At 54.9% G+C, this 67,334-nt stretch overlaps 3 protein-coding genes across 11 annotated transcripts in view; 2 read left to right on the top strand and 1 right to left on the bottom strand.

Moving 5' to 3' along the window:
* Positions 1–5,418: 5,418 nt before the first annotated feature.
* On the top strand, positions 5,419–30,884 carry FGFR1 (fibroblast growth factor receptor 1). Of its 4 annotated transcripts, none has more exons than XM_056508749.1 (18): positions 5,419–5,665; positions 11,473–11,669; positions 18,868–19,131; positions 20,093–20,176; positions 20,502–20,677; positions 21,676–21,799; positions 22,864–23,054; positions 24,456–24,600; positions 25,859–26,061; positions 26,744–26,889; positions 27,088–27,209; positions 27,309–27,419; positions 27,523–27,713; positions 27,829–27,951; positions 28,064–28,134; positions 28,386–28,523; positions 28,958–29,063; positions 29,153–30,884. In XM_056508749.1, exons 2-18 carry the CDS (start codon positions 11,579–11,581, stop codon positions 29,327–29,329), a joined length of 2,463 nt encoding a protein of 820 aa, XP_056364724.1. In that variant the 5' UTR covers positions 5,419–5,665; positions 11,473–11,578; the 3' UTR covers positions 29,330–30,884. The 4 variants fall into 4 exon arrangements, with proteins under 4 accessions (XP_056364724.1, XP_056364725.1, XP_056364726.1 ...); XM_056508750.1 differs by having other exon boundaries at positions 25,859–26,055; XM_056508751.1 differs by lacking the exon at positions 18,868–19,131 and having other exon boundaries at positions 5,420–5,665.
* A 3,118-nt stretch (positions 30,885–34,002) lies between these two features.
* Positions 34,003–40,081, bottom strand: LETM2 (leucine zipper and EF-hand containing transmembrane protein 2). The gene is made up of 10 exons (XM_056508789.1): positions 39,805–40,081; positions 39,060–39,504; positions 38,793–38,936; positions 38,411–38,542; positions 37,868–38,071; positions 37,240–37,359; positions 36,754–36,868; positions 36,559–36,620; positions 35,806–35,880; positions 34,003–35,269 (listed from the first exon to the last, which is right to left on the bottom strand). Exons 1-10 carry the CDS (start codon positions 39,849–39,851, stop codon positions 35,219–35,221), a joined length of 1,395 nt encoding a protein of 464 aa, XP_056364764.1. The 5' UTR covers positions 39,852–40,081; the 3' UTR covers positions 34,003–35,218.
* Positions 40,082–47,010: 6,929 nt separating this feature from the next.
* The window catches only part of NSD3 (nuclear receptor binding SET domain protein 3), a 30,929-nt gene continuing 10,605 nt past the window's right edge, over positions 47,011–67,334 (top strand). For 3 of the 6 annotated variants that reach the window (XM_056508619.1, XM_056508623.1, XM_056508625.1), the window contains exons 1-14: positions 47,011–47,734; positions 50,379–50,447; positions 50,903–51,062; positions 51,446–51,600; positions 51,864–52,412; positions 53,203–53,329; positions 56,519–56,619; positions 58,964–59,009; positions 59,474–59,604; positions 60,123–60,251; positions 60,876–61,002; positions 61,375–61,572; positions 62,783–62,953; positions 65,394–65,543. In XM_056508619.1, the coding sequence (XP_056364594.1) occupies positions 47,054–47,734; positions 50,379–50,447; positions 50,903–51,062; positions 51,446–51,600; positions 51,864–52,412; positions 53,203–53,329; positions 56,519–56,619; positions 58,964–59,009; positions 59,474–59,604; positions 60,123–60,251; positions 60,876–61,002; positions 61,375–61,572; positions 62,783–62,953; positions 65,394–65,543 (2,794 nt within the window). In that variant the 5' untranslated portion in view covers positions 47,011–47,053. Of the gene's footprint in view, positions 47,735–50,378; positions 50,448–50,902; positions 51,063–51,445; positions 51,601–51,863; positions 52,413–53,202; positions 53,330–56,518; positions 56,620–58,963; positions 59,010–59,473; positions 59,605–60,122; positions 60,252–60,875; positions 61,003–61,374; positions 61,573–62,782; positions 62,954–65,393; positions 65,544–66,246; positions 66,834–67,334 lie in introns of those variants that run through there. The other 3 variants (XM_056508624.1, XM_056508622.1, XM_056508620.1) reach the window with 3 other exon arrangements.

Raw genomic sequence — 67,334 nt, forward strand, 5'->3', positions numbered from 1 at the left:
GGGCAATGTCAAACAAACATAATTAATTTCCCTCTGCAAATCAATTGGGGGCAGGAGTCAAGCTCTCCCAGCACAGGAAATACACTGCAGTAGATAATGATCCCACAGCAGCTCCAGGGGCACCTGCAGCATCCCAGCAAAGCAGAGCCTCCCTCGGGCACCATCTCTGGGCTCTGGGAAGGACCAGCAGTGAGAACCTGCAGTGCCCAGGGAGCTGAGCCTGGCAGGACCCTTGGGCAGCAGTTTCTGGGATGGACGGCTCAGCCCTTCACCTGGCAGCTCTGGCACTGTGGGGAAGGCTTTGTCTTTGTGCCAGGAGCACCTGTGGGGATGCAGAGCCCTGAGCACCCCTCACCCCCATCTCCCCTCTGCCCATCCTGGACAGAGAGCAGTCTGGGGACATACTGCAGTGCTGCAAGCCCCGCTGTGGAATTGCCTGCCTCGCCTGCTGTCTGCAGACAATAAAATATCATGTGATGTCTTAATGAGCCCCTCGGCATGTGACACTTGCAGGGGAGCAGAGCTCCTGCCTGGCTGAGGGGCTGCTCCCAGGGCTGGGGTCTCAGTGTGAGGACCAGCAAGAGCTGCCAGGACTCTGAGCCCCGGGATAGGGAAGGGGCAGAGAGCTTTTATCAGCTGTGATTTAAAATGAGATACTATGCTAACATCAAGGAAAAACAGCTGGGCTGGGTGCTTTGAAGGAAAGGCTGGGTGGCATCAATGTCCTGCTCTCCCTGGCTGAGTTTGCTCGATCAGCTCCTGCCAGGTCTCCTAAAACTGCAACTGTGGGTGCCCCAAGCACTTCTGGTCCTGGAACAGGTCCTCACCTCCATGAAGAAGATGATGTCTGGGCAGAGGCTCCTAAAAATGTGTTTCCCAGAGGAGCAGGCAAGCAGTGGTGTGTGGGGGAGATTATGGTGTTGAGATGAAACCAAGAAAAGAAAAAGCCAGTTTTGGTCCTAAAGTCTTGGCAGTCTTGTGAGAGGGGCTTGAGTTCTGTCAGAGGTGGCATCAGCAAACCCCATCCCTGCATCCTGAGCTGCCGGCCTTGGGACACTGTGCCAGGTCTCCCTGTGTGACTCAGATGCTCCAGATGATGGGAAGTGGTTTTCCAAGGCTGGGTAACACACCTGGAATCCCTGCAGGCTGCAGAGCCAACCCTGAGGCTGGCTGTGGGGGGAGAGTGGGAAAAGACACCAGCCATGTCCTGGGGACTGGGACAGAGGGCACAGCCTGCCCTTGGGGCTGGCTCCATCTGGGGACACACAGGCTGTGTCCCGGGGAGCACGAGGGCTCACACTGCACCCCAGGCTCTGCCCAGGGCTGGGCACGTCCCGCACGCCCTGCTCTGCCCGGAGCCCCAGCTGCCTGCCAGCAGCCCCGCGCCCTGATGGGCTCCAGCCTTTTCAGGGAGAGATGGAGCTGACAAAGTCTTTGTCAGTCAGATCTGTCAGGGAAAGCTCTTTGTTCTTCAGCATTTGCTCTTGCCTCCCCCTCTCCAAACCTAAACTAGATGCATCTGCTTTTGTTTTCTAAATGCAGAATTAGGGACTGAAAGGAGCCCCTTTGTAGTGGGGAGGAGGGGAGAGCTGCGGATCTTTCACGGGGAAGGCAAGGTCAGGGGGGAGCTTCACTATTGTGCAGGGCCTCTCCTCTGCCGGCTCAGCCCTTTCTGTGCCCCCTCTTCACAGTCCGGTTCCCACTGGAACCTCTCTGGGACGCAGAGGAACCAGCCCGGTGGGACGGGGATGCCTCCGCTGTGTCTGTGCTGCATTCTGCTGCTTCCGATGCCGCAGCTGGGAGCCGGCATGTGGAGGCAGCAGATGAGGAGGAGGAGGATGAAGAGCACCCCGTGGCCTTGGGCTGGCAAGGGGGGCGGGCTGTCTGAAATCACTGAGTGTGCAGAGGGGCACACGTGGGGCTGGAGGGGCTGTGTGTGTGTGCACACATGGAGCTGGAGGGGCTGTCTGTGTGCACACATGGAGCTGGAGGGGCTGTGTGTGTGTGCACACATGGAGCTGGTGAGGGGCTGTGTGTGTGCACACAGGGAGCTGGAGGGGCTGTGTGTGTGTGCACACATGGAGCTGGAGGGGCTGTGTGTGTGTGCACACAGGGAGCTGGAGGGGCTGTGTGTGTGCACACAGGGAGCTGGAGGGGCTGTGTGTGTGCACACATGGAGCTGGAGGGGCTGTGTGTGTGTGCACACAGGGAGCTGGAGGGGCTGTGTGTGTGCACACATGGAGCTGGAGGGGCTGTGTGTGTGTGCACACATGGAGCTGGAGGGGCTGTGTGTGTGTGCACACAGGGAGCTGGAGGGGCTGTGTGTGTGTGCACACATGGAGCTGGAGGTGCTGTGTGTGTGTGCACACATGGAGCTGGAGGGGCTGTGTGTGTGCACACATGGAGCTGGAGGGGCTGTGTGGTGTGCACACAGGGAGCTGGAGGGGCTGTGTGTGTGTGCACACATGGAGCTGGAGGTGCTGTGTGTGTGTGCACACATGGAGCTGGAGGGGCTGTGTGTGTGTGCACACAGGGAGCTGGAGGTGCTGTGTGTGTGCACACATGGAGCTGGAGGGGCTGTGTGTGTGTGCACACAGGGAGCTGGAGGTGCTGTGTGTGTGTGCACAGGGAGCTGGAGGGGCTGTGTGTGTGTGCACACAGGGAGCTGGAGGGGCTGTGTGTGTGCACACATGGAGCTGGAGGGGCTGTGTGTGTGCACACAGGGAGCTGGAGGGGCTGTGTGTGTGTGCACACATGGAGCTGGAGGGGCTGTGTGTGTGTGCACACAGGGAGCTGGAGGGGCTGTCTGTGTGCACACAGGGAGCTGGAGGGGCTGTGTGTGTGTGCACACAGGGAGCTGGAGGGGCTGTGTGTGTGTGCACACATGGAGCTGGAGGGGCTGTGTGTGTGCACACAGGGAGCTGGAGGGGCTGTGTGTGTGTGCACACAGGGAGCTGGAGGGGCTGTGTGTGTGTGCACACATGGAGCTGGAGGGGCTGTGTGTGTGCACACAGGGAGCTGGAGGGGCTGTGTGTGTGCACACATGGAGCTGGAGGGGCTGTGTGTGTGCACACAGGGAGCTGGAGGGGCTGTCTGTGTGCACACAGGGAGCTGGAGGGGCTGTGTGTGTGTGCACACAGGGAGCTGGAGGGGCTGTCTGTGTGCACACAGGGAGCTGGAGGGGCTGTGTGTGTGTGCACACAGGGAGCTGGAGGGGCTGTGTGTGTGTGCACACAGGGAGCTGGAGGGGCTGTGTGTGTGTGCACACATGGAGCTGGAGGGGCTGTGTGTGTGTGCACACATGGAGCTGGAGGGGCTGTGTGTGTGCACACATGGAGCTGGAGGGGCTGTGTGTGTGCACACAGGGAGCTGGAGGGGCTGTGTGTGTGCACACAGGGAGCTGGAGGGGCTGTGTGTGTGTGCACACAGGGAGCTGGAGGGGCTGTGTGTGTGCACACAGGGAGCTGGAGGGGCTGTGTGTGTGCACACATGGAGCTGGAGGGGCTGTGTGTGTGCACACATGGAGCTGGAGGGGCTGTGTGTGGGCACACAGGGAGCTGGAGGGGCTCTGTGTGTGCTTACATGTGGAGCGTGTCCCGGAGAAGCTGCTCCCCTAATGCCTTTGTTCCTCCTTAGCCGAGACAAAACTCTCCAAGATCCGGCCTCTCTATTGCATCACCAATGCAAATGTGTTTGTGGAAGGGCCCTGCACATCACACACTTCAGGGGCCCAGCACAGGCTGCTGATGCCAATTAAGTGCCCTGGCCCCTGCACATCCATGAAAGTGCCAGCAGTGAGCTCTGGCTGCTCCATGGTCTATGCTTCTCCTCAGTCACAGCCATGCCCCTCGCAGACCCCCCTGCTCCAGGATGTCATTCCTCTCCTGTCCATCCTGAAGGACTTGCTTGTGCACAGTTTATGCCACCAGATGGTGACAGCTCATGGTCACTTCTGTGCTGAGCCCCCACATGATGCTGGGGCCAAGGATGCAGCCATATCCTTGAGCTTCCTGGAGCAGTGGTTGCCTTTTCCAAGCACCTTTATTGATAAAAGCCCAAGAACTTGTGCCCGGTTGATGCAGTCATGAAGAAAACCATGCCAAAGGACCAGCAGCCACAGAGGAGCTGTTGTCCATCATGAGGGGCTATGGTGTAGCCCTGTAAGGTCTGTTTTGGGGCCAGCATAGAGAAGTCTGGGGCAGAAGCCCAGTGGGATGCACCAAATGTGCATTGGGTGAGTTGTGGTTGTGTAGGGCTGGGGTCGGCTCTGCCGTCCTTGAAACGCTCCCCATCTCCACCCTGCAGGTGTGTTACCTTCGCCCCTTCTCCCTGACCACAAATCCGGCAAATCTGAAAAGGAAACATTCCCTAGGTCTTGGCATGGGGAGCGGAACGGTTGCCTGAAGCAGGAGGAGGCTGCTCCTGGGGATGGATGCCCAGCATTTGGTTCAAATCTAACGCCAGTGACTGACAGGGCTAATTCAGCCTGTCCTCTTCCCTCTCATAACTTAATCACTTACACATTGCCTCGGCAGGTCTTTCCCTGCTGACTGGAGATGTCTTCATCCTGGGATGCCCTGACTTGGACTCGTGACTGCTCCCATAGTGCTTCCTACATGGAGGCTGAATGCCCTGCACCACCCATGTTACCCTGAGCCAGCCCAGCTTCAGGGAGCTCATCTGAGTGCCCACACTGGGGCTCTGGGAGCTGGGCTTCCATACTGGGGAGCATGGAAGTCAAGCTGGGCTCACTGGTGTGACAATATCCTACTTTGCCCTTTGGCTTGAGGACTGAGTTTGGCCCCAGCTGAGACTAAGCCAAAAGCGCATGTTGAGAGTTTTGGGGAGTTCTTTGTTAGAGCTGCCATGTTCCTGCTCCAAACCTCAGTGAAAATACTTGGGAAGGGCAGGGACTGCAGCAGTGGTGGCTCCTGGGAAGGACTTGGGGCTGATGACTTGGGACTCTTTAAAGATCTGCCCTGGGCCTTGCTCTGCAGAGGGGCAGGCTGGGGCTCCAGGCTGCCCAGAGCTCTGCCCACACTTCTGCCTGCATGCACTCCTGCATCTCCTGCCTCCAACCGGGTGCTGCACTGGGATAACTGGGGGTGCAGGCTGCCCCCTCGCCCCAACCGAGACCCACCGGGCCTGGGGCTCCCTGCTGTCAGCAAGAGGAACAGGGCAGGAGTGAAGAAGTGAGGGGAGCATCACGGCCAGCATCCCTGCGCTGCACAAAACCCCGGGGAGACGTCTGGAATCCCAATGCAGAGAGGCCACCAGGGTCTCCGGGGCGGGGGGGCGGTCCGGCCGTGACTACAAGCCCCATCAGGCCGCTGAGGAGGAGGAGGAAGGCGGAGGAGGAGCCGCGGCGCTCGGCGGGGCGGTGCGGGAGCGGCTCAGTTCGGCGGCGGCGGGCGCTCGGCGGGACGCGGCGGGCGGGCAGCGGCAGCGGCGGCGTCGGGGCGGCCGCGCCTTCGGGAGCGCGTCCGGCAGCCGCTCCGGGAGCGCCTCCCGCCGCCTCCGCCGGCCGGCCCGCGCCGGGGCTGCCATGGGGCGGCCGCTGTGAGCGCGGCGGCGGCGGGGCTGCGCCTCTCGCCCCGGCCGGGGCTCCCCTCCATTGTTCCCGGAGCGGCGGCACCGCGCCGCCGCCGCCGCCCGCGGGGCTCCGGTGAGTAACGGCCGCCGCTTTCCCGGGGGGGGGCGGCACCGGGACCGGGACCGCGGGGCGCCGCTTTGTGCTCCGCGGGGCTGGCACGGGGCTCGGTCGGAGCACGGGGCTCGATCGGGAACGGGGCTCGGTCGGGGCCGAACCCCCCCAAGGTGCCTGGGGCGGCTCGACGGCGGCACCGGCGCGGGGGGAGCTCCGCTTTGAGGGACGCGGGGCTTTGCGGACAGCGGGGCGGTGCGGTGTGCGGTGTGCGGTGTACCGGGCAGTCCGGTCCGGTGTGCGGGGCTCGGGGGCCTAGGGGCCGCTCCCGGGATGCAGCCGCTGGGCGGGCAGCACTTTCGGAAGGTGGCGCGTCCGACCCCGTCCGTCGGCCGAACCGGGACTGGAATCCACTCCCCACTCACCGTCCCGACCCCGAAACCCCTCCCGGCCGCGGGGGAGCCTGGCGGGAATCGGGGATCGTTTTCCGAGTGGCTGCCTGGCCACCATTCCCGAAAAGTACCTGAGCGGGAGCCTTGCGGCTTCCAGAAAAAAAATGGAGAAGGAGTTGGATCTGGTTGTGCTTCAGTTTTGGGATCCCGGGGTGGTCAGCGGGAATAGAGGCGCTGGAATAACGCCGTCCCAGAGCTGGTGCTTCCCTTTGTGTGTGCACGCTGGAGCGGCTCCGGGAGCTCCCTCATCCTAGCGCCGTGCCGGGCTCCCGGAGCCGCCGCATCCAGCGCCGTGCCGGGCTCCGGGAGCTCCCTCGTCCCAGCGCTGTGCCGGGCTCCCGGAGCCGCTCATCAGCCCGCGGCGGTGCCGGCAGTGCCGGGGGACGGCGGCGACACCTGCGAGGTGCGGTGCCACTCGGCACCCGCGGGAATCGATTGCAGAGGGATTCGGTTGTGGTTTTTGTGGGTTCTGGGGCCGGGGACGGAGCGGAGCCTGTCCGTGTTGGGGTGGCCCAAGGAGCTGCCTCGCCGTCTCTCCCTGCCCGGAGTGCTGAGTTACTGCCCGGTCCTGGCTCACGCCTGGCCGGAGCAGCTCCCTCCCCGGCAATGTTTGAACCCGAACAGTTCAGTGAACCCAGCGGCTCTCGGTCGGGCTTGGATGGAGGCTGCCAGGAGCCGGCCGGAGGGAGCCTGGGGCTGTGCCCCGGGGGAGGTGAAGGTTTGGCCCGGCTGCAGCTCTCTGGATGCCAGCACAGAGGAGCGGGGCGCAGGGACAGCCCCCCCGCTCTGCCCGGGCCCGCAGCCCCCTGCTCTGGCTAGCAGCCATCTTCCCCACTCAGGAGCACTTCCTCCCTTAATCCCTGTGCTGGCTGGCATGCACTGCTGCCTTTTCCTTGTGTTGCTCCGAGGGGATTATAATAAATCGCCCCTGCCCCGGCAGGGTGCAGGCACGAGTGGTGCCGGGGTGAAGGCAGCATCGTCTGGGCTGTTCCGCACACCAGGTGCCTGTCCTGGCCGGGTCACTTTAAATCACACAGTGAGCTGGAGCTCTCTCTTTATTCACCCACCTGAAAACATAACCTGAGCCAGGAGCCGTATTGTCTCCAGCCCCAGCTGGAACCCACCCAAGTCCTGGCCGCTGGAAGTGGCCACTCCCAGATGCTCATCCCGTCCTGAAAATCCAGCTTTCTGCCCCTTTGGGGACCTTCTGCTTCTGGGCATGATGGAGGGTCCTTCTCCTCCTGATAGCTTTCTTTGGAGGAGTGCAATGTAGTGAAAACCCCTCCCAGGCTGGGTAATGGGCCTCTGTCCCTTCCAGGGGATACCAAGCTGTGGTTGTGTCCCAGTGTCCCTATCCTTGACCAGTCTTCTCCCAAAGCAGTTGGGGGGACCGCCCCAGTACAGATTTTCGGGTACCAATGGTTGTTCTGTAGATGTGAAAATCAAGTCTTCAGGTAGGGAGGGATCTCTGAGTGTGAGGATGCTTCTAGAACTGAGATGGTTTTATGGAGATCTGTGGGTGAGGCTGAGCCTTCCCCTGTCCTTCCTGCCCCATGTCCCAGGCTCTCCCACCACTGGATGCCTGCCCACAGCTCAGTGCTGGAGATGCCCCTGGCAGCCCTAAGTGCTGGCGGCCAGCTGGGAAGGGTTAATATGCTCTGTATGCTGCACAGTTGGATATTTATTTTTCCAAGCATGTGTCTGCTTTAAGCATTACAGTTTTTTGCTACAGCTCCATGTGCAGTTGTGTTTGCTTTTTATTTCAGCAAATACTTGGTTCCTGACCTGAGCCACAGGTTGGAGCACGGAGTACTGGGCAAGGGGAAGGCTTTGCTCCTGTCACCCATGGATTGTGCCTTTGGCATGTCCTTCTTCCCCAAGGGCAGCTGGAGGGCTGCTTTTGTTGTGCCTCAGAGGAAAAGGAGTCTCTTTTCATGTGCTTTGGAGGTGGGGGTCATCTGTGTCTGGTTGCAGTCACACCTCCCCTCTAGAGGGACAGGGACTGTGCCTGGTTGGGGACAGTCACCTAGCTCAGGCTTCTGCTGCTGTGCAGACCCAGGAGTTGAGCTCAGACTCTTCTCCTTGTTGAATTTGGCCTGTCCCCATTATTTTCCTGTCTGCTTTGCCATCTCTGCCCCAACAAGGAGGCAGAGGAAGGAACCAGAGCCCCCCATCCCCACCAGGCCTGTGGCAGCAGCCACCCCCCATCACATCCAGCAGCATGGGCACACAGGGGTCATGTTGGGGCTCTCCTGCAAGTGTCACAGTATTACAGGGCTCCCACCCTGCCTGGACACCCTGCTCCAGCACCAGGTCCTGCCTTTGGCATCTGGGATGCATTCCAGAGATGAGCCACAGGAAGGGAAGGGGCTTCCCCACTCAGCACCACTCAGCTCAGAACCATGGGTGCATCTGCTGTCCAAGTGAGCCGGTCCTGTCTGTGCCACGTCCCTGGGACAGCTCAGCCCTGTGACTCAGGGGTGTGGGAGATGCAAGGAGTGAAAGTTCAGCCCTCAGGGTCCCTGAGGACAGTGGGGGGACAAGGTGCACAAGACTCCTCATGGCCATAGTGGTGGGCAAAGGCAGTGTGAGAACATCTTCCCTGGGACACAGGAGCGTGTGCCCCTGGAGGGTGCACGGATGGGCACAGGGCTGTCCATCACCACTCCAGAATAGCTCCGTGGGTGTAATGGCTGGTGGTAATTGCAGTTCTGGAGGCAGGTCTCTGAGGGGCACTTGGCCCTGGCTCCTCTCTAACTGCTTCCGTTTTTAGTTGTTTGAATCCGCCCCGGAGCAGTAAATTGCAGTGTGCTGGGGCCATGGGAGTGGGGATGGTGCCCAGTGCCTGACAGGAGCCAGAGACCCACCCTGCCCAAGCTGCCATCCTCCAGAGCAAATGGTTTCCTGTTGGGATTTCTATAAAAGCTGGATAAACACAGAGAAGAGCCATGCTGTTGTTTGCACAGGTAGGAGCTCTCTCCCCATTTCCTTGCCTCCTTCCCGTGTGGACACCAAGGAGTCATGAGGGCAGGTGTCTCGGGGTTCCCCAGCCTCCCCTTTTCCCTTGGGAAGGAGGAAAAGGTCTGTGCTACCTCTCCAGCACCTGTGAGCACTGAGATTCTCTGGGGTGCTGCTGGACCTGTCCAGGAGGAGCAGTCAGGACGTGTCCCTGTCCTGCTGCCCTCCAGCAAAGCCACAGTTGCTGTTCTCCCTCACTGCCCTGGGTACTGATGGTCTCTGAGTGCTCTTCCTGGGTCCTGGCACCCTTCCCTCTGTTCCTCCCTCCCAGTGACCCTCGAGCCACGGGACAGCTCTGTGCTGCCGAGCCATCCCTACGCCATGGAAATATCCTGCTGTCAAGACCCTGAATCAGCTGGACGGCGCCTGCTCCGAGGTGTATCTGGAGAAGGGCTCTGCTGAGCCTGAGCCAGCACTGACTCATTTTTCAGGAACTGGAGGCACTGGGCTCTCCTCCATCCCTCCATCCCTCCCCTCAGCGCGGGGCTGGCTCGGGAGGCCCACGCAGACGCTCCGCATTAGGGCATGTTCCGGGGAGCATGTGCTGTCCATAAACAAAGCCACTGAGAGAGAGAAAATAATTTCCAGAAATACCAAAGACTTTTTTTTTTTTTACCCCCCCTCAAAGAATTCCACCTCCCCTTTCCAAACCCTGATAAATCCTGAACATTCAATCACTTATTTCCAAGCACTACCCAGTGCCTGGAAGCGCTGGTGTTGGAGATAACACCAGCGTTTGCTGGGTGCCCTTTTCCCTGCCCCACTCCTTTTGTCAATAGTTTGGGTCCCAAATATTCCTGTGCTAGCCAGAGCCAGAGCAGTTGGGCAGGAAGGAGGCAGCTGGAACCCCCACAGCTACAGCTGAGCTGGGCTCCTGTTGGGTGCAGAGGCTCTTTGGAAGATCTAAACCCTTTGGGGCTTGTGGCTGCTCAGCCCATCCCTGGGGAAGAGCCCCACTCTGGGCACAGGTAGCGTGGGGTCTCACACTGGAGTGGGAGAGGAGAGGCTGGAGCTGCATAGATGGAGTGCGTGGGGAGGATGAGTAGCGGTTTATTACTCACTACGATTATTACTCACTGTTTTTAACAAGTGTGTACTTCATCCCGACGCCTTTGGGCGAGGGGAAGCGCCCGTTCCCGCGGCAGGTTGGGAACAGCACGCGGCGCGGTACAGGAGCCGGGTGAGCTTGGGACGCTGGCAGGGGCTGTGGGCTCTGCAGGCACAGCTGCACCCCAGGAGGGAAGGGTCTGTGGGGTGGTGTCCTTGTGGCTGTGCACAGCTCCTGGCCGGGGCTGTGCTGTTGTGCAATGGCTGGGCAGGATCTCACCCCGCAGGCGATGGCCAACGATGGCCAGCACCAGGAGCTTGTCCCTGGCCCTGCCGAGGTGCAGATGTGGCGCGGGGGTGGAGACGGGGCTTGTTCCCATTCACTCGGCTCCGAGCAGTTGGCTGGGGGCGGCTGGGCTCGGGCTCCAGCCTTCCCCTGGAACGTGTCTTGGAAGAGTTCCATGCTCCTGGCACGGAGAGAAGGAGGGATGGTCAGAGGAAAGGCGGATTGAGGGCCGTGGAGGGCACACCCCCACAGCATCCTGAGACAGGATCAGGCTCTGCTGGGCCTCCCTGTGCCAGAACCCAGCTCTGGAGCTGCCCAGCATGGAGCAGTCCCCTGGGAAGGGATGGGGACCTGAGGGGAAGGGAGTGCAGGAGACCCAGCGTGAGAGCTGGCAGGGACCAGAGCGAGCTGCAGAATTGGCCGTGGATGCTGGGGGATTTCTCCCCACACAGCCACTTCAAAAACAGCTGTTGGTGGAAAGAGATGGGCTGCAGCTGGCTGACCCTCTGGCTCCAGAAAGGCCTCTCCATGGGGGTGCCCCGTGGATCCCCTAGGGAATGGAGGGGGTTGGAGTTTGCAGTGAGAGCTGCATTGCTGGAGGTGGCACAAACAACGTCAGATTCTGCTCTGGATAAGGGATTTCCCTTAGTGAAGCCATGGTCAGCAACACCTGACAAAGTGCAGGAAGAGGAGAGCAGGAAACTCCCTTTCTTTAACTGACGTTAATATTTCTCTCATCATTCTGGGAAATCTTGCTGCGTTTGGTTCTGCTTCGCCAGCGTTTCACTCTTGACACATCAGCGCTTTTACACAGGGAAACATAACTATTCCAGTCAGTGCCAGGTCGTGTCAGGCTGCCCAGGGGTCTGTAGGGACCTTGCCACCGCAGTCTGGGGCATCCCTCTGTCCAGGGCCATCCTGCTGGGCTGGATGGGAGGCACATCGCCAGTGACAGCGAATGCAGCCGTGCTGGGTGTGGGATGGGGGAGCTGGCCCTGCCCTGACTCTGCTCTCCTCCTCCACAGCTTGTCGGGGCTGCCAGCCCTGCGGAGCCGCCCCTGCGCCCGCCCGGGGTCCCCATGGAGTGGCAGTTGTGGAGCCCAGTCGCCGAGCAGTAGCTGCAGCAGTGGGATGTTTACCTGGCGGTGCCTCATCCTTTGGGCTGTGCTGGTCGCAGCCGCGCTCTCCGCTGCCCGGCCGGCCCCCACCCTGCCCGACCAAGGTAAGAGCACAGCGTTCCTCCTTTGTGTTCCCCTGGGCTGGGTGTGCTCCAGCCCTGGGGCCACCAGCATGTCCCCAGTGCCACCTGTGGTGTCACCCGGCTGCCTGGGAGCTGGTGCCTCTGGGGACATGGCACGTGTTGTCCCCCAGAGTGGTTTGGGCGCAGAAGTTGGTATGGGGCTGCAGCAGTGCCTGGGGACATTTTAAACCTGGAGAAAAATTGTGGCAAACCCTGACCTGGTGGCTTGGAGGATACAGAGCCCTGGGGGCTGTGTCCCCCTCTGGGGTCACTCTGTGTGACAGCACTTGATGGTCTGTAACCCAGGATGTGCGTGAGGCTTGGCCCCACTGGGGTGATCCTGGGCTTGGCTGGTGGGGATGCAGGTTTGGATGCAGGGTACTGGTTCAGCTCTTGGCAGCTGGCAGTGCCAGGGATGGATGTACCCCACAGAAACCCTCGGGATGCTCCAGTGTTGCTTCCAGCTGGGAATGCCCAAGGTTCAAAGCCAGGGCTGGCTCAGGTGATTTGTGCAGTCCCCATCTCTGCTCCCCTGGGGCTGGGAGCGCAGCTCCTGACCAGGACATCCCTCCCCTGTTATCACTGTCCCCCAGGAGCAGTGCAGGGCTGGTGGCAGTGGCCAGGGGTGCTCCTGGCTCAGGTGGGGGCACCCCAAGGCTCAGGGATAGGCCAAATGTGTCGCCTAGCCCTGGGCAGAGGTGGCCCTGGCGGAGAGCCCTGCTGGGGCACGTCAGAGCCTTGGCCTCGGCGAGGCAGAGAATAACCAGAGCCGGCAGCGGCGCGCGGGACCTCGGCTCCTTTTGGTTCTAATTACCCAAGAATGTCTGGTCTGTGGGCACTGCTCTGCTGTTTAAGACTTGCTCCCCCTTCCCCCTTCCTCCCAGCAGAGGCCTGAGAGGCAGATTGCTGGTGTGGCCAGTGTGGGCATGACGCTGCGTACTGCCCCGGGGTCCCCTCGGGGCTCAGGGTGGCAGCTGGCGAGTGGCAGGTGACCCCTGTGCGGCTGTCCCAGCCCCTGTGGGAGATGCTTGGGTGATGCTGTTGGCACCTCTGACTGGAGGTGCCCTGCAGGTACCCTGGTCACACCCTGTGAGGTGACACCCAGGACGTGTGTGGTCCCTGGGGAGCTGCAGCTCCGGAGAGGAGCCCGGGCAGAGCTGCACTCACAGGAGCCACAGCTGAGATTTTTCCACTGCCGTGCCTGCTCCCCGCATCTGTAAACAATGCGGTTGATAGTGGTAAACATGTTTTTCTCAGGAGATTGCTCTTCCTGGAAGAGGTTTCCTGGCAGTGTTTGGGTAAGGATGGCTCTGTGCTGCTGGGAGAGCACCACCTGCAGCCCCAGCTCTGGCTGTGGCACTGGGAAAGGTGTTGAGGGGTTCAGGCTGAGGGGAGCTGATGGAGCACAGGCAGATTTTGGGGTGCCTGAGGAGCCCTGCAGCCCCTGGAGGGTTTGGGAGCAGCGTCAGGCAGTGGCAGTGGAGGAGGAGAGGTTGGAGAGGAGGGAGCTGGTTCCTCGCCAGCCTCATGCCAGGGCTAACAATAACCTCTGGAAACGTTTCGCGACACGGTTCTCACCAGGGCAGCCCAATTAGTGCCACAGCAGGAGCCCGGCTGGGGCAGAATCCGTCCCTTGGCTCGGGAGCTGACTGGTGGGAACAAAATGTTCCCAGCAGGACATGTGGGATGGGAAGTGCCAGTGCTGGGCCAGGACCTGCAGCTAGGGCTGAGCCACCAGCATCTCTCAGAGGCAGCTTCTGACCTGCCCCAGTGGTTTTTGGGGTCCCAGGGGGTGGAGGTGGAGTTCAGCTCCCTTGTTGGGAGCCATCGTGTCCTGGAGGCCAAGGTCTCTGTCCTTCCCCCATGGCTCATGAGTGTCCCCCCATCACCCTGGGGGCAGCAGCAGCCACACTCGGTCCCCTCCGTGCTGGAGGCAGCAGCTTGCCTGGACTTTGTTCTGGATGTTTATGGGGTTTCAGTTTACTCCCAGTTCTGAGGCAGCTAAGCTCCCTTCTCAGGGAGGAGTAATCCCCCGCGGCCGGCCAGCGGCCTGGCCTCATGGGGGGGTTCAGCTCTGGCCCCCTCTCCTTGTGGTGTGGGAGGGAGCTCTGCTCGTCAGGGCCTCCCTCCCGGTACCAAAAAATCTGGAGCAAATAAAATATTAACAGGCACTTACTGCATTTTATAGTTACCTAAATTTGGAGGTGGTGAAAAAACCCTGGTTAAGGGGAAAGCCAAGAAATTTCCATGCGCAGCCTCTGTCCCTCCCTTGCACAAAGCCGCTCTTTGTCTCCAGGTTAAATAGAAACCTGCAGAAAATTGCCAAGATTTTTTTTTCCCCTCTCTCCTTGTCTGCCATTGTCCCAGCCGCTGCTCAGGCATCTCCTCACAGGGGGCTGCGCTGGCCCCGCAGGGGTGCCGAGTGGCCGAGCAGATTTTCGTGGGGAGTTGGGTCCTGGAGAAGGGGGGGTCCTGCCTTGGGCAGCTGTTTTTGGGACACGCTGAGCCCCAAACAGCCCCAGTGCAGCAGATACCTCCCCAGGGGTGTGTTTGCACTCCAAAGCACGGGGGGCTCGGCTGCAACCCCCTCCCCGTGGGGCAGGGGCCGAGGGCTGCTGCCCCATTTCCCAGGGCTGCCCAGCTGGTCGCAGGCTTAGCCCCCCCTCCCCGGCCATCTGCAGGGGCCCTGGCTCCCGGGGCTTTGTTGTCCCCAGCTCCTCCAGGGGGTCTTTGCCCTGGGCTCTGCAGGAGCCAAAAGGCCGGGGCAGGCAGTGTGCTCAGCCCAGGTGGCTTGGGCAAGCCCAGCATCGCCGCAAGGGATCCCCACCAGAGTCTTCGCCTTGTCTCCCCTGCTCCCCAGGGCACTGCTGACCCTCAGCTCTGTCCCCTCCCCGTTTCCCTGCTGTCCAGTCCCTCTGTGGTTTTGCAGCTCTAGGTGTCACCCACCCCGTGCCCCGGGGAGCCCCAGGGGATCCCGTTTGGAGGAGCTGACTCCTCGCTGGAGCCCCACAAGCAGCCCAGGGATTCCCTTCCAAGCCTGCAGCCTCCTGTTCTTGTGCTGTTGATGGCAGCAGCCCAGGAGTGTTCCTGGAACTCGGGGGGCTCAGCAGCACCCCCAGACCCCGCTGCTGTGAGACATGGCTGTGTCCTTCAGGGCATCACATCCCCCGCCAGCCGGGCCGGCTTTGTTCCCACTCGGATGCTGTCACTCCGGCCCTTAATTGAGGAGGAAAAAAAGAAATACGAGTCTTTGGGAAAGACAGCCGTACTCTGCCGGAGCTTGGGCTGTGGAGCTGCCCCGGGGGGAGCAGAGGGGTCCCCGAGGGTCTGCGGGGTGTGGAGCCCACTGAGGCTGTGCAGGAGGGAGCCGAGCAGAGGAATGGGCACAGCTCCGGCAGTGAGCCAGGGCCAGGCAGAGCCAGCCAAAACCTGCCCGGACTGGGGTGTTCTGTCTCCCGTACCCCAGTGTGCGGTGTGTCCGTGCCTCCAGGGCTCTGAGCTGCTGCGAGCTCCGAGCATGGCCGGGGGGCACAGGGGGAAAGGGGTGGGTTTGTCCGGACAGCTCTGTAAACTCCCAAGGCGCCTGTTAATTAAGTGCTGCTTCATTTGCAGCGCAGGCTGGGAAAGCGGGAGCGCCCGGAGCGGGGACATCAATCACCTGTCCCTGCGGAGGGAGAATCCGGGCACCGCAGGGTTTGGAGGGGCTGGCTGGGACAGAGGAGCTGGGGGAGCCCTGAGTGTGCCCTGAACCCGTGATGCTCCTCTGGCACCTCCCTGCTGGTGCTTTCTCCGGAGATCCAGGGATGTGCCCGGCTCGGTCCCTCGGGACATGCCCCCAGCACAGCCCGGGCTGGGGGACACGGCAGGGTGAGGAGCTTTTTAAATCAAAAAGAAGCCAATCCTCACGTCCCGGTGAGCGCTTCCTGTTGGGATTAGTGGGGCTGCCGGGCATGTGTGTGCTTTTTCTTCAGGAAATACCTTCGGAAAGCCCCGCTGGGGTCTCCAGGGCAACCGGCGCCTGCGGCTCCGCGCCCCCCGCCCGCATTGTCCCCGCGCCGCTTTGTTGGCCCCTTTATTGCCATCGTCACCATCACCATGGCCAGCACAGGATTGGCCAGCAGAGCCATGGCCAGCCCAGCCACGGCCAGCACAGCCACGGCCAGCACAGCCGTGGCCAGCACAGCCATGGCCAGCACAGCCATGGCCAGCACAGGATTGGCCAGCAGAGCCATGGCCAGCACAGCCATGGCCAGCACAGGATTGTCCAGCACAGCCACGGCCAGCACAGCCGTGGCCAGCACAGCCATGGCCAGCACAGCCATGGCCAGCACAGGATTGGCCAGCAGAGCCATGGCCAGCACAGCCATGGCCAGCACAGGATTGTCCAGCACAGCCACGGTCAGCACAGCCACGGCCAGCACAGCCATGGCCAGCACAGCCGTGGTCAGCACAGCCATGGCCAGCACAGCCACGGCCAGCACAGCCGTGGTCAGCACAGCCATGGCCAGCACAGCATGGCCAGTACAGCCACAGCCAGCACAGCCACGGCCAGCACAGCCACAGCCAGCACAGTCACAGCCAGCACAGCCATAGCCAGCACAGCCATGGCCAGCACAGCCCTGGCCAGCACAGCCATAGCCAGCACAGCCATGGCCAGCACAGCCACGGCCAGCACAGCCACAGACCTCTGCCTGTTGGGAAGGGGCCCTCCTGAACCTGGAGTGCTGCTTCCTCAAGCCCTGGCATCAGGCTGGGGTCTCCTGAAATTTCCCCTCCTCCAAAGACCTTTTCCACGCCCTGGCTGCCTCTCCACATTGCACAGGTGCTGGGGGAGCTCGAGGTTCCCCTGCAGGGTGATTCTGTTCCAGAGGGAACTTTGCTGATGCATGGGAAGGGGCAGAGCCGGGAGCCAGATGAGAGCAGATGTGGCTGCAGCGCTGGATTTGTGCTGCTTTGGGGTTTCATGGCTGTTTGTTGTCCCCTGACCTTGCCCTGTGTGAGGAGGGAGCCGGGACAGGCAGGAGGAGGTGGCGTTACCCAGTCCGGGGTGTGCAGACGGACAGGATATGGGTGTCACTGCTGCTTTGTGAGCCTGCCAAGATGCCTGTGACCAGTCACTTGAAACACAAATCAGAGCTCTGAGAAGTGCCCATCCTGTGGGAGAAAATCAGGGGAAAACAGGATTGCAAAGCAAGATCTTTCTCCACCACCAGAGGAGCTTCCATTGGTCTTCATCTTCCACACAAAAATGTTTTGTAACCTCTCATGGATGAACTGGAGCCCTGGCGTTGGAATTACAGCAACTGAGGAAAGGGAATTCTTCCCACTGTTTTCCTTCAAGTGCTGAGCAAAAGAAAGAGGAGAAACTGGAGCTGCTCATGAATGTTTTTCCAATGAAGCTTCTCATCAGTCCAAGGCAAAGAGAAGTGGCCAGAAAGTGAAGTGCAGGTCACGGTGTGGTGAATCAGAGTTCTGGAGAGCCGAGGTTTCATTTTTGGCTGGACAGAGTGGCTGTTGGCTGTGCTGCCTGGCTCCTCTCTGGGGTGTTTGGGTCCAATAGAGACCCTGGGCCACTCTTCAGCCACTGGCCCAGGGCGAGCTGCTCTGTGGCTCTTCAGGCACAGGTGCAGAGCGGGGAGCACAGGTTGTTCTTGTCTGGCTCATTGGGCACCCAGAAATCCTGGGGAGCTACAGATCAGCTGAAGCTTGAACATCTCCTGGCTGTTTCTGCTGGGTTTATTGGGATTTTCCAGAGCAGTCTCTTGCCCCTGAGAGCAACATCTGCAGCAGTGCCCTGTGTCCCTTCGTGCTGCTCGCACAGCATCCTGATGGCATCCAGCTGGCCAGGAACAGCCACACACATCCCTGGGGAGGAGACAGAGGCCAAGGGGAGCCTGAAGAGTTGGGCTCTGGAGCTGTGCCCACCAACCTGTAGAGCTCAGTCTAGGATTATGATTACACTGCATCCACCCACATCACCAGGAGCCTCTGCAGAGCTGGAGCAGCCTGGACCCTTCCTCGGGCTGTGGAATTTGAAGAGGTGATTTGAGACCTGGCATCTTCCCCAAGCCTGGGACCGGGAGAGCTGCTCGTGCACCACCCACTGTGGAGGGCAGGACTTGAGGACAGAGCGCTGGAGATTCAGGGCTGGGAGAAATGGGATGGTATCACAGCAGGATGGAGAGGAAGGATCCTTGTGCTGCTCACAAACATCACCTGGGGGAGCTGAGCTCCCTGCCTGGCAGTGCTGTGGATGGGAGCACCGTGGCCAGCCCTGTCCCCCTTTGCTCCCTGCCTTCTGTCCTGCTGCAGCCCCAGCCCTGCCCTCTCCTCCCTGCAGCGCCGTGCTCTAACCAGGGCGGGGGTCCTGGTGGCATGAGGACCCTGGCCCGCTTTGCTGGCTGCCTGCTTGTGGTGGTGGGATCCTGAGAGCCCTGTGGGGCAGCAGAGCCATGCAGGGATTTAGGATGCTCCTGGGAGAGGCTGGATCCTGCCACGCAGCAGCACTGAGTTGTCACAGGTTTCTCCCCCATTTGGAGCCCCTGCCCTGCCACACTCCATAAGAGCTGAGAAGGGTGAGGGCTTTGGAGCTGTGGGCACCGAGGGGTCCTGCTGTGCAGGGAAGCACCTGGGGCTGCTTGGGGAGCTCACAGCCTCTGCTCTGCCTCTCCTCTGCTCTGCTGCTGCCATGGGCTCTGTCCCTAGGGTCTGGGTTCCTGTGCTGAGAGGGAATATCCCAGCGGTGGGAATATCCCAGCAGTGGGAATATCCCAGCAATGGGAATATCCCAGCGGTGGGAATATCCCAGCAGTGGGAATATCCCAGCGGTGGGAATATCCCAACAGTAGAAATATCCCAGCAGTGGGAATATCCCAACAATGGAAATATCCCAGCAGTGGGAATATCCCAGCAGAGGGAATATCCCAGCAGAGGAAATATCCCAGCAGAGGGAATATCCCAGCAGAGGGAATATCCCAGCAGAGGGAATATCCCAGCGGTGGGAATATCCCAGCAGAGGGAATATTCCCAGCAGAGGGAATATCCCCAGCAGAGGGAATATCCCAGCAGTGCATGTTGCCTCATTAACCAGGCTGCAGCAGCAGCAGCAGCTGCATGGTTTTACTTTGGTCTCTATTCCTTTTCTCCTTTTTTTCCTCCTTCTCTCCCCTAATTCCTCCAGCTCTGCCCAAAGCAAAAATCGAAGTGGAGTCGTACTCAGCGCACCCCGGTGAGCTGCTCCAGCTGCGCTGCCGGCTGCGGGACGACGTGCAGAGCATCAGCTGGGTGCGGGACGGGGTGCAGCTGGCTGAGAACAACCGCACCCGCATCACGGGCGAGGAGGTGGAGCTCAGGGACGTGGGGCCCGGGGACTCGGGGCTCTACGCCTGCATGACCAACAGCCCCTCGGGCAGCGAGACCACCTTCTTCAGCGTGAACGTCTCAGGTTTGTGACAGCAGGGAGGGGATGGCCAGGGGCCAGGCTGTGGAACGAGGAGCAGCTGGCTCTGCGCACCTGTGTGCACATCTGCACACCTGTGCACACATCTGCACACCTGAGCACACCTGTGTGCACATCTGCACACCTGTGCACACATCTGCACATCTGAGCACACCTGTGCATACATCTGCACACCTGTGTGCACATCTGCACATCTGAGCACACCTGTGCACTATTCTGTACACATGTGTGCACATCTGCACATCTGATCACACCTGAGCACACATCTGCACACCTGAGCATACCTGTGCACACATCTGCACACCTGTGCACACCTGAGCACACCCTTGCACACACACTGGCCACACTTGGTGAGTTTGGGGCTGTCCTGAAGTTCTCAGGTGCCCAGGGCAGTGTCCCATGTGCTGCTGTGACCTCCTGGCTGCTGCCGTGCAGGGAGAAGCAGCCAGGGATCATCTCAGGTTGATCTGCAGGGCTGCCCCAGGAGGGGCTTGTGCTGGATGGCAGCTGTGTTGATGCAGTGAGGCTGGAGAGGGAGGAAGGCTCGAGCTGGGGACGTGTGTGTGTTTGTGGAGTCTTGGCTGCCACCCCAGGGGTGTTGGTGGCACCAGACACGGGGTGAGGAGCTTTGAAGTCACCTCTGACAGCAAATCTCTTCACTGGGCTCTGCCAGCCCTGGCTGTGCTAGGGATTGTGCAGAGGATTTCCCTGGGGTCCCCCAGCCCTGGCTGTGTTGGGGATTTTGCAGAGGATTTCCCTGGGGTCCCCCAGCCCTGGCTGTGCTGGGGATTGTGCAGAGGATTTCCCTGTGATCCCCCAGCCCCTGCCAGGCATCAGCACCGCCCTGCCCTCCTGCCCCACTGGGCACAGCCCCACCACGCACCCAGCCAGCCACAAAGCTGCCCTCTCACTCAGACACTCAGCAGGGCTGTCCCTTCTCCTGCAGATGCTCTCCCCTCCGCAGAGGATGATGATGATGAAGATGACTCCTCGTCGGAGGAGAAGGAGGCTGATAACACCAAGCCAAACCGTAAGTTCTGGGTTTGCCCTGGGGCCAGGCAGGGGGAGGCTGGGCACACCCAGGGCTGGGGCAGGTGGCCCAGGGCTCCTAGCCCTGGCTAGCACAGCTGCATTGGGGCCAGCCCTGCTGCAGCCCCGTGAGCTGAGCGTGCACCCCACGAGGAGAGGCTGCTGTGACTCGTGGGCAGTGCCCTGTGTCCCAGAGCTGCCCTCCTGCTTCAGCCAGCCTTGGCTGCTGGCCTCCCTCCTGATTGCTGCTCTGGGCATCCCTGGGGTCACTCCAGGAGCAGGAGGCTGCGGGTTTGGCCGTGCTGAGCCCTCCCTCTGCTCCCCAGAGGCCATCGCTCCGTACTGGACCTATCCCGAGAAGATGGAGAAGAAGCTCCACGCTGTCCCCGCTGCCAAAACAGTGAAATTCAAATGTCCATCGAGCGGGACACCCAACCCCACACTGCGCTGGCTGAAGAATGGCAAAGAGTTCAAACCTGACCATCGCATTGGGGGCTACAAGGTATGGGGCTGGGCCCTGGGAACAGCCCCTGGTTCTGCTCCTGTAGGGCTGGGGGCTCCTGGGGAGCAGCCCCTGGCTCTGCTCCTGCAGGGCTGGGGGCTCCTGGGGAGGGGGAGCACTGCCAAGGGGCTCTGTGGCTGGAGAGGCACCAAGCCCCCAGCCACACACCACAGCAGGGCAGATGGGCCCCTGTGACGTGGAGCTGCCCTACAGCAGTGACCTGCTTCTGGGTCATGTTTGTACCAGCTCAGCCCGGGGGGAGGGGGCTTGTGAGGGGCCAGGAGGAGGCAGCCTGGCTCGGCCACCTCCGCCTAATCCCGTGCCAAGGACAGGGGCCCGGGCAGGGACAGGGGTCTGGGCAAGGAGAGGGGTCTGGGCATCCTCAGGGCCTGGGCAAAGGCAGGGGTCTGGGCAGGGCTGGCTTTTGGAGAGCCTCCTGGTGCCCTGTGGCCAGAGGAACTGGACAGTGACCTTCGCTGCAGAGCCACTGAGACTGTCCCAGAGGAGATGCTTTGGGTCAGCAGCACCCACAGATGCCCTGTGTGCAGGACACTCAGGCTGCGCCTGCCCACTGACCAGCACGGGGCTCCACTGATCAGCACAGGGCTCCAATGACCAGCACAGGGCTCCTGCCCACTGACCAGCACGAGGCTCCACTGACCAGCACAGGGCTCCTGCCCACTGACCAGCACTGGCCATGGGGAGCAGTGGGGCTCTGAAGCCCAGGGCCAGCCAGGGAAGCAGCTCTTGCAGGAGGAACAATGCTGTGTGTTCCCTCCCCACCCAGACAGGGTTGTCCCCACACACCAGGCAAGGCTGACAACATCTGCTGCACAATTGGCTTCATGTCCCTCCTGGGACAGCTGGGAGCAATTACAGCCCCTCTGAAGGGCAGGGGCAAGGTGACCTCAAAGGGAGATTTATGTACCAGGGGTTGAGCCAGGCCTGACATGAGCAGGACCTGTGTGTGCTGCACTAAGTGTCTCTGTGCTCCCCAGGTCCGCCAGGCAACCTGGAGCATCATCATGGACTCGGTGGTGCCATCTGATAAGGGCAACTACACCTGCATCGTGGAGAACAAGTACGGCAGCATCAACCACACCTACCAGCTGGATGTCGTGGGTGAGCACCGCAGGGCTGGGGGCTTTGCCCTGTCCCGTCCCCCTCAGCCTTCCCAGGCAGCTGCACCCTGTGAGATGGGGGCGTGTGCTCCCAGGGAAGGGGCTCAGCCACTGTCCCCGCGGCCACCTCCCATCCCCGCGGCCACCTCCCATCCCCATGGCCACCTCCCATCCCCGTGGCCTCCCACCCCAGTGTGCACATTTGCAGCAGAGCCAGCCAGGCAGAACGTTCACCCCACCCTGTTCTGGGGATTTTTAATTGTGGTGAAAATAATTTCATAGACCAGACAGAAACTTTTTCTAATCGCCTTATTAGCCATAATTCCCAGCTGGGAAGGCTGGTCTGAACAGTTCCACATGTGGAGCTGCTCTAAATGCCAGTAAATGAACCATTAAAAATGTGATTTAATTTGATTACACTGAGCAAACTGAAGGGAACAATCAGAGAGGTGAACAAAGGGGTTTGTTAATGCTGACTCACCACAGTGGCAGCCACTTTGTTAAGGGCCAGGGCCCTCCATAGGTTTGTTTGACCTCTGACCCTGCCCAATAGGTGCCATGTCCCTGTCCTCTCACCGGGATTTCACCTGTCCCCCATCCTGAGTGCTCTCAGCCCATTGCAGGCAGGCTCCTGGGGACGGGGACACTAATGCTGTGTTGGCTGCATTGGTGCCCACCTCAGCCAGGGGCCCTGGGCATGGAGAGCTGCAGGGTGCCCCTGAGGATGACCCCTAGGGCACCCCAAACCCCGTGTGAGGTGCCCCGTGTCCTGGGCGTGGGGGGCTGCAAGGTGCACCCAAGGATGGCCCCCATTGCACCCCAAACCCCGTGTGAGGTGCCCCATGTCCTGGGTATGGAGGGCTGCAGAGTGCAAGGTGACCCCCACTGCACCCCAAACCCCGTGTGAGGTGTCCCATGTCCTGGCCTCCACTGCACCCCAAACCCCGTGTGAGGTGTCCCATGTCCTGGCCTCCACTGCACCCCAAACCCCGTGTGAGGTGTCCCATGTCCTGGCCCCCACTGCACCCCAAACCCCGTGTGAGGTGCCCGTGTCCTGGCCCGCAGAGCGCTCCCCGCACCGGCCCATCCTGCAGGCAGGGCTGCCTGCCAACAAGACAGTGGCCCTGGGCAGCAACGTGGAGTTTGTGTGCAAGGTCTACAGCGACCCTCAGCCCCACATCCAGTGGCTGAAGCACATCGAGGTGAATGGCAGCAAGATCGGCCCCGACAACCTGCCCTACGTGCAGATCCTGAAGGTAAACCACAGGCTGGACCCAGCTTCCCTGTGCCTGGGCAGGAGAGGGCAGCCACGTGGATAGGCCAGAGGAGTCACCTGGGGCTGGGACCAGCAGCCTGCTGGGCAGGGAGCAGGAGCAGGAGCAGGGAGGGCTGTGTGTGCAGCTGTGTGCTGGCTCTGCAGGCCCTGCAGAGCCCTAAGGACACTCACCCCAGGGCTGGGTGGGCAGTCCTGGGCAACCAGCACAGCTCTGGAGCTGGGAGCTGAGCCCTGGATCCTACCACTGGGAGCAGCTTCCTCTGCACCCCAGCAGTGCTACTCAGCTGTGTCAGCCTGGGTGGCATTTAAAGATCCCAGCCTGTTGTGTGATGCCATGCAGCCATCCCCAGCTGTTCTGACCACTGGGAAGCAGGGGGAGCGGGGTTACACCCCATTCCTGCCTGCTCTGTCCTCCTGTGACTGTGTGCAGCCCCATCCCCATGAGGGGAGCAGCCCTGCGCTGGCAGAGCAGTGCCAGCCCTCGGGATCCTGGGCACATCCATCCTGTGACTCCATGTCGTTGGTCTGTTCCAGCACTCGGGGATTAATAGCTCTGATGCGGAGGTGCTGACCCTGTACAATGTGACAGAGGCCGAGAGCGGGGAGTATGTTTGTAAGGTTTCCAATTATATTGGCGAGGCCAGCCAGTCTGCGTGGCTCACAGTCACCAGGCCTCTGGCCACAGGTAAAGGAAGAATGCCTGGCGGTGGAAAACAAAACTCTGGGCTCTCTTGGTTCTGCTATTTCTGGTGCAACAACCATGGAAAAATACCTGGCGGGGCCAGCTGTGCTCTGTGTGTGTGTGTCCCAGTGTCTGTCCTGTGTGCTTCTCTCCCAGTCATGCAGACACCAAAGCTGCCTAGGTACCTGAACCTGGATCTCTGAGGGTGCACTTAGACTGGCACAGTGCTGCATCCCCTGTTGTGCTGCCCTCCCATCTCCATCCTGTCCCCACCCTCTCGTCTCTGTGCAGTGTCTGTGCTGCCATCCCCATTCTCTCATCTCCACTCTTCCATCTCCGAGCTCCCAGCCCTGTCCCTGTGCCCCGCTCCCTGTGTCAGCTGCTCCCAGCCCTGTGCCTGTGCCGCCTCTCTGTGTCACGAGCCAGCCAGCCCTGCCTGGGCTGATTTCTCCATGCAGCCCATCACCAGCATGTTTGGATGGGCAGGAGGCTCCATGTGGTGAAGGGTTTTTAACCAGCATCTCCCTCGGTCTGTGGGATGAGTGGTCATCCCAAGGGTCTCTAGCAGGTCTGCAGTGGTCTCTGTCTGCTCCCCGGGGGTCTGGCAAATGAGACTGGGCTCTCCCTCCTCTCTGGCCTCCTCCCAGAAGATCTCATGTCGTTTGCTTCTCCGTTTTTTGCTTCCATTTTTCCTTCCAGACGGCTGGCGTTAACACGACAGACAAAGAAATGGAAGTGCTTCACTTAAGGAATGTCTCATTTGAGGATGCTGGGGAGTATACATGTTTGGCGGGTAATTCTATTGGGATCTCCCATCACTCTGCATGGTTGACAGTTCTTGAAGGTATATAATCCTCTTCCTTTCCTCCCTCCTTTCCACTGTATGCATTGTGGTCCGGGAGAGAGCATTCCCCACCCTCTTGGAGTGGGTCATTCTGGGTGCTGTGGGGCTGCCCTGCAGCTGGAGCACCATGGGGCAGTGCCCCCAGCTCTGTGCCCCCTCCACCCCAATTGGGGTCTGTCCCTGCTCTCTCCCTGGCCCAGGCAATGCATACCTGGGGAATTTAACCAGGGGCTGCTCCACTGCAATGTGAAGGACAGTCCTGCACCCCCAGGCCAGGCCAGGCCAGGCCAGCACTGCTGCTCAGGGGGCACCAGGGGAGTTTGGGGTGCTGGCAGCACTACCCTGCTGCCTGCCAGGGCCTGGCCTTGCCCTGCAGTGCAGGACTGTCCAGGGCTGTGTGTGCTTGCCCTGTGGGGATGGCTGCCCTGTCCCCATTGATGCTGCTCCTCAGTATCAATGTGTGGGCCAAAGCCTGATAACAGCTCTGGGAAAGCTTTTGGGGTGCTATGTGCTCGCTGCTTTCCAGCCAAAACTTTCCCAGTTATCAGCCCCTGCTTTGTCAGCCGGGTGTGCTCAGAGGTGCCTCGGGACTCTTCAGCTCCCTCTCACGCCTCTCTCTGAGGCTCTGCTCTTTGGGGGTGTCAGGCTGGGGGTGCAGAAGGTGCAGTCACAGCCCCACCCTGCTGGATTCACCACAGACCTGAGCTCTGCATGGCTCCAGCACCACCTCTGCCCCCACAGAGGGTCTGTGGGTCCCTGCTCCCCCCCAGCCAGGTCTTTGCCACTGGAGTGCCACTGGCTGCTCTGTTCCGAGCTCTCCCCAGTCATTACCAGTAAGGCCTGGACTCCCACAGCCTGGACCCCAAATTCCATCACACATAACTCCAGATCCTGAGGGACTGCAGCTCCCAAGTGTGGGCAGAGCAGAGCAGCTGGGACAGAGACCTGTCCCCAGAGGTGTCCATGGTGCCACATCCCTGTGGGGTGACTCAGGCCCTGTCCCCCCCCACTTCTTGCCTGTCCCAGCTGACCCCATCCCACACTGGGCCACTTGCAGAGGTGGCAAAGGCATTGCTTGGCCATGGGGATGATGAGCTGGGGGCTGCTTGCAATGCCTTCCCTGCAAGGGTGGGTGGGCAGCCCCCAGCCCCTGCTGCACCCACGTCCCCAGTGAACTTGGGGAGGAGCTAGGGGCTCCCCAGTGCCATTCCCTGGGGCCTGGGAGGTGCTAACAAACACCCTGTTCACGCCGACCCAGCTATTGAGGACACCCCAGCCATGATGACATCTCCCTTCTACCTGGAGATCATCATCTACTGCATCGGAGCCTTCCTCATCTCCTGCATGGTGGTGACCATCATCATCTACAAGCTGAAGAGCACCACCAAGAAGACAGACTTCAACAGCCAGCTGGCCGTGCACAAGCTGGCCAAGAGCATCCCCTTGCGCAGACAGGTAACAGAAAGTAGAGAGGGGGTTTGTTTGCACCTACTGCCTCACCTGGAGCCCAGCCCTTCCCAGGGATGTGGGGGAGGAGGATGGAACCATGGGGACCATCTCACCCTGCTGCAAGTGCCACCCACTCCAGCCTGTGCCCAGCAGTGGCACGGGATGGGGACTGTCCAGGCTGTGCCTCTGGTGGCAGCACAGTGAGCAGGGTGGGGAGGGGGCTGCACTGCTCCCCCCACCCCCCTTGACGAGGCTTATGAGGAGAACCAGGAGGATTTACAACAGTGCAAGGTTTGAGCAGAGCGTGGTGCACACTGAGGACATGGGAGAGCTCCCAGGCTGTGCATTTTGGGCTACAGCATGATGGAGATGAATTAAAAATTCCATAGAGGGGTCAGAACACGGGCAGGGTGGGCAGGGGGCTGCAGGCAGGGCCCATCACCAAGGCTCCCATCACCATCTGCTACTCGGGAGCGGCAGGCACTGCAGGAAGGTAACCCACAGGAGGGTGACCCAGGGAAAGGTAACCCAGGGGACGGTAACCCACGGGAGGGTAACCCAGGGGAACATGACCCACAGGAGGGTAACCCAGGGAAAGGTGACCCACAGGAAGGTAACCCACGGGAGGGTAACCCAGAGGAAGGTGACCCACAGGAAGGTAACCCACGGGAGGGTAACCCACGGCCCCCTGCAGGTGTCGGCCGACTCCAGCTCCTCCATGAACTCGGGCGTGATGCTGGTGCGGCCCTCGCGCCTCTCCTCCAGCGGCACCCCCATGCTGGCCGGGGTCTCTGAGTACGAGCTACCTGAGGACCCACGCTGGGAGCTGCCCCGGGACAGGTGAGCTCTGATCCTGTTGGGAACTGGGGGAGGGTGGGAGCTGCCCTGGGACAGGTGAGCTCTGATCCTGTTGGGAGCTGGGGGAGGGTGGGAGCTGCCCTGGGACAGGTGAGCTCCAGCCCTGCTGGGAGCTGGGTGGGGATGGTGCTACTGCTGCTGCTGCTGGGACCAACCTGCATCGGGGTGTTCTCCCACCAGGCTGATCCTGGGCAAGCCTCTGGGAGAAGGGTGCTTCGGGCAGGTGGTGCTGGCAGAAGCCATCGGCCTCGACAAGGACAAGCCCAACCGAGTGACCAAGGTGGCGGTGAAGATGCTCAAGTGTAAGTGGCAGCAGGAAGGATGGTGCAGACGTGATGCCACAGCCCTGGCTGGGGTCTGCAACCCAACCTGGCACCCCCTAACTGCTGCCTTCACTCCAGCCGACGCCACAGAGAAGGACTTGTCTGACCTCATCTCTGAGATGGAGATGATGAAGATGATTGGCAAGCACAAGAACATCATCAACCTGCTGGGAGCCTGCACGCAGGATGGTGAGGGTGCATCAGTGGGGAGGGTGTCCCCTGTGCCACCCCTGCAGCTGCTGGGAGGGGCTGGCCTGGCTGTGTGCAGCCTCTCATCACAGCACTCCCCCAGGACCCCTGTATGTGATCGTGGAATATGCCAGCAAGGGCAACCTGCGGGAGTACCTGCAGGCACGGCGCCCCCCGGGCATGGAGTACTGCTACAACCCCGCCCGCGCCCCCGAGGAGCAGCTCTCCTTCAAGGACCTGGTCTCCTGCGCCTACCAGGTGGCACGGGGCATGGAGTACCTGGCCTCCAAGAAGGTGAGGAGCTGCAGGAGGCTAGGTGGGAGGGGGAGCTGGGCCTGGGGCGTGCAGCCTTCCCCCCGTGGTGGGGAGCCATGGCTTGGGGTGCAGCTGACAGCCCTTGCCCGGGCAGTGCATCCACAGGGACCTGGCAGCCAGGAACGTGCTGGTGACAGAGGACAACGTGATGAAGATCGCCGACTTCGGGCTGGCCCGGGACATCCACCACATCGATTACTACAAGAAAACCACAAATGTGAGTGGTGTCTGGGGGTTTTGTGGGCTGGGAGTGCCACAGCCTATGCTGGGCTCACCCTGCCCCAGGCTCCCTCACAGCCCTGGAGCCACTGTGGGGTTCTGTGTCCCAGGGTCGCCTGCCAGTGAAGTGGATGGCTCCTGAGGCTCTCTTTGACCGAATCTACACCCACCAGAGTGACGTGTGAGTAGGGCCTGCTGGGGACATGAATGCATGGGATTCATCCTGAATTACTGAAATTGCAATTGGTGTCAGCCAACCAAATATTTTTAATCCAAATTGTGTTGGGTGCTGGGACTCATTAATCCTGCAAAGTGAATCGAAGCTGTGGGTGGTTGTTCCTCCCAGCAAACCAGTCACTGCACCCAAACTGGGGCCCAGTGGGGTGTCAGCAGCCCGGAGCTGGTGCCCCAGCATCTGCCCTGTGTTCCCAGGTGGTCCTTTGGGGTGCTGCTGTGGGAGATTTTCACGCTGGGTGGGTCACCCTACCCTGGTGTGCCCGTTGAGGAGCTCTTCAAGCTGCTGAAGGAAGGTCACAGGATGGACAAGCCCAGCAACTGCACCAATGAGCTGTGAGTGCAGTGCTAGGATGGGGAAGAGGGGTTTGAAGTCTCTGAGTGCCATTGCTGGGCCCAGAACACGGGCGGGGGGGCGTGGAGTGGAGGGTGATAGGCAGGTGTTTGGAGTTACAGTCCCAGCAGTTCCCAGCCCTGCAGAACCACCAGATTTGCATAATCAGCATCTCCCCGGACAGAAGGGAATCCCCAGTACAGGGACCAGCCCAGACTGTGTCCATCCTCCTCCCCAAACAGCCCCTGCTCATGAGGGCAGGCAGGAGGGTTTCCCTTCCTTCCCCAGGGGATTACCCTCAATCCCTGCAGGATAATTCCTTTCACTGCCAGCCTGGGCACAGGGACACGTTCCTGGTGCTTCTCTGCTGCTGTGGGTGGGGTGCCCAGGTCCTGCCCCGGGCTGAGCCCCCCCCTGCCCTGCCCTGCCCTGGCAGGTACATGATGATGCGGGATTGCTGGCACGCCGTCCCTTCCCAGAGACCCACCTTCAAGCAGCTGGTGGAAGACCTGGACAGGATCGTGGCCATGACCTCCAACCAGGTAGGAGAGGTGGCCCTGGTGGCTCTGAGGTGCTCCCTGGGGGCTGCCCAGTGCCCTGCTGAGCCCAGCCCGGGGTCTGTCCCCCTTAGGAGTACCTGGACCTGTCCATGCCTCTGGATCAGTATTCCCCCGGCTTCCCTGACACGCGCAGCTCCACCTGCTCGTCAGGAGAGGACTCTGTGTTCTCCCACGACCCGCTCCCGGACGAGCCGTGCCTTCCCAAGCTCCCCGCTCAGCACAGCAGTGGAGGACTGAAGCGGCACTGAGGGTGGCACTGCCAGGGTGGCACTGCCAGGGTGCCGTGCCGTACTGTGCCACACCGTGCCCGTGGACACTGCCTGCCAGCCTGGCTGTGCTGAGCTGTGGCAGGAAGGGCTCAGAGACATCTGTAGCATCTCACCTAACCAAAACCACCCAAAGCACCTCCTGCCAGCTTCTCCTGCCAGCTCTGCACAGCCCAAAGGGTTCAGCTCCCGTGTTTTTATGGCATTTCCTCCTTCCGTTTTTAAACCTCCTCTCCATGAATTCTGTGCTTGAGTATTCCCACTTGGCTGAGCTGAAATCCTCTCCCGTGGGCAGTGCATGGCCAAAGAGCCAGCCTGGCATCTGGGGATGGCACATCCTGGGATGGCACAGGGAGCCAGGCTGGTCTGCCAGGTAGAGAACCTGAGAGGCAGGAGCTGCACCAGGGGGAGCCTTGGTGTGCTGGGAGCCTCACCGGTGTGCCAGGACCCTCCTTGGTGTGCCAGGACCCTCGTGGTGTGGGGCTCCCTCTCTGCCCAGGATGCCCCAGGCTGGCCCTGCAGTCCCCCAGGGCCAGCAGCCGTGGGCTTTGCTGAGCCACACCAGGCACATCCAGGGCAGGAGCCCTGCACTGCTCAGAGGTGACTGAACCCACCTGTGCTAAACCCAGAGTCCCGTGTACATAACGAAAAATATGTATAAATATGAATATATATTTACATGTCTTTTTAAAAAGGGTTGTTACCAGAGATATACCAGTTTGGTAGGAAGGTACTAGTGGCTGGTAGATATCAGTTGCTATAAAAAAAAAAAAAGTCATATATTTTGCTATTTTTGCTGGTTTTATTTTTTTAAATTATGTTCTAAACCTATTTCAGTTTAGGTCCCTCGATAAGAATTGCTGCTGCTGCTTCAGTTTTATATGGGGTTGTATTAAACAATAATAATAATGCGTCGATGCCTTTTGGGAATCCGCTGTCATGACGTGCCTGGCCTCGCCCCGGCGCCCCCCCTGCTCCTCCCGGCTCCGGCAGGGCTGGGGCCGCTCGGTGCCGTGTGTGGGGTCAGGGCATCCTGTAGGATGGTGGGTCACGCTGGGCTCGGTGTCCCCAGCCTGGCTCAGTGTTTCCAGCCCGGCTTGGTGCCTCCGGTGCAGCCCCGGTGTTTCCAGCTTGGCTCGGTGCCAGCTCGGTGCCAGCCCCAGTGCCCACAGCCAAGCTCGGTGCCTCCAGCTCGGCTCGGTACCTCCAGCCCAGCTCGATGCCCTCAGCCTGGCTCGGTGCCAGCCCCGCTCCCCGGGCAGTGCCAGTGCCCGTGCCCGTGCCCGTGCCTTACCGGGGGGCAGCCCCCCGCCGTGCCCGTCCGTGCTCCCGGGCTGTCCCGCTGCCGGAGCTCTGCCCCACCCAGCCCGCACCTGCTCTCACCTGGATCCCCTCCCTCCCTCCCTGCCACGTGCTGGAGCCAGGCCGCTGTTACTTGAAAAGTTTATTTTGCCTTTGTATGGAGAAATATTATTTGTTGTAAACTCTTCTGTAATGAATCTGGAATTCTTGTAATTATTAAAGACTTTAACCACGACTCTGCCACCCAGGGCCCATCGCTGGGGGGGCGATGGGGAGGGGGCTGCTCGGGCTCTGGGGGCTCAAGCAGCAGCTTGGGAAGATGATGCTCGGGGAGCAGCCACGATGGCAGCTGGTTTTGTGGGAATTCTGTTTTTCACGGCTCCAGCAGTCTCTGTAAAAATGTTTCAGCAGCCTGCACCGCACGGGGCGTGGGCAGTGGTGTGGGAGGTGGCTGCCCCGGTGGAGGGAGGGGTGAGAGGGGCTGCCCGCCCCCTCAGAGTTCTGAAATGGTTAAACTGAGGCAGCTGCGGTGCCGCCGGCCTCCCCGGCCTTTTTAAATGTATCTGCTTGTTGCTATTTCCCGGTGTAAATTAAATCGATCAGCTGCACTCTGCCCACCCCCACCCCCTTTAAATTAAGTAGAGCTTTTAATCAAGTGATTTATGTTGAATCTGTGGCCCTGGATTAAGCTCGCAGCCCGGGCGGGGGGAGCAGGGCTGGGGGCCTCCATAAATCACTACTCTCTCTGGGTTTGGCTTGGCGAGGTGCAGGGAGAGCTGGAGTTGGTGTTTACATCATCCCAAACTGCAGCTCTCACCATCTCCTGCTCATTTCCTGGGGTTACCAGGAGGGCAGTTAAATATGATAATAAGCAGAGCAGCTGCAGCAGAGCTGCTGGGGCTCTCTGCCGGACTGGGGAAGGGGCACGTGCAGCTGGGTGCCCCCTGCATCCCCCGGGGACATGGGGGGTCCCCGGGGTGCTGCCCTGGCTGGCACCCAGCACAAAGCACGGGGACTGACGGGACAGGGCTGCCTAGGTACTGGAGCCCTGCAGGGGACGTCCAGCCCCTCTCTACTCCTGGTAAGGCATCCTCTCCATGTGGCAGAGATGGGATACCCCAAAACTGACCTCAGCACCCCACAGGCCCCACCCAGCGCTGTGGGACCTGCAGGACCAAAGACCCTGCCCAGTACCAAGGTCTCAGCTCAGGAGGGAGATGGGGTCGGGTCCCTTGGGTCTCCAGAGCAGTGGAAGATCTGAAGGTGCTGCCCTCAGAGCCCCAGAGGGGTGGGGTGTGTTGGCATCAGTGGCTGTGCCACATTTGGCTCTCACTGCATCCTTTGTCTTCTCCTCTCCTTGCCTTCCTCGTTCTCTCCTTTTAAAGCCGTCAGACTGTGCAGGGCCAGGACAATCTCTTGGCCCCAGCCCAGGAGGTGGCTGCTGTGCCAGCACTGAGCTGGGCTTTGTCCCCCTGCCAGGCATGGCAGGAACCTCCTGTGCCTTCCCACCTTGGCACAGGCTCCCGTGGTTTGGATCATGGCTCAGAGGATGTGTGGGGAGCAATCCCCCCCAGTCTGGGGGTCGTGGCTGCCCCTGTCCCCCTCAGCCACCTCCATCCCCTGTGTCCCACCAGCTGTGGGGTCAGCAGGACCCCAGGGTCCAGCTCCACCCTCAGCAGAGCAGAGCCGGAGCCAGGTGTGTGCAGCTGCAGCTGGAGCTGCCCCAAACCCTGGCTGTCCTGGGCCCTGACCTGCACCATGAGGAGAGGCAGGATGGACACCTTGACGGACACTGGGATGGGGACACCTTGGGGACATTGCCACCTTCACCCCAACCCTCTCCATGCAAGGTTTGACACGGAACCCTTGTCCCACATGGCTTTAGGCTGGGATAAAGCTCCTTCTCCTTTGTTACACGTTTCTAGCAGAGGCAGAAGGGCTGCAGGAATGTGGCGCTGGGATCCGGGAGCTGTAAATCCCAGCCTTTGTTGTGCTTGGGCCGCACTAAATCACTGCTTTTCTCCCTGAATGCTAATCTCCTCCAAAAGTGCTGACCGGGGCATCTTTCCCCAGCAGCTTTCTGGGGAGGAGGCTGACGCAAGGCCCGGGGCTGGTGCTGGCAGGGGAGCAGCACCCAGCAGAAACCAGAGTCCCGGGCACGGGGCAGGGTGGGACAGACAGGGGCACCACAGCACCCGGCTCCGGGCTGGAGCTGGGGCAGCGTGAGGGTGCCCAGGGGAGGGATAAACAGCAGAGGAGCTGCTTCTGCAGGCTGAGGGGAGGCTGGAAGGTGTTTGGCACCGGCGTGGCTGGAAAAGCTCTCCCCACGCCAAAGCACACACGGCCTTGGATCTCTGCAGCGTTTCATTTGCCCGATGCTGCAGAACAGAATCTGTGATTTATGGGGCTCCACGGGGGTCGTTTCCTCCCCTCGCTCGGAAGGTCATGAAGCAGAATTGCTGCCTCTCCCCTCGGTGTGCCTGCAGGGTTTGGGGGTCCTGGGAAGGGTGCTGGGGTCCCCACATGCCAGGCAGAGGTGAGAGCTGGGCATGTCCCCCAGAGCCCTGCAGCAGCAGCGACCCCTGAGACTGGGGCAAGAGGGCATTTCTGAGCTCAAAATGGGTTTGTTCAAAGTGTGTGAGGGGCCCGGGACGTCCCCCTGTGCCTGCTCCAGGCCTGGCTCCTCCTTCAGGCTGGACACGGCGTGGGGCTGTGGTCACTGGTCAAGGAACAGCGAGTCCCAGCTTCCAGATCTTTCTAAATTGGAAACACAGAAGGCAGTCGGACACACACAGGGTACAATGGGACACCCACGAGAGGCAGTGGGACACACAAGCCCTCGCACACACTAGTGTTACGTGGTCCGGGTGTGGCTGGAGGGACGCGGGAGGCACCAGAGCCCGCCCAAGGCAGGGCAGTGCCCAGGTGATGCCCGGGCTCCCCGCCAGCCCCTCTTCTCTCTCCGTCTGTGAAAGCTCTCACAGAGGAATGCACTGCTCCCCGGCAGCCGGCGCTGGCCGTCTCTGCCTTCATCCCGCCCAGGACAGCCCCAGCCCCTCCTCTCCCTCGCCGCTGGCCGGCTCTGCTTTCATCCCGCCCAGGAACCCGCCAGCCCCTCCGCCCGGAGCCGAGGGAGCGCTGGGAGCCCGCACAGCTCGGGGCTGGGATGGAGCAGGAAGCTCTCCCGGCTGCTGGAGGCCGGCTGGCAAAGGAAGGAACCATTACCTGATCACCCCAAACCTCCCCGGGCTCCAAAGGAGAAATTCAGCCGGGTTTGGGAGTGCAGCGGTCACAGGAACACCAGGCAGAAGGAGATGCTTTCCCTCATTATGGCGCTAAGAGGCAGCAGTGACTCCACAGCAAAGGTGTTATTTTATTGAAATAACATTTGCTCCCGTTTATTAGACAAGGTCCAGAACTGCAGGTGGGCTGGGTGAACAAGGAGAGGTTCAGGTACAGAGCTAAAGACACAAAACTCCTGACAGCTCTGCAATGCTGTAGGAGCCTGAGGCCTCAGGTTTAAAGTGCTGCTCACACCTGACCTTGGAGAACTGGCTTTAAGTCGGGTTGTTCTAAAAGCTGTCTGACCTCTGGAAGAGACATTTCATTCCTACTTAGCACCAAATCTAACTTTACAGTAAGTATAAATATACATATTTAAAATCCATAATGTAAGTAATTTCTCAGCATTTACATAAGACAGAGTAAAAAATTTAACAAATGCTAAAAACAGCTTTTCAGTGTCCTCTGAGAATCTGGCAAAAACTGAGTCATCACTGAAGTGTGTGAGGAGTCACTTTGTGAAGTATGGAGAGCACCTGGAGTGTATTCTGAGCCTGGTAAGGATTAACCAAATCTCCACGCTTGGGAAAGGTGTGCAGGTCCCTGGCTGCTCCCTCACGTGGCCCAGAGGGATCCTGAAAGTGCAAGTCTGATTCTGTCACAGTGTGTGGCACCTGCACAGCTCTCACTGGGCAAGCAACACTTCCAGGGGGAGGCTGTTCCTGTCACTGCTCTGTTCCTGTCCAGCAAGGTCTGAAATCCTTCTGATCACTTCTACCACAGCTCCTCCCTGTGCTTACCCTCCTCAGTAAAACTGTGGCCACATGGGTCCTTGTGGGCTGGTCACTGGTTACAACACCCTAATTAGGACCAAGAGCCTGAGCTGTGACACCCAGGACAAGCTGCTGGCCCTGGATGTGGGGGGGATGTTCCTGCAGAGGATTTAACACTCAGAATAGGCTTTGCTGGACTCCCAGACCAGCCTGTTCTGACATGAAAAGCTGCCTTTGCTAAGCACAAACACCTGCTCAGGAACAGCACAGACAGCAGCACCATTATTAACATATTTACACCATAAGTTAAAAGTAGCAGGGCAAGGATCCAGCACGAAAGAGATGTCTGGGGCCATTCAGACAACAATGGCCTAGTTGCTAACAAGCTTGGGACAGAGAGAGAGGCCCCTGAGGGCAATTGCCTTGTTGTGTAGAGCAGCCTCCTGGGAAATGCCTGCTCCCTTTGCAGGAGGTGTGGGGATGGAAGCTGCTTCCTCCCAGTGCTGGCTCCAGGTTAGGCTCCATTGGCACCAGCCTTGCTGCTCTGGGATGCTTCCATTTTGGTCTAGAGGCAAAAGAAAAGGGCAGATTTTAGGCAGTACACATGTTTCTTGAAATCCAAAATCTTTTCTGAAGGTGTCTTCCCATGTAGCATGGGAAGCTGCTCTAGAGAGGAGCAAAGTTCTTCAGGTTAAAGGAGACAGTCTGTCTGGACTCCCAAACTTGCCTTAAGGAGCATCCCAGAGGTGCACAAAACTGAAATCAAACATTCACAGAGAGAAAATGGGCCAAACAAAGGCAACCACTGCAGAAATATTTTTACAGATCTGAAGTGGCTCTTACCACCCTGGTGACTCCAAGGGAAGGCTGCTCTGTCCCACTGGCCCAAGGCAGATTATTAAGGAAGAGTATAAGTTTGACTGCTCTCTGTCATGTGCCATTTGTATTGAACAGCCCTCAGTGCAGTCCTCATCCAGTTTCTCCAGCTGCTCCTAGAACTCAACATTCACAGCATCCTGTACTATGAACCTCCATGGTTTGGCTGTGAGCTGTGTGAAGAACAATCTCTTTTGGGAGGTGTAAGAACTCTGACAAGCTCACCTCTCGTGGGGGAGGCTTCACTGATGCTTCTGAGAATGGCAATTTCTCTGTTGGCTGGGACACAAATTCTTCATTCTTTAAGGAAAAAGCAGCTTTAAGTCACAGAACTCTCTCAGAAGGGGCTAAACCCCCCAGCCCCTTCTCCCTCCAGAGCAAGGCTGTTCCTTGCTCACTCTGTGAAACCTGTGCTGGCATTTCCATTGTTTCCCCAGCACAATTTAACTATGTGGAAATATTTCTGGCAGTTGATACAATATTCTTTGATTCCTGCTGCTGCTTTTATCAGCTGGGACTAATCTAAGGAATTCACTGCAGTGTGATGCTGAGAACCATATGCTCTGGCTTCCTTACTCTAGATATTTTGGCTCATGCTGTCCTGGACAACTGAACCCAAATTCAGTAAGAGGGCTAAAAACAAGTCCTCTTTAACTGGCTACTCTGAGCTGAATGTACCAGGAGCAGTTCAGGTCCAGTCCTCCCTGGCTGGGAGCCAGTGCCATGGTACTGAGTAACCAGCTGCTCTCAGCCACAGGACCACTAGTGCCACAGCAGATCCCTGGTCCCTTCCCCTCTCTTAAATCAGAACATGCAACTGTGAGGCTCTTGGGGGGAAATATCTACACAGTGCAAGAACAGACACTGCTCCTGCTGTGTGCCATGGTGTCAAACATTGGTTTTGTCCAGCTTTGGAAAGGTTTGGTCACACCCAACGATTTCAGCACATTTTCCTGCTTGCAGACTGCTATTTCTAACCTTTCTTCCCTGTACAACAGGGGCAGGATCAAGCACAGATGTCATCATTCCTGCAGCTTCACCTGTCTGCAGAAGAACACAGAGGCATAACTTCAGTCCACTTGTAGGATGAAAAAACAAGATTCCTGTCACAGTCCTTCATTTTTAAAATGTATAATAGTTGAGCTATTAACCTAAAAGTCTTATTCAAACAACTTGCCTTATTCTGTGGAGTGGAAACAGATTGTGGCCTTAAGTCTATTAAGTACAAGGCACGGGAAAGCAGGAGGAGAGAAGAAGGAACGTTCTCCTTTAAATGCAGATCCAGCCACTGTTGGAAGAAAACAGACGGAAAAGTTGCTTCATATTGGCTCAATGTGGATATTTATTAATACAACACTCTCTCCTTAAAGCAATCTTACAGTTTTAAGTTATCATGAGAATGATAATGAGAAGAAATGTGTCTGAAGAGTTAAGAATATCCCCCTTGCTTCTACCTGGCCCTGGTTCTATTTGTTTTTCTCTTTAGCCTAGTACACAATCTGGACCCTTCATGCCTTAGAGCTCAGCTCTGCAGGTGGGGATCCAGCTTGAAACTCATGCATGAATTCTCAGGAAGCTGTGCCTGCTGCACCTGACCACTGCCTGGACTCTGTCCTCTAAGGAACTTGGCCACACCAGCCCAGGCCAGGGCACACTCACCTGCCCAAGCTGCTCCTTCAGCTGCTCCTCAGAGAGCCCCACTGAGCGCATCCCTCTGGCCCTGCAGGCACTCTGCAGCTCCAACACGCTCAGGCCACCGACCCCTTCCTTGACAATCATCTGGAATGAACAAATGAACAGCAACATTCCTATCCAGGCTCAGACTAAGCCCAGACCCTGCTGTACCTGAACAGACTCCTGGAGGCCTCCAGTCCAACCTCCTGTTCAAAACTGCTCAGCATGTTCCATTTGTGCCTTGAGCCTCTTTAGGGATAGGGACCTGACAGCTTCCAGACAACCTGTTCCACTGTTTACCCACTTACTGATTATAATTTTTTTTCCTTATCAAGTTGAAATTCTCCTTGCTGCAACTTATGGCCATAACCTGCTGTCCCTCCCTATAAGTCTGGTTCCATTTTCCAAATAACCCCACTGCACATCAAAAAACATCCCAAACGAAATGTTCCAGTGCCAATATCTGCAGTGCCACAGTTCCCCAAAGGCTGCAGGGGAGCAGGGAGATGAACTCTGATTGTGTTTCCTTCTGGAATGTCTCAGGGGGAGGATCTGACTCCCCTGCTGTGGGGGTGAGTGGGCAGGGAGCCCAGCTGCCCTGTGCTGCACCCACCTCGTCGTCGGCCTTGATGCTGCGCAGCCGCATCAGCAGCTGGAAGCGCAGCAGGTTGTTGGTGCCCAGGGGCTGCAGCTCCAGCAGCTTGCACAGAGCCACCAGCTGGGGCCTCTCCAGGTGCTCCAGGGTCAGCTCGTCCTCGAAGAGCTTGGAGAAGCGCACCACCTCCTGCGTGCTGGGCTGGTGGCCACGGTGGCGGGTCTGAACCGAGGCACAAATCAAATCTGAGCAGCATGGCAACCTCTTCCCCCCTTCCCCTTCCTCTCACTGACATTCCTGTCCCTGATGGAGACAGGATGATACACTTAAAAGGCAAAGTGAAACTGTTATATTGAGTGGCCACTGGAAATTTCACGGGGTGAAAGGTGCATCTTCCCAGGATGGGAATTCCTGTGAGCAGGGCTCTGACAGCAGGGAATAGCACCTGGCAGGGCAGCTCTGTCCACAACCCTGGTACAAACCCTGTGTTCTCTGCCCAAAGCAGCAGCACTAAAGGTGTGTCTGTGCCATGGCTACCACCCCCAGCATGGCCTGTCCTACCTCGTGCAGGTAAAAGAATTGCTTCCCTTGTCCTGTGTCTGCTTTGTTCCTCTTGGCCATCTCTGCAATGGTCTCCCGCAGGAACTTGGCCAACTCCAGCCTTGCATTTAATTTCTTCTTCAGCTTTTCTTCCTTCATTTGGGAAATATAGAATTATAAATTAGAAAATATAACATAGGAAATGGAACATTCCTTCTGATCCTTGTCTACAGCACAGCCTTCCAACTGCCCCATTCAGCTCAGGAATAATCTGGGAATGTCTCAAGCACTGGGTGAGGCTGATCCTCACTTGCAGTAGCAGGCAAGGAACAGCAGCCCTGCACAGCTCGACAGATGTTCTGAGGAGCTGTGAACACTCCACAGCCTCAGAGAGGACACAAACCTTTTTTGACTCCGTCTCAAATGTTGAGGGCAGCATTTGAGGGAAGATCTTCAGGAACACAGGTAGCAGAAACTCCATGAAGGGGACAATGACAAACACCAGGAAGGGAACCAGCCGGAAGAGATCTGCACAAGTTCTCAGCAGCTGTACAGAGAAGAGCACAGCACATATTACCCAGAGATTATCACTCAGCAGGCACACAAAATGTGTCCAAAGAAGGGGTTAAGCCTCCTACTGCATCCTTTATCCAGGTGTTGTGGCACTTACCCTTCGCCTCTCCCTCCTGGTGAGCACCTGCCCGTGGAGCAGCCTCCACACCATCCTGGCAGCCACCTTGGTGTCAGTCCAGAGCAGGTGGAATCCATTGTAGTAATGCTTCAGCTCATCCACAACTTTCTGTCGCAAGGACTTTTTTCCTCCAGGAGCCCCTACGATCTGCTTTGTCAGAATTTTAGAAGGTTTAGCTGCCTGGTTCCTGGGGTTTTGGTGGGGCAGGTGTTCATCTGGGAGCTGCTGCCATGAGCTGGTGGAGGTGTGCAGGCTGTGGGCACGTGGACGAGGCAGGGCAGCGCCCAGGCAGGTGTGGCGTGCCCAGGGCTGGCTTTTGGAGTCTCTGGAAGTCCAGGTTAACTGGGAATCCACCAGCTGGACAAGAGCAACGGCTGGAGGGTACAGAGGGCTGGAGTGCGCCAGGAGGTGGGAGCCCCTGAAACTGGAGAGTTGTTTGAGTCAGAACAGCGCAGTGAGAACAAAGTGCCGAGGCATCACACCCCAACGGATCTTCTCAGCACAAAATCATCTGTAATACTGATTTTGTGGCCGAGATCCTGATCCTTCAGCAACGGCTGAAACACTGAGAACTTGTCCTGTGCTAGGAACTCATCTGTCAGGGGGACCCTCCGCAGCGTCTCTCGAAGCCCTTTCACCAGGGAATGCGATAACCGAGCCGGCTGCAAACTCCCCCAGGGTTCATGGCCACCCCCGAACGGAGCCCGGGGCAGCGCGGGCTCACCTGGCCCTGGCCGCGGCCAGCAGCGCGTTACAGCCGCACGCGGCCATGGCTGGGCCGGGCCGGCGGCACCTCAGCCCCGGCAGCGGCGGGGGGGTGCCGGGGGCCGCCGGGGCCCGGCCCGGCCCATTCCCGAGCCGCTGCCGGCCGCTCCCACCGGCCCCCGGCTGAGCCGGCCGGGCTGCGCTGCCCCTCTCCGGTCGCTGTGCCAATCCCGGTCCCCCGATCTCCTGATCGTGATGCCGGTCCCGATCGCAATCCTGATCCCGGTTCCGGTTCCCGTCACCGCACTCCTCCCGTCCCTCCCACCCGTCCCGTCGTGCCCCGCGCGCGCCGCTCTGATCCGTCGCCACTCTGTGGCACCGTGACGCCATCGCGCAGCGCCGCGCCTCCTCGACGTTGGCCAATCAGACGTCAGAGTCCCGGCCCTGCTTTAGGCCCGCCCAATGGGAGCAAAGGGGCCTGACCCGAGGGGCTCTCGGGAAAAGCCGCTGATTGGGTGCGAGAGCGGCGGCGGCGCGCGGGCGGTGACGTCACGAACCGGTGCGTGACGCCATCGCGAGACGAGGCGTTGCGAGTGACGTCACGTGCATGGTGGGCGCTTGGGATCGGCCCGCGGGGCCGTGAAGCCTCTGGAGGAGCCGCACCGGGGCCTGCCCTGGGAGGGAGCCGCCGCTCCCATCACGGGGCCCGAGAGCGCATCCAGCACCAGCCCTGCCGTGAGCAGGGAACCTCCCGCCAATCCCGTCCGTCCCGGCCTCGGACATGTGCAGGGACGGGGCAGCCACAGCTGACCTGAGCAGCTCTGTGCGTGATGGGACAGCAGAGCAGAGACTGCTCTGCCTTCGGGGAATGGCCGTGCATGGAATGAGTGCCAGAGGGGAGAGTCAAGCCCTGACATGTGTGAGACAAACGCTCCGATCCTGTGTGCCTGAGGAGCAGATGGAACGCACTGACAGATGGAGAAACGTTCCTGTTCCTGAGGAAGCTCATTTATGGATGCTCCTGCACTGTGTAAGCGCCTGTAGGGAGATCCCTAAAGTGAGGAGCAGAATCACTTTTTAAATTTCCTTTCTTACAGCTCTGCCCAACCCCTTGTCCCACTTGTCCGAGGAGTCCAGAAACGGGCACAAATCCCGCCCAGCCCTCTCTTCTCCCCGGGCCCCCTCGGGGGTCACTGCCCCGCCACCCCGGCCCGAACTACATCTCCCACGGTGCCTCGCGGCGGCGCCGCCCGAGAGGCCAATGGGCGGCGGCGGCGCGTGCGCGCGCGGCTGCGCGCTGCGGCGGCGGCGGGGGGCGGGCGGAGGCGGAGGCGCTCGGCGGGGCCGCACCGGCACAGCCGCTCCAGCGCCGCCGCCGCCGCCGCCAGCGCCTCCCTCGGCCGCCGACCCGCCGCACCCGCCGGGCCCCGCCAGCGCCTCTCTCGGCCGCGGCGGCCGCTGGGAGCGGGCGGCCTCCCCGGGGCGGAGCCGGCGCCAGCGGCGGGGGCGCGGAAATCGAGGCAGGGGCTCCGTCGCGGCCTCGCTGGTGCGGCGGGAGGAGGAGGCGGAGGCCCCGCGCTGCCCCCGCCGCCGCCTTTGTCTGCGCGGGGCCGGGCGGACGCGGCGGGGCCGTGAGAATGGAACTGACTGAAGGTGAGCGCGGGGCCGCGGTGGCCCCGGGGCGGAGGGGCCGCGGCCGCCATGTTGCTGCGGGAGCTGTGGCGGCACCGGGGCGGCGGGGCCGGGCCCGGGCAGGGCAGAGCCGGGGCCCGGGCAGAGCAGAGCTGGGCAGGACAGGCCCGTTCGGCCGAGCTCGGGGCCGTGCTGTGGAACCCCCGCGCTGCTCCCCCGGCCGGCCCCGCGCTCCCCGCTCCGGCCCCGCGGGTCCTACCCGGCCAGCCCCGAGAAATCGGGAATTTCACCCGCGCGGGGCCGGCCGTGTCACCGTGCCGCGGCCTCCCGGGCCGAGGAAAAGGTTTCACTGCGCGCGGGAAGAGCTGCGCGTCAGCGCGGGGTTTGTTGTTGCTCTGGTGGTGTTATTTTTGCGGTGCTGTTGCGTTGTGCTGCACTTTGTTGTGGTCTCGCTGTGTTTTCGTTTTGCTGTCGATACACTCTGTCCTTTCTGTGCAATTTGTTATTAAGAGTCTTAATGATGGCATAGTTCTACAGATATTAACTGGCCCAAAGGACAACGTTAAGGAGCCAGTAGTTGTAGTTGAAAGAAAAACGGTAGCCTGCTTTGATGATCATTCAAGTCTTTTAGTGACATTTTGCAGAGATGCGTAGTGAATGCTTTGGTAGTTATAATTTTTTAATTGTTTATTTTATGAACTGCTTAAAAAGATTTTGTTCCAAAACCTGAACACATGCTTTTTGAAGGTACAGGGTAGGAATGGAGGATGGTGGTCAAAGACTCTATTTTGTTTCAATACAAACACGTTCTGCATTTTTCAGTTTCACGACTTTGCCTGAGTTTGAGGGAGTTTGTGTGACACGCTGTGGTTCTTGCCCTGGCTGTGGTATGTGACTGCCTGTCACGACCCTACAGTGTTTGGTATAGCCAGAGATCTGGCTTCATAGCAATATTAGCTCCTGACTTTTCCTGAAGATACAAAGTTTTTGCTCTATTTTTTCCATTTGAATCCCACAGCTCTCTAAACAAATGAGTCTCTGAGCTCCTTTTTCAGACAAACCCCTTTTCTCTGCTGTCCAAGTTGTTTCTTTCCACAGCACCGTGGGAAACTCCTTCCAAATGCTCTTATCAAGCCCAGTTACAGACGTGACTGTTTTTTCTGGCATTCAGAAACCAAATACAGAACACCTTTACAAAGGTGCACAGGGAAGCAGCCTCACCTCATGCTTTCAAGTTTGTCAAGAGGCCTCTGATTCACCGCTGGTGTCTGCCAGGAGAAACAGCTCAGTCCAGCTGGAGTCAGGAAAAATCCACAGGCTGCGGGTTTCCTGTTAAAGACCCACGTGCAGGTGAAAATTTGGCGTTGTCTTAACGTGTGCAAACAGAGCTTTGCCTGGGGGATTTGTTAAGGTCATGCAGAGAAGAATGGTACAAAGCAGATTGCACAGAGATTAGTAGGAACAATTGTTCTATTCCTATCTGCAGTTCATACAGTTCTGCCCCTCCAGGATGGTGTTGCAGGTGGCAGAGGTGTCCCTCTGGGTCGTGGCTGTTGTGACCAGAAGCAGTGGGTGTGCTCAGCTCTGGGGAGGAGTGAGGTGCAGGGTGTGTATGAACTGCAGCCTTAAGGTTTTGAGAGGTCAGGAGCGATTGCATCACTTCAGACACCCAGCCTGCCCAGCCAGGCAGCTCTGCCTGTGTGTCTGTCCAACACCTGCTGCAGTGAACAGCTGCTGTGTTGGTGCTTGAGGAGACCAGCACCAGTGCAGGTTGGATACTTTGGGATGAAGCAGCACAGGAAATGGCAGTATACATCTGTGGGGTAAGGAGATGCTGATAGGATGTGAGCAGAGGTTTGCATCTCTCTGGTTTAGGTCTGTGTGGACAGGAACTGGGTTGGTATTTGGACATAAAGGTGTCCTGGAAGTTCTGCTTTTGAGGCTGTTGATAGAAAGCCCAGCTCAGGGTGATGAGGTAGTGGCTGACTCACAGCAGTGCCTCCAGCTCCCTTAGGAGCCAGCAGGCCAGGTCCTGTCTCACAACACACACTTGCCATCCTTAAAACACCTTACCTCTGGCTGTGCTAACACTGTGTGGGGATTGTCAGCAGGAGAGGGTGGGAAAAGGTTTTGTGAAACCTCTGTTTAAAATGTGTGTATGCTGGACTTTCATCAGTAGCTGTTGTGTTTCTCCCTGCTGTGGCCACAGCCAGTCTCAGCCAAACCTACAGAACTCCCTGACTGGGAATAAGAAAAGATGTGATCACATGGGATTGGAATTGTTTGGTAATCTGAGGTCAGTTGTTATTTAGTCTAATGCAGCATGGAAGCAAGGTTTGAGAACTTGAAGTCTTGTTTTCTGAGAGCAAAGTTGAAAAATACTCATGCTAAAACTGGTTTTAGATAAGTGCAGTTGTTGGTGGAAAGGTGAACCTGGAGGATCCATAATCTCTGCAAAACCTTCCCTTCACTGAGCACTTAGGCTTGGAATGGAACTGATTTTTGAGTTGTGCTCAGCTGAGCAGTTTGGGATGGGAACTGTAACAAACTGTTCACTTAAGAAAGAGCTCCACTAGGCTGACCTCTCTTATTCTGTATTGCTTATATCTTTCCATTTTCCTTTTCCTCTGTTCCTTTGAATTATGACTCTCCCATGCATGACAGGAAGATATTTACTGAGGGTGTGTAGAATCTTGGTGTTTGTAAAGGGTCCTGTGTCCCTGTCTGCCCTGGGAAAGAACTGGAACAGAATGGTGGACACTCACCTTTAAAGAGGAAACTCTTTCTCTCATTAGGAAATGCAGTTGCACTTTTGAAAGTGCTAATGTCAAATTGTTTCATTGTTGATTTCAAGTTGTTTGCAGCCACTGTGAAGTGTTCATTTCCTATAAACCTTGAAATGATGAAACTGTTTATCTGTTGATCTCCAGTGCTGTATCAGTGCAGGATCTGTTATGGGTCATGTTTGGAAGCCAAATTGTACAGCTCACAGGAGGCTGACATGGTGGGTTAATAGAGCAATCACTGGCATAGTGAGAAGAATTTATTCTGGAATAGTTTCCTGCAAGATCAGCTGGAAATCCTGTGCCCAGTGGTCTGGGTGGTGTTGCTGTGTGGCAGGGACAGCTCTCTGTGGTGACAGCAGGGTGTTCTTCACATCAGTGCTTAGGAGGGACATGCACAAAGTGATCCTTCCTTGGTTTGGATGTTGAGGTTCCTGTGTGCTCAGGATTCCTCACTGTGTCCTGTTTTTGTGGGTCGCTCTGGAGCCTGTCCTCTCACTGTAATCCTGCCCAGATGCCCCTTCCCTGGGCAGCATGGGGGGCCTGATCCACTGATGCAGAATTTTGGGAAGGAGGGTGGGAAAGGCTGGGAGTGTGAACAGTGCTGACAGCAGAGACACTCAGGAAGGAGCTGGCAGTGATGTCAGTGCTGAGGGAGCACAGAAAGCAGCCTTGGTGCTTTGGGGCTGCTGGGGACAGTTCTGTGGAGCCCTGAGCCTGTGCTCAGCCTGCATGAAGCTTCTGAGGAGCCAGTTTGGGTTGGGGGGTCCCAGCTGTGCAGCACTGAGGGACACAGGTGAGCTTCAGAAGGAATTGAAAAGAAACAAATCCTCTGTTCTTTAACTGGTAGCTCCCGAATCCAGTGTAAATGCAATGCTCTGGAGTTCATTAATCCACACTTCTGTCATGTAACAAAACAAAGCACAATGGCAGCCACCTCTGCAGAGCCTGTGGGAGCTGCATTGGCAGCTGGGACTGGGCCCTTCCAGCTGTGGATGTTCCTGAAGGGCTGCAACAGCTTCCCAAAAGTTTTTTATAAGTATTCAGAAGAAAAGATTGAACCTTGTTTTAGCAATTAAAATAAAACCCAGCCTACTGTTTGCTCTTCAGTTTGGCAGATGGAAAGTAACAATTTGGTGGTAAATAGTACAAACAGCACCACTTCCTCTTCCCAGAACAGGGGTGGTTGGATTTTTGACCTTGCTGTGCAATCCCACGTGCTGCTCCTCAGATCTGCTCCCCCTGACAGTGACACTTGTGTTGGTTTGCTGGCTGATGTGCAGAGCTGTGGAGGAAGGGATGGTTTCATGGCCTCAAGGTTTAAAAGTTCCTGCAATGAGAAAATTCTGCTGCAGAGGCTTGTGCTGTTATTGCCCTGAATTGCTTAATTACGGTGACAAACTTGACTGAGTTAAAACTCACAGGACAGTGAAGATGAGAACAAACATCAATTTAATATAAGTGTGAAGATCATCAAAAAACACCCCAAAACATCCAGCACAAAACTGATCAAGTTCTTGTTCCTGTTGGAACTTGAGTTAGTTTTTGCAGTCTTGGAGGAGGAAGTTGTCAGTGTCATGAAAGCTCTTAGCTGAGGTATTGAGAGGCATGTCTTTGGGGGGGTGAGGATTGCATGTGGGCAGGGTTTGATGGAGCTTCCCTTTAGGTGAAGTGTCTGTGGGATGCATTAATGTCATTTCTAACCCAGACCAAAAGGGCACAGTAACCCTCCTGTGTGCCCACACAGGCAGAACAAATACCATGGGACCGTGTTTGCTTTGGAAGTGCTGAACTAACTTTGTGGGAAGCAAACTGGTGTTTCTTACCTGCAGGTCAGGTCACTGTGTGTTGCTTCTTGTTGAACATTGAGCTGCTTACGTGAATGCCAAAGCCTTCTGTGAGCCTGCAGTTGACTTTTGGAAATCTGACTTTGGTTGAGTCTGATTTTGGTGTTCTGATACGCACTGGGAAGGTGAAGGTGTGTGTGCCAGTGTTCAGCTGGAATCTCATTCAGTGAGTAACCTCAGGGTTTGTGGGGCTGCTGACACTGAGGCTCAGAACCATGCAGTGTTTAATATTAAAATGAGGTGTGAGGGGCAGGAGAGTAACCCTCCTGACACAGCTGCTGAGAGCCAGTGCATGCAAACTGTGCCCTGCTTTTCTGGGAAGGGGAAGAGCTTGGGAAGCTACCTCTGAGGCTGGCTCTGAGGTTTCCCAGGGGCCAAGGTGGAATGACCCACTTGTTTTCGTTGTGCTGTTGTTCAGAGCATCCTATGACTTGCCCAATGGCTGCTCACATCTCGAATTTTGGTAAGGAGGTGGGGAGGGAGGAGGAGGAGAGGTTTCTCTGTTTGTCTTTCTGTGGTTTTCCTGGCTTGTGCAGTTTGGAGTGACTGTCAGGAGAACTCGGTATCTCTCATATGCTGCAGGGTGAAATGCTGTCCTGCTACTTTGGGTTGGAATGACCCTCCTAAGCCATGACTAGGAAGGCTGTAGAGAGTGCTGGGGGTTTTGGCACTATTATTCTGACTTTGTAATACTTGCACTTACAGTTCTTAAGCACTTGTAGGTGCTTCTGGTATTTTTTGCAGTGTGTTGGAAAAGAAGAAATTTGCCAAATGAAAGACTTGTCAGTAGCCCTTTGTAAAGGCTCAGCGATCCCAGTACTCTTTAAATCCATATGAGGGTGGCTGCTGAATAGAGAGGGGGAAACTGTTCTTGAGATCCCTTTTTTCCTCAACTTTTTAATTTGCTCAATTACTGTTTTTTAATTTACACTGACTTCTTATTTCCCTTCCCCTGCCTCTAGGCCCTATGAGAAAAAGGGAAAGCTAAGGATGCTGGAGCAGAACAATGGATTTCTCTTTCTCTTTCATGCAAGGGATCATGGGAAACACAATTCAGCAACCACCTCAACTCATTGACTCGGCCAACATCCGCCAGGAGGAGGCCTTCGATGGCAGCAGTGACCTCGGCGAGGATGGGGCCCGGACGCCGTACGAGGCCGCGCTGCAGCAAGGCTTCCAGTACCCCCCGGCCGAGGAGCTGCCGCCCCTCAGCAACGGCTTCCCGCCGGCCCTGGGCAGCTACGAGCCCCAGGGCAAGTTCCAGTTCCCCCAGTACCCCAATGGCTCGGCCAACGGCTTCGGGGCCGGCAGGACCTTCAGCCCCCCCGAGTATTACCCCGTGGAGAACTCCAGCTCCAACGCCAGGCCGCACGAGGCGCTGGGAAAACCTTCCCCTCCCCAGCCGCCACCTCCTGCACCGCCTCCAGCTCCACAAGTGGGCATTCCAAAGAAGACTGGCTCACCAGAGATCAAACTCAAAATAACCAAAACTATCCAGAACGGCAGGGAATTGTTTGAGTCCTCCCTGTGTGGGGACCTGTTGAATGAAGTCCAAGCGAGGGAGTACGCTAAGGCAAAACACGAAGGGAGGAAAGAGAAAAGGAAAAAAAGTAGCAAGCACGACTCTTCCCGGTCGGAAGAGCGCAAGTCACACAAAATTCCAAAATTAGAACCAGAGGAGCAAAATGTAAGTGGAATGGTGATTTCAGCCGTGTGCACACCTGGTGTTGTTGATGGAGAGCGTGTCCGGCAGGGTTTGTCCTTGTTCTGCCTCTGTGCACGCTGAGTCACCAGGCTTTAGTTACTCGTCAGAGCCTCAGCATGAGGTTGCCAGGAGCTGTGGCTGTAGGTAACACAATGTTGGTTTAAAGCTCATATGAAAAACAAATTTTAGAAAAGGTTAAATATTGTTTTTTAAATATTATTTCATGTTACAGCACGTTTAGAGTTTGCTACACTCTGGCCAGTGTTGAAGATGAAACTTCTGGACAAAAGTTCACCCATTCCTAAAATTGCCTCTTAGAAGAGTGCATGAATTGTTGAATGGAAAGTCAGGTTACTTGGGGCATTCAGCAGTGAAACATGAATTAATCTTGTACCGTATTGTCCATGTGCAGAGGATGTACATCAGGTGGTCTTAACTGAGATTCCAGGAAGCAAAGACCCAGATTATTTTGGTGCCCTCTCGTTCTTTTTCTTTCAGTTTCATAAGCCACTCCAGTACTTCTGTTTTCTTTTTTCGTGCTTGCTCCTGCCACCTCTGTGGTGGTGGTTTCTGCCTCTCCCAGTTTGAGGGAATGGGTGGCAGAGAGGCTGGTAAGTGCTAGGAATGGGGAAGTTGCTGTATCTGGCCAGGACAGAGGTTGCCCAGCGCAGGCTGGGCTGTTACAGAATGTAGCTGAATTTGTTGTGAGGTCTGTGAAAGCTCTTGGAGCTTGCTGCCTTCAGGGAGAAGATCCTGTCCTGCAGGGATCAACTCTGCTCTGCCAGAGTGGGTTCTGTGCTCCATGGAGGTGCTGTAGGAGCTGCTGGGTCCTGCTGACACTTCCTGAGCAGCCTCTCTTGCACTGTACCTGCTTTCTGCTCAGTCTCCATCACCCCCACATCAGCCTGTCAGCTTGTTTCTCCTCTTACCGGTGACTCCTGTTCTGCTCCTGGAGCTTCAGCTGTGCCTGTTCCTCTGGCTCTGTTACCTGCTTACCATGAGAATGGAATCTTATGTCTCTCACAGACTGAATTAAAACCTTACATCTTGAATTCCAAGTTCCCAGTCATGTGTGTCATGCAGAGTTCCCCAGAAATCTTAAGTCTTGCTATTGTCCTCCTTGTGGCTTCTATTTCCCTTTCTAAAGGTGGTGTTGCAATAAATGTTTCGTGTTACCCAGCCCTGTTTCACACTAGGCCTGCTCTGACAGGAACAGGATTTTGTGCTGGTGGTTTTCACTATGAGTTTGCCAGGGCAGTTTCAGGTCTTTCAGCCCATCATTTTGCTTTCAATTTTACAATTTCATCTTCATGTACACTTTTGTCATCATCAGTGTTAATGGTGTGAGACTTGTGACTTGGGATCATCTTCATAGGAGCAAACAACTTGGTTGTTTACACTCAATGAGGCTGTGGCAAGCCAGATGATCAGCAGTTGTTCCTTATTCTGATGCTGTAATTTCAGTGGAAATCCACTGACTCTGAGGGGATGCCCATACTGCAGAGGCTGATTTAAAATGGAAATGTTGTGAAAACACTGGTGAACGTCAAGCTCTGAATCCTTGTTTCAAGAATCAGCCTCTCTGCTTGGTGGTTATGTTCTGTGAGGAGCTGGAAGTTTGCAGTCTGTGAACCCAGCTTGACTCTCCTGGCAGAGGGAAGGTTTCAGGAGAAAACAGGAATCAGTGCTGTGCTTCCTACTGTACAGGGAGGAAGAATTTCTGCCCAGCAAATAGCAATGTGGTTAGTCTAAAATGATAGTTGTGTACAGAAAACTGCAGATGAGACCCTGTGCTGTGCCACCCCTGACCTGAGCTACTGTGTCCCCAGTTCTCTGGAGCACACAGTGTGGGCTGATGTGAGGTCTGTGCTTGGAGTGGCCTGGGAATAACAGGGGTTGTCAGCATTATTAGTTCCTCACTGCTTGTGGCTGACCACTCCTTTTGCTGCTCTTTGAGCCCTTTGACTTCTCTGCTGCAGGAAAAGCAAGTGCGTGGCAAATGTCTCCTGAGATAGTTCCCAGCCCAGCCTTATCTCAAGCCCCTGTCCCCTCACACCCTCTGGCATGGCCACCCCATGTCCATGCCAGCTTCTGCTTGGGGCTGATTCTGTCTGTGTTGTGGACTTGATCCTCCAAATATATCTGTAAACACTATGCAATTTAACATCAATTTTACAATTATCATTTTGTATATTTAGCATCATTTATGTACTGCAGTTCTTGCAAATAACTGGTGTACAGTGAGACTCACCACATCACTATGGAAATCCTTACATGGCGTTCTCTGGTTTTTGGAAATTGTGTGTTATTTTAGATGGAAAGTTATTTGATTTACTGTTTCTGAATGTATGTTCTTCTGTCACCTGTTACAGGAGAACATAGTTATATTCAGGTGTGATAATAATGTAAGTGGTGTAGGGGAAACCAGGTATTTCTTTATGGTGATGTTACTGTGTTAATTTGGTACAAGGAATAGTCATATTCATGTTTTCTGGGTTCATGGTTGCCTTTCTCTTGTGAATTATTTTTTTCTGCCTGGTTTCGCTATTTCTTTGTTGTTTTACTGTCCCCTTACCTTGTTTGTATTTGTTTTCCTTTTTTCTCTTCGTTGTTACCCATTTCTTAGAGACCAAACGAGAGGCTTAGCACACTCTCTGAGAGACCAAGAGAAGAGGCAGTGCTGGAGGAAGCCCCGGTTAGTACATGCTCCAATTAACACTTTTGAACTTGGAGAATGTCACTGGTTTTGGAGTGTTTCTTCCATTGATTCTTTAACTGTCTGATAAATCAGTTGTCATTTCTTTTAAACTCTTATTGCTGTCATTACTGCATCAATGCATCTCTTATTTTACTGGATTTATTGCTTTATTTTATCCTAAAAGCAGTATTTTCAATCGGCTTAGGAAGCAGAATTGTTTTGGGGGTTGCAAGTTGCTCTTTTGTGCCTCGGTTTGTCAGTGATGTTGTTATGTAAATCCCAGCCGTGTGCAGCTCTTTTCTTTCACGTTTCTAAGAAATGTTTTTGTCATCTTGGATTACCAAACCTCAGGGATAGCTGAGACAACAACAACAGGTCCCAGTGGATGGTGTGTGCATCTCCAAGTGCTCTGAATCCTCTCCTGTGGCTGTAATCTGGTGTTTCCTTTGCAGGTGCAGCCGCTCGTGCCGTCCCTTCCAGCGCAGGTCACCCATGACATCAAGTTCCAGATTGGGGATCTGGTTTGGTCCAAGGTGGGGACGTACCCCTGGTGGCCTTGCATGGTGTCCTGTGATCCACAGCTTGACGTGCATACCAAAATTAATACGAGAGGTAAGGGAGTGTCAGGTGTCTGTAGCTGTTCCTTTGTTAAAAATATCTTCATTCTAAACTGCCCTTTTGGGGTAAATTCTGCTGTGTGTGTGCTAAACAGAACAGTTCTGACACAGAGCTAGTAGCTGGTACTCTGCAGGTGGCACTGTGGGAATGGCCTTGTGCACAGGTGCTTGTGCTTTTCTCAAATCAGTAGGAGAGTGTTCATTGTGGGCAGGGTGTCCTGAGCTTCCCTCTTAAACTGTTCTGGATCTGGCCTCTTGTATCTCTGCACTTGGCCAGGTGCCTCTGCTTGCAGGAGTGAAGCACTGGGGAGGAGGAAAGCATGAGCTGAACAGGCAGAGCATGTTGGTACAGCTGCTGACTGGAGTTTGCCCTTTCAGGTGCCCGGGAATACCACGTGCAGTTCTTCAGCAACCAGCCAGAGCGAGCCTGGGTGCACGAGAAGCGCGTCCGGGAGTACCAAGGGCACAAACAGTACGAGCAGTTACTGGCTGAGGCAGCCAAGCAAGCCAGCAACCACTCTGAGAAGCAGAAGGTACAGGGGGCACTGGGGGGATCATCTCAGTAAGGGACATGCTCCAGGGCAGGTCTGGAACTCTTCAGAGCTTTGCCCTGAGAAGGACTGGCTGCATCTCGCTGGCAGGGAATTCAGTGTTCACGTTCAGTGTCAGAAATACCCTGTAAATGGAGAGCAGGCTGCAGTCTGCTGCCTGAGAGGTGCAGAGACCCTCAGGATTGTGTTTAAGCGCCATTGTGACAAATCTGCAGTGTAACCAAGTGCTTGTCTTGTCCCTTAAGATTCGCAAGCCGCGGCCGCAGAGGGAGCGAGCACAGTGGGACATCGGCATTGCCCACGCCGAGAAGGCGCTGAAAATGAGCCGGGAGGAGAGGATAGAGCAGTACACCTTCATTTACGTGGACCAGGAGCCAGAGGAGGCTTTGGCTAAAGCCAAAAAGACTGCTGCTGCCAAATCGGAGGCCAAGAAGAACCGGCGGCCGAAGGTGGCGCCGAGCACACAGCCAGAGCACAGCAGCGCCAGCGTGGGGACAGGAACGGGGACAGGAACAGGGACAGGACCAGGGCCAGGCTCGTCCCCCTCCCACGCCGAGGCGCGCAGGCAGCCCCCGCGCAGGCAGCCCAGCGGGGACGAGGAGGAGGCACCGCCCGTCAAGATCGCCTGGAAAACAGCTGCAGCCAGGAAATCCCTACCAGCTTCAATAACCATGCACAACCTGGATCTGCAAAAGTGTAACATGTCTCCAGTTGTTAAAATTGAACAGGTTTTTGCCCTTCAGAATGCTGCTGGGGATGGAAAACTCATCGATCAATTTGTTTATTCCACCAAGGTACGTGCTCGGTGCAGTGACCCCTCTTCTGCTCCTGAGTTATCCTGAGCCTGCCTTACTGGGGAGCTTGAACTGTGTCCACCAAGCTTTCATCATCCCTGTTCCTTTCACTGGAGAGATTACCAGACAGATGTGACAATAGAATCTTTCAGTGCACTGAGCCCCCCTTCCAGTGCAGCTCTGGCAGTAACTTTTGCTGGTGGCAGAGCAGCTCCCTACTGATGGCCATGTTTTTGTTTGTAACACACTAAAAATATTAAAGCTCTTTAACTTCAGCTTTGTAGTTGAAATAATCCAAAAATTCTTGATAAAATCAATGGTTTTGTGGGAAACATGACAGAACTGTTAATAATGTACTAAAAAGTATTTTGTGTAACAGACTTTTAAATTGAGTTCTGCCTCTGAGCTTCCTTCAGGTGCACAGCAGCTTCCCACAGTCAGTGTAAGGAAAAGGCTTAGGACTATTTCTCTGCCTCCTTCTGCCTCTCTACCTGCAGAGTGTTTATTTCATCCTAAGCCCTGTAGAGAAGGTAATGTTTAGAAAAGTCACTGGAATTATTTTTTCCTTGTGTATAAGGGGAGATTGAGAGGGTGGAAAGCTCTGCAGGGAAGCAGCTCCATAGTAGATTTAATCCTGTGTATGTGTTGTCAGTTTACACGTATAAATGTCCATTGTTGGGTTGGAGAGCATTGGTTGTTTCTGTTCTGAGATTCAGAGGCAGGTCTGTTACCTGGAAGGAACACACCTTTATAACAGGGGAAGACAATCTTTTCCTTTTTTCTTTTAAAGGGAGTTGGTAGCAAAACAGAAATAAGCGTCAAAGGACAAGAGAAGCTAAATTCTTCATCAGCCCAGAGGAGTGAAAAAGCAGTGGTGCAGAACACGTCCTCTCCTGAGACAACCTCTGGGGCAGCAGGTAGGGAAACTGCAGTCCTGCTCTGAGCCTGAGTCCTCAGCATGACAGTTCAGATATCAAATCCAGCATTTTCTCATTACTTAGAAATTATTAACATCTTCCTGTTTACATAGTAATTGTAATGAGCATGGCTAATGTCACACATGCTGAGCCAACAAACACAGCATGGCTGTGGGGTGGGATTGGCCTCTGAACCTTGTGTCTGCAACTTACAGCCTGAGTCAACATACTCAAGGGATGATGTCCTGTGCAGAGCAATGGCAAGTTGGTTTGGAAAATAACCCAGTGGATGTGTGTTAGCAGGGCATTGCCATGGCTTTTGGCCCCAAATGTAAAATACAAGAGCTGTCATGAAAGCAGAAGAGTCAGGCAGTGGCACATTTCAGTAGGGAATGTCTGATTCAGGAGGAAGGCTCCCCAAGCTTTGTTGTTGAGTTTTTGCATGACCTGTTAAAGAGCAGGGATTTGTAAAAAACTGCTTCAACTGACTGCATCAACCAAATGAGGTAGTGCTTGCCTTCTGAAGCCATCTTAGGGGGCACATCATAAAGCAGTGAGTTCTGAAATACCAGGTGTGAGGGGAGAAGAACCACTGAAGCAAATAATGGAACTTGGTCCTGAAAAGGGAAAACCTTGAATGAGCTATTTGCATCTCATAATGCTGCCAGGTGTCACTTCTGCTTTAGTTATCCATCTGTTTGATTATTTCACCCTTTCCAACCATGAAATAGGTGAGAACCAGAGTCAGAATCTCAGTGGTCAGCATCCATGAATCCTCTGCAAGCACACTTCAGGTTCTGTCTGTGGTGGTTTTAGGCAGGGTTATTTGTTCTGCTGCTTTATGGAGTGTTAGGGACTGCAGCACACGGGCCAGGACATCTGGATTTCCTGCTGTGACTGGGGATTCCCCAGCTGTTGACAATGGTGGTTCTTTCCAGCTGTGGGTGCTGTGGCTACTTGAATTGCCTTGCAGCAGGAGAGACCATCACCATTCTGTTCTCTTACCTGGTATCTAAAGGCTTCAGCTTCCCTAAGGCTCCTCAGATGTAGGGGTGAGAATTCTGAGCCTCTCTTTTTTCATTTTCTTAGGCTTTTTGGATACGTAGCACTCCACCTGCTAACACCCTGTAAGGGCCTGAGCTTACCTGCAGTGCACACTCCAGTCACTCAAAGCCATTTCCAAAGCCCAGTTACTCGTCCCCTCTTGTGGAACATAACTGCCAAGTCCTTTTTTCAAATGTAAGCTCAGCGGAACTTCAGAATCCCTTACGGTAAAGTATTTCCCAGGCTGACTCTGGGAGTCCTTCCTGGTAACCTGCAGTTAGATACACAGAATTCAATAATGCTGGAAAGATAATTTCCTTACTTGAAATCTGCTACTGCAAGAGCAGCCCTGAGAGTCCCTGGTGCCTTGGCCTGCAGACACTGAACTAGGATTTATCTCCAGCAAGGTCAAGGGCTGGTCCAGCATGTGTCTTGAAACTTTGGATGAAAATGTACCTGAAGATGGGATGGGAGCATTGTGAATGTGGTGATGGAACCTTGGAGAGCAGGAAGAGGAGGAAGTGCCCATTGCAGTGATCAGCATTGGACACTCTGGTTCTGGAATTCTCTGATCCAGGGCTTGATCTTATCTCCTTGGCTTTAGCAGGGCAGCACAGGGAGAAAATCCATTCTTGGTAAAAGTAACTATTGGTCACACCTGCTCAAATTTGCCTGAAGCTGCTTTACCTGAATCAGGGGATTTTGGTCACACAGCAAAGTGACAAAAGATGTTCTCCAGTTGTGATGTGGAGACCTACTGCAGCTGTGAGAGTTTCTCAGGGGATGGGGCCTATTGGAACCAGAAGTTACACGTGGATGGACATGATGGATGTTGACCTGAGTCATTAATTTCTAAATTATTAATAACCAGTTGCTATTATTCATTCATTAATACACACTAAAAGTTTCTTCCCTTGAAAACCCTTTTTTTTTTTTTTTTCCCCCTCAGAAATCCAATTATTGTAACATGATAACTTTTCCAGCTGGATAGTTTAGTTACTGAGACATTCCCAAGCCATTCAGCCATAGGAAAAATGCTCATCCAATGGATCAAGAAGAGTTTTAATTTTTTTCTCTGAAGTCCTTTTGCAAGGTTGTCTTTCAGTCTGGTTCAAGCCCATGTGTCTCTAGATACTTGATCTTCTGACAAGACCAACAGTGCATCTGTCTGGCATAGTCAGCTCCCAAGAGTTTGCAGCTTTGCTTGGAAGAAAACAAAGTGTTTCCTGGTTGTGTCCTCTTTAGGTGAGGCCTCCCAGACTGAAAACCCAGAATAAGCTTTCCAGCAGCTCATTGTAAATCCTCAGATGGCAGTTTTCTGTCAGCTCCAAGTGTGTGCTTGTTCCAGCAGCTGCCCGTGGTGTTGAGTGTTGTGTCCGTGGTTGGGAGGCGCTGGAGCACAGAAAGGACTTTAGATTTTGCCAGCCTTACTTGCCAAAAACCCAGTAGCTCCCTCTTCATCTGTTGGCAATAACCTTAATTAATCTGAGTTTGTTTACTATGGCAATACTTTTAAAAACCTGTTTTTTCACGTTCATTAATGACAATAACACATCGTGGTTGATGCTTCTGTTTGTGCTGAGTTTTTCTTCCCCTCAAAACCTTCAGGTGAGCACTGAGGTCTGGTGTGGCTGCAGGTGGTGCAGGGTGGGGCTGACTGTAGTTATGTGACAGAGCCATCACCCCACAGAGAGGGGCACAGATCTGGCATTTTGGGGGAAATCCTGAAGCTGTGCTTTGCATCTGAAATTTCTAGTTTGTTTTTGTTCAAGGAGTTGGTTGTGGCTACCTTCCCAAAACACCAAAGATGGACTGTTTGGTTCAAAATTACCCAAGTGAAGACTGTGCCTGAGAGGTGTGTTATGGATTATGGAAATCTGCTTGCCCTAAGCTGAATTCCAGCCTTTTGTTCCACTCTGTTACTCATGTCTCTTTTCTGAAGCTGATCTGCCTCTGGAATCAGAATGTGTGTCTGCAGCCACAGCATCAGCTGGTCAATAGCTTGGAACTGAATTGAAAAATAAAACATTCAAAAGAGGACAAAGTCTTGGTTTCGTTCCTTTACCTGTTGGTTTGGTGTTGCACATCTTGGTGTACCTCAGAAATACAAGGAATCATGTAATGGAAACCTTTTTCCTTCTTCAGGTTCTGTAGAAAAGAAGCAACAGAGAAGATCGATTCGAACCCGCTCCGAGTCTGAGAAATCCACTGAAGTTGTGCCAAAGAAGAAGATCAAAAAGGAGCAGGTTGGCTTCCTCCATGTAGAGAGTTAAAATATATTGTATTCATAAATGTTGTGGCTTATATTGGTGCCTTTTTATTTTTCTCCATTTTTCCCCATCGGGTTTCGGTTCGGACTATCCTCCATGAATCCCCCTGTCAATGCCATTGCTGTGACTCTGCTACTGGCATCTTCTCAGTATCAGTCAGGCTATGGAAGTGGGAACGCAGTGATGGATGACTCCTAATGAACCTGCTATGTTTCCTTTGAGATTTCTGTTCTGAGCAAAATGGGTTTGTTTCAGTGATTTCTCTTGGATGGAATTGCCACCAGGGTCCTTCCTTTGGCTCTTGATTTAGCTGCTGGTTTGTGTTGAGGTTTTGTTTTTCAAATGAAGTTAGAGTGATTAAATTTGACCACTTCTGAAAATGGACTTCAAGAATGATTTCACTTAAAGATGAATAGTCAGACTTTCATGTTGGCAGACATCAGAAACAGTTCTGGGATATACCATTGAAACATGAACATGAAATAGTTCTAACGTGTACAGGGCATTCCTTTAATCTGGATGTCAGACAGACAAATGTTGTTGCTTTAAAAAATTTTAATGATAAAAAATTTCTGCGTGGAAATGAGTAGGAAAGTGCAGTGGATGGACATAAATATTAAAACCTGCATATGCTTTTTAACAAGTTTGTCAAAGTTGTTGGTTCTTCTCCTTACATGGTTGATTTTATCCCTCTTCAAGGGTGCTCTGTCTGAAAGCTGAGAATTTTATATAAAAGTTTCATAGTTTAGCTTTTCCCAGTGAGAATTTTTAAAGAGGGACAGTCAGGATGAAGTTTTATATGGGAAGGGGAAAAATATTTTTATCTCTTTAATTTATTCTTTGCCCTTTGCGCTTTGTTTTGCACTTCCTTCACTTCAGAGACTGAAAGTGAGCTCAGTTGCTTTTTGGGATTTTTTTCCCTTATTTTTCCCTTGATGCTGCAGCATTTCTGCACTGCTGTGCAGCAGAGGAGTGCTCCAGCTCGAGGCAGTTTCTTGCTGAAACTTTAAAGCAATTTAAGTGTTGGGTGTGTGACACCTGCTGTGGTCCGTGGAGCCTCTTGGCATGAGCTGTTGCAGCCTCCCCCTTTCAAAAGAGTTGTTTTATGTTTGTAAAGGTTTCTTATTCTAACAAAGGTATAAGAACCAACAAGATGAACTTCCAGGTGCATTCTCTTACCTGGCTGACTCAGTCTGTGGACGTTATTTAAAGTGCTTTTCTCAGGAGAAGTATCTGACTAAAGTGAAACCCAGGGGCACTGTGTAATGTGCAAAACCTTGAATGTATTAAGTTAAATTTTAAAAAAGAAAACTTACTAGCTTCTTACAATTATGCAACAATATTTGTTACCCAAAGTCAAGTTTTCTTGATTCCCCAGTTAGTCTGCAACAACTTGGTATAAAATTATAACTGGAACGAGTACAATTAATGGGAAAAACAAAATGTTGATGCTACTGTTACAGTGACTAGTGGAGAAATAAAAGTGATTGTTTAGATTTTATATTTGTATTACAAAATGTATCCTATACAAATCCTTCTACTGTATGTTTTTACCTATTGTACAACAAAATAAAATATTTTTTAAAAAAATTATAGAATAATCCTTAAATATTTACTAAATGTGTTTCTCCATGCATATGTAACCACATTGCAAAGAAATAACTTGTAATTCTTAACCTTGAAAACAGGATTTTAGGCAACAGCTTTCTTCTGTAAATATTATCCAGTCACAAATTCCCACATCTTCCATGTATGTTGGCAGAACAGTTCCTAAACTTCTCTGTAGGATCAAGGGCTGGAGGTGCTTTTGCAAGGTTGTGAACTTGTGCATTGTGTGCTGAGGTGCCCTGGAGTGGCAGCTGTGTAGAGCCCTGCACCGGGGCACCGGGCGGGCCCGTGCAGAGCTCTAGACGGGAGGAGGAGCTCCAGGAGCTCCGGGCAGCTGCTGGGAGTGGCCCCGCGCTGTGTCTCACTAGCCCAGTGCCCCCCTGCCAGGGCAGCGTGTGCCCACACGGCTGTGGGCTTTGCACAGCACCGGGGAGGCTGCCCAGAGGCCCCACTGCTGCCTGCTGGACACGGACACAGCACTGCTGTCACCCTGGTGCCCAGGAAGGCAGAAAGGAGCTGGCCAGTGGCCCGTGGTGCCAGGGCTGCGGGCACCAGCCTAGGCAGGAGCGGATCCAGCAGGACATGGAGCTCGGGCTGAGCAGGGGATGGCATCTCCCACCTGCATTCTAACCCCTTGATCTGACCTGTTTACTTTTTGGCCCTAGGGAGAAGCTTTCCTCTGGTGTTAACTGTGCATTTTCCTCTCAAACAGGTCGAAGCTGTCCCACTGGCAGCAGTGAAGACGGGGCTGCAGAAAGGTGAGTGGCAGGTGAAAATGAGCTCATGGCCCTCGGGCAGCAGCTTTGTTCCATGTGAGCTGCAATGTTGGGGCTCTCTGGGGCCAAGCTCCCCTTCTCTGGGACAGGCTGTGTTTGGGGTTCTGGTCCTTGTGCAGTGCTGGGGGAAGGAAGGTCTTTGTTCATGTGCTGTAAGTCCCTGGGTCCTTCTAAGTCTCCTTAGCCAAAGAAGAAATCTAAGGATTTATCCTTCCTTAGAGACAAGTTATTGCCTTCCTTCACTGTGTCTCCATGTTAAAAAGTTTGTCAAAAGCTCTACTGAGCTGGTTTTCAGTTAATTTTCGGGGAGAATTCAACTAGTAATAAAATTGCAAACTGGAAATTAATTCATATAATGGAGTCGAAACTCATCTTTCTTTCCTTTATTAAATTTAAGCAAAAAGTCGAGAACATATATTAAACTAATTTTAGCTTGTTGTGTTAAGGTGCCAGTGAGATTTCAGACTCCTGTAAACCCTTGAAGAAGAGAAGTCGTGCCTCCACAGACATGGAATTGACCAGCTCAGCCTACAGGGACACGTCTGACTCTGATTCCAGAGGACTCAATGATTTACAGGTAAAGGTGTCTTGGTTCTCACAGGGACCTGATCAAGCTCAGCGTACAAGAGGCTTTCCAGTTAGATTATTTATAAATATGTGAACACTATTTTCTACAAATTTTGAGTCTTTTATTATCTGAAAACATAAAATCTAATCTGTTCCTTTCTAATCCCCTCTGTCGGTTTGTTATGAAAATACAGTGTTTACTTACAAATTTTCCTGTTACTTTGTCTGGCAAAGCATTGGCTTAGATCATAGTTTGCTCTGTGGAAGGTTTGAAATTTTTGGGAATTGGGAAATGCTGCTGTATCTCGTGTAACTCCAGGGAGTATCTGGAAAAGTAAGAGAGCTCTTTATGGTATTGAGCTTGTGCAGGCACTTGTGTCATCCCAGTGAAGTTCAGCAACTTCCAGAACCTTTGTGCCTCCTCACCTGCCAAATGCTCTTTTGATCAGCAGTGGTAGAGAGGTTTTTGCCAGTGTGTTTGTCCTATGGAATGGTGTGGTTTGAGTGCTGTGGTTTTTGCTGTTTTAGGGCAGTTTTGGGAAGCGCTCAGACAGCCCCTCAGCCACTGCCGACGCTGATGCCTCAGACGTGCAGTCGGTGGACTCCAGCTTATCCAGGAGAGGAACTGGAACAAGCAGAAAGGACACTGTTTGTCAGGTAACTGGTGATACTGGGAAGTGATGGATACTAAACATGTATCCCCTATTTCTGTTGATTCTCTTAATGTGACCTCTCAGATGAAATATACAGGATTTTAGGAGTTTTTATCCTCTGGAAATGATTGATATTAACTAATTCCTAAGCCCTCCTGCAGGCCAGAAAGCTCAGGAGCTGGAAGGTGGTGTCTAAGCCATACCTGCCAGCATCAGTAGAAAAAGTAGATTCCATTTTCTGCTTTCTTCATTTGAAAATTCCAGATGGTTGGTCAGGATAGGAGATAGTGAGAATTTTTCAATATTTTGAAAAAAAAAAAAAAATCCCGGGATCCTCTGTCTAGTTCCCTGGTCCATAGTAAAGGACCTGAAGAACAAGAGCAGCTTGTTCCCTGAGAAATGGAGGAGTGCAGATGGATGCTGCAGTGCCTCTTCTGTCTGTCCTGGCTCGCACTGTTACCCCAGAGCAAGGTGCAGGGAGTGCTGGGGCTGTCCTCAGCCTGAGACTTGCCAGGTTCAGCTCTCCTGCCCTGATTCTGAAGCAGTTGCAGGTAGTTGCTGTTGGCACCTGGCAGTCCCTGGCCTGTCAGGGTTCCCTGCTCCCTGCTGAGCTCCATGCCTGTTGCAGATCTGCGAGAGCTCCGGCGAGTCGCTGCTGGCCTGCGAGGGCGAGTGCTGCAGCATGTTCCACCTGGAGTGTCTCGGCCTGAAGGCTGTGCCTGAGGAAAAGTTCATCTGCACCGAGTGCAAGAACGGTGAGTGCATTCTGGGCCTGGAAAACTGGGAGGGATTTCCCCCTTTGCTCAGGAGCCACATTCTGGTCAAAGCAAACCAAGGTGGTGCTTTTTGGGGGTTTGTGAGTTTGGGTTATTTCACTGCTTGAGACCAGATTCTCGTTTTCAATTTAACAAGAAAAAGTAATGAAGTGCTTAAGGTTTTACTTGGAGTAAAAGATTTTTATGTGAGCAGCAACTCCATTGTTATTGTGGATCACAGTGATCACCCAGTCTGTGGGATGGGGAGGCTCCTGTGTTGCTCAGTCTGTTAGTTTCAGAATTTGTTGGGACAATATCTGTGTATCAGAGCTGGCTTTTACAGTGGGGATCCCTTATTCCTTCTCTTCCAAGGGGAGCACACGTGCTTTTCCTGTAAGCTCCCTGGCAAGGACGTGAAGCGCTGCTCCGTCAGCACCTGTGGCAAGTTCTACCACGAGGGCTGCGTGCGCAAGTTTGCCACGGCCCTGTTCGAGTCACGCGGCTTCCGCTGTCCCCAGCACTGCTGCACGGCCTGCTCCATGGACAAGGACATGCACAAAGCCAGCAAAGGTGAGGGCAGCTGCTCGGGGCACGGGGAGGCTGGGCTGTGTCAGCACAGTAACACTGTACCTGGCTCCACTGTCTGTAGCACAGCAAGGAGGGGCTCCTCATTGAGGTCATCAGCTGAAGTAGCTCCTGGCTGGGAAGCAGCCTGACACTGTGCAGTATGCCTGGATCTGGATCCACACACTTAGTCAGCTCCTGGTGCTGATCCAGTGGAAGCCAAGGGCTCATAGTATGAGGCCAAGGAATATTGGTTTTTAAAGACAGTTTGTGCATAATTATTTTTCAAGGAAAAAGATCCTTTTAGAAATGAACCAAAATGTTCAAACCAAACAAACAGATTCTAGAATGGTAGAAGTTTTTCTTAACGATTTTAAAGTGAAAGTCAAAAGGTAATATTTGTGAAACTTTCTTTAGAAAAAAAATGTAGCTGTTTCGTTTTTTTTAACCCAGTACTGCCATTGGAATAAACTCAGCCTTACCTTTGCCTGTGGGGAATTGTGCCCTGTCCTGACCCCAGCCCTGGGTGTTCTCAGTGGTTTTTGCAGCCCCAGGGTGCAGTGCTTCAGTGACAGTGCCCCAGGGTGCAGTGCTTCAATGACAGTGTCCCACTGCTGCAGTGCCCCAGGGTGCAGTGCTTCAATGACAGTGTCCCACTGCTGCAGTGCCCCGGTGTGCAGTTCCCCAGTGACAGTGCCCCGGTGTGCAGTGCCCCGGTGTGCAGTGCCCCGGTGTGCAGTGCCCCGGTGCTACAGTGCCCCGGTGTGCAGTGCCCCGGTACTGCAGTGCCCCGGTGTGCAGTGCCCTGGCGCTGCAGTGCCCCGGTGCTGCAGTGCCCCGGTGTGCAGTGCCCCGGTGTGCAGTGCCCCGGTGTGCAGTGCCCCGGTGCTACAGTGCCCCGGTACTACAGTGCCCCGGTGCTACAGTGCCCCGGTGCTACAGTGCCCTGGTGCTGCAGTGCCCCGGTGTGCAGTGCCCCGGTGCTACAGTGCCCCGGTACTACAGTGCCCCGGTGTGCAGTGCCCTGGTGCTACAGTGCCCTGGTGCTGCAGTGCCCCGGTGCTACAGTGCCCCGGTACTACAGTGACCCGGTGTGCAGTGCCCTGGTGCTACAGTGCCCCGGTACTACAGTGCCCCGGTGTGCAGTGCCCTGGTGCTACAGTGCCCCAGTGACGGTGCCCCGGTGACGATGCCCTGGCTGTGTTCTGTCGAGCAGGTCGCATGGCGAGATGTCTGCGCTGCCCCGTGGCCTATCACTCTGGAGACGGCTGCATCGCTGCAGGAAGCTTGTTTGTGTCATCCCACATCCTCATCTGTAGTAACCATTCCAAAAGGACTCACTCCTCATCAGCTGTAAATGTAGGCTTTTGTTTCGTTTGTGCAAGAGGTGAGATGCTCGGTTTTTCCCTGTTTTATAGTTCTGTTGTCATTTGTGCAGTTTAGTGATAAATACAGTGTTTCATGAGGAGTTCCTCCTTAGGGCTTGCTGGGATTAAATGGGATTTTTGTCTAATTTAATTTAATTTAATTTTGGTCAGCAGTTCTCATGAGATTCCACTTGTTGTGTTGGTCCATAACATTTGATAGCCAGAAGCAGCAATAGGCACTCAGGCCAGCTTGTTCTGCCAGTAGGGAAAAGCAGATCCCAATTCCCCCATTCCAGCCTTTTTGTGCTGAGAATGGCTGCTGTGCTGTTAATCACTATAATAAGCAGAAGGGGATTCTTTCACTGCTACAAACTTAAAACTGTATAAGGCTAAAAGGTGGGATTTACTCTGAAAAACTGAAAAACTCAGTTTATAACTGCCATCATATTTGAGAACTTTGAAAGAAAACCTTTAGCAGTACTGTATGAGGGGGTTTCATGCTGGGCTTTTCCATGTGTCGAAGTTTGTTTGTTTTCTTTTTAAGTTTTTTTCCCACTTGTTACTTTTATGATTCTTCAGTCACCAGGGTTCTGCCAGAGAGCAGCTTTAAAAAATGTCAGTGCAGCAGCCTCTTTGGTCTCAAGACTCAAAAGCACCATTATTCTTAGGTGTTGGAATAATGTTAATGTGTACCTTCCACAGAATGCCAGCAGTTTATATTGGATGTGTTCTCTGCAGCAGTTTTGAGAGTCACTAATAGGGAAATGAAAGTTGGCTGGATCCTGAAGTTACTTGTTTTCATTTGTGTTCATTGAGGTGGAAGTTTAGTTTGGCTTGACTTTGCAAGAGCAGAATAGTAATTGCACATCTCAGAATGACAGGGAATGCAGAAGGAATTTTTCATGCTTTTTTTTTTTTTTTTCTTCCACTTTACCTTTGTTTAGTAATTCTCTTTATACCTGAATCTGGCTCCATTGGAGATTAAACTGCACAAGTCTGGGTTTTCTCCTGGCAATCTAAATAACCTCTTGAGCCCTGGCAGATGGAATTCCCTGTCCCGTGTATTCCCCAGATCTTAATTAAGAGAACTTGAACAGTTACAAACCATTGCCACTGCCTGAATTCTCTGTCTTGGAGCAGCTCTATACTTGTTCATCTAGAGCATTCTTGTGGGGCTTGTGTCCTCCAGCCTGGCTGGAGTCAGAAGCCAGAGTGCTGAGGCCAGTACCTGGGGCAGGAGCACTGAGTCACATGCTCAGGAAGAAATGGGGAGCTGAATGCTTTGGAAATCCTTGGACACATCTGGGAGAGTGGTGATTTAATTAGTGTTAGTTGCTATCAGAAGCAGAGACTTTGTATTTAGATGCAGTTACTGAAGTGAGAAATGTAGATGAGAGACAATCTGTAAAATATACAAACTTGCTTACAGTGAGGTACTTGAAATACAAGATATTTAAAGACTTCTTACTCACGACCCTGCAGTACCCTGCAATCAGAATGTCAGTTCTCCTTGCATGTGGAGGTTCCCTTGTTTTAGGAACCCTCCCAGTGATGCGTGTCCGGATGGGCTGACCCCAGTCTTCTTACAGCAGTGTTTTGGCACCACCAGGAGCTTCTCTCCAGCCCCTAGCTGTGTGTCCCTCAGGGGAGGAACTGGGGGCTCTCTTGGTAGCTCATCTTTGCTGGGGGCTCAGTTGCTCTCCTCCTCCCGTGAGTTCCTGGCCAAGCGCTTCTGCTCTGCAGCCCTGGGCTCTCAGCTGGGCTGCCTGGCTCTTTGGGGGAAGGAGGAAAAGCTCTTCTTGCTGCCGGACAGAGAGCTGCAAAGGCCTGGGATGGAGTTATGTAGGGAACTGAGTGCTGGACTCTTCTGGAGCAGCCCTGGCAGGGCTGGGTGGGCCTAGGGCAGAACCTCCATCTGTGCTTCCCCTTGGTGCCTTGCAGAACCCTGACCTCCTCCTTGCTTTCCATTACAGTACAGAGATTAAACACTCAGGAAGATCTCAGGACTGGATTTGCAGAGAGTGGGACAGTGAGTTCTCCTTCCCAGCGTCTGTTCTGACTGTAGCCCCAGCTCAGAGCACAGCCCTGCTGCAGTCACATCACCCCAGGTCTGCAGAGGAGCTTCCTTTTGCCCTGTGGGAAGGAGAGGGGCTCCCACAGATCTAAACTTCACTGCTTTTCTTGTGCTTGTCAATGAATGCACAAATGAAGGGTAAAAAAACAATTGAAATTCCACTTAGAAGCAGCTTATTTCATTGCAAGATTTTTCAGTTAGGTTTGAGTCTCTCCAGCACAACCTCTGTGCTAGTGCAGAAACTTTGTCAGACTTACCTTTTTCTTCATTTTATCCTTTTTTCGTTCCCACATAACGCATTAGAGGTGGTCATTGGGTTTATTTTTCCTTCATGGAATCATGGGTAGTTTCATTGCAACTCATCTCTTTCTGTTTGTTTCGTATAGGGCTGGTAGTGCAGGACCATTCAGACCCCCTGTTCAGTTCCTATGCCTATAAGTCCCACTACCTACTGAATGAGTCAAATCGTGCTGAGTTGATGAAATTACCTATGATTCCTCCTCCTTCGTCAGCTTCCAAAAAGAAATGTGAGAAAGGTAACCAAAATAGTTTCTTTCTCTTTAATTTACTTTCGTTTTTTCTATTTTTTTCTCTCTAAATCAACGGAGAAACGTCTGCTTGTCCCCACACTGACTGCTTTCAGTGACCTTCACTCATGGTTTTTGTGAGCCTGTGTTCATGTTGTTGGCAATTCTTAATTTTTTTTTTTTTTTAATTATAAAAGGGCTTAAAATAATTGCTGTCACTAAATTCTCCTTGGAAGAGATTTGGTCACTCTGTACCTGGCCTGGGCTGTTCCAGGTTCAGGGAGCTGTTTGCACAGCAATGTGAAGAGGAGGCAGATGGATCTCAATATTGCTGCAGTTCAGTATTTACCTGGCTGATGTAAAACCACTTCTTAAAGGGGTTGGAAGCAGGGGGGGGTGTGCTGCTGCGGGTCTTGGGCAGGTCCTGAGAGCAGAGAGTGCTTTGGGGCTGGAGCAGGGTGGGAGCTGTGTCCTTCTGGAGGGTGCCAGAGCAGGAGGGCAGCGAGCTGTGGCCTGTATGTGTCCCCACAGGGCCTCGTGTGCCACCTCCAGCAGGGGCCAGCAGTGCCTGTGCCTGTCCCTTCCTGGGGATGGGTCCTGGCCCCAGGCAGGGTCACTTCCTGCAGCTGGGGGGCCAATGCTCCCCAGATCCCACCAGGACACTTGTGCTGTGTGTGTGCAATGCTCAGCTGTGACATTTCATTCCCCACAGAGCTTTGGTTTCCCGGGAGCGTTCAGAGCCGGTGCCCCACTGCCCAGCCCAAGTTAGGTCACTCTGAGCTTTGTGGGATCAGTGGCTTGCAGTAGTCCTGTAATTCCTGGAAACAAGAATTATTTTGAGCCCTGTGCTTAGCTTGAGCCATATCTGCCTAATGCATCCCGAGAGCTATGTTGGGTTTTTTCTTGCTTAGCATTGACAGTTTCGTGTTTGATTGTGTTTGATTTTTGCATCTCTTGGCATTTTCTCATCTTGGATAATGTTTCGATAATTTGTCTGTATTTCCTCTGAAGTTACATTTGCAAAAAATGCTTCAAAAATTTCGTTATGGGTTTGGGAGCTCTGAATGGTCCATATGACGGGATTTTACTGGTTTTAGCAGAGGAAATACAGTGCTGATCGTGCAATTGAATTGTTTAAGGAATGCTTTTTGTAACATTCAATGATCTATTAATGCAGTGATATTTTGGGAAGTCTATAGGTAGACAAGATTTTCTGATAAAGGTTTGAAAGTGACTATTCACACTTATTTTGATACTGTGATTGAAAATTGGTTTGAATATTCTCAAGTCTCTCCCAGATTTTCCATCCAGGACACAAAAACTTGTTAACTTTAAAATATATATACATATAAGGATGTATATATATTTTTATATAGCTAGATGTATAAAATATTACAGTATGTGTAAGGTATCATGTCATCTTACATGAGCTGCTTTGCTGAGGGTGGCTTAGAGATGTGCTGTGGCTTTCCACATGTAACACATCATCCAAAATGTGAGCCAACCAAAATAACTTTTGCCCAAATTAGTGTAAATGTCAGAAATTCTTGTGAACTCTAGTGCTGAGGTTCCTTCTGTGCACCAGGAATTTTTGGGATGGGGGCGACTCACACATGTCTCATTCTGCTTTATGTACTGGGCTCATCCTGATAAACTTTTTGTGGAATAAACACACTTACTACATCTCTTTTTCATGTTCTTGCAGCAGAAAAGTATTGATCAACCTATAGGCTGTGGGGTTGGTGTTCGCTGATGATTGCTGGGGATTCAGTCAGAGCAATGTTGATTGAAAAGGATTCT

The sequence above is a fragment of the Oenanthe melanoleuca genome, chromosome 22 (assembly GCF_029582105.1).
Source record: "Oenanthe melanoleuca isolate GR-GAL-2019-014 chromosome 22, OMel1.0, whole genome shotgun sequence".
Classification (NCBI taxonomy): domain Eukaryota; kingdom Metazoa; phylum Chordata; class Aves; order Passeriformes; family Muscicapidae; genus Oenanthe; species Oenanthe melanoleuca.

Coding starts and splice junctions, on each gene's coding strand:
- FGFR1 (XM_056508749.1), top strand. CDS start 11,579: ATGTTTACCTGGCGGTGCCTCATCCTTTGGGCTGTGCTGGTCGCAGCC. Junction 26,062..26,743: donor CCTTGCGCAGACAGGTAACA/GAAAGTAGAGAG, acceptor GGCCCCCTGCAG/GTGTCGGCCGACTCCAGCTC. Junction 27,952..28,063: donor ACTACAAGAAAACCACAAAT/GTGAGTGGTGTC, acceptor TCTGTGTCCCAG/GGTCGCCTGCCAGTGAAGTG.
- LETM2 (XM_056508789.1), bottom strand. CDS start 39,851: ATGGCCGCGTGCGGCTGTAACGCGCTGCTGGCCGCGGCCAGGGCCAG. Junction 36,869..37,239: donor TGAAGGAGCAGCTTGGGCAG/GTGAGTGTGCCC, acceptor TTCTTCCAACAG/TGGCTGGATCTGCATTTAAA. Junction 35,881..36,558: donor CTGTTGTACAGGGAAGAAAG/GTTAGAAATAGC, acceptor TTTTCCTTAAAG/AATGAAGAATTTGTGTCCCA.